Below are 69,293 nucleotides of genomic sequence, written 5' to 3' on the forward strand. Positions count from 1 at the left end.
GGAGCTGGACTCAATGATCCCGCTGGGTCCCTTCCAACTCGAGATATTCTGTGATTCTATGACTCTATGGAAAATCTATACAAGAATCTGTGGAATTTATGTGAAGTCTGCAAAGTGGCTTTGAATTTCTCCAGATCTAGTAGAGGCCAGGGTAAGAGTCCATGTTTTGCAGCTGTAATATGAGAGTTTATCCTCGTCTTCAAATCAGAGAAAAACTGGTGCCTGAGCAGGACTTGAAGTAAAAACAACCTCTGGTAACAATCACCTAAGTGTTCATGCTGGGCAGCTGGCTGGTTTCACATAAAAACAGATACTGTGGAAAAAAGCTTGGGATGTTCTCCCCAGTATGTTCCACTGGAAACAAATATAGCTGAGACTGGAAATGTTCTGGGACACCCGAGGAAGTGGTTGAAGAATTTCTCCATCCTTACGTTGATCTGTTTATTGGGATGTTCAGTGCACACATACATTTGTTCAGTTTAATAGGGGCTGTTGAGAAAAGCAAAAAAGGAAGAAGTCCAGATCTTTCTTGCCCTGAAAAATATGAATCTATTTTAAAATAACACTAGTGTCACTAATTCTGAGAATTTTTCATACTGTAAAACTGATCTAAAAATTGAATTAAGCCATGGTGGGAAGCAGTCTGTGACTAATGAGGAAAAGACCTTAGAGGAATATGACAGGAATCAGGCTGACACAGAGGTGCCCAAAGTTCTGAATGTCTCAGCTGCCACAAGCACAGGATAATCCTCAGGTAATCCCTGTGTGGAGCTCAGCAGGTGATTGATTCAGATACATTTTTTTTCTCTCAACTGTTTCCTCTTGTTATAAACATAAACACAAGACTGGCAAGGAGAAATCTGAATTATGTCTGTATTATTAATTGCAGATTGTAGGAGGAAGGAGCAGCGTGTGTCCAAGTTGCTAATTAGGAATAATTACCCCATGAGGTTCTGTAAGTGTCCCAAGTACAAACAAACACAAATCCCACTAACATCCCTTCCTACTGAAGAAGCAATTAAACACTGTGAGGAGATGCCATGTCTGCACTCCCTGGAAAATTTTGACCCAGAAGAAAACAGTTTAAGGGCTGTGTGCACAAATTCCAGTATGTCCCAGAACTAGAGGTGCTCAGGAATTTGAAGAATCAGGAAGCAAAGGGAGGAGTGGGAAGGGAGAGCAGAGCAGAGAGGCACCCAGAAGGTGCAGGGTAGAGTCCTTGCCCTGCTGCAGGCTCTCCTAAACTCAGTTCTCTGTCTGGGTTTTGTGCTTCTACCATAGATTTTTTTTTTCCCAACAGATCACCCAGTATAAAAAAAAAAAAAAGCTTCAAAATGGTGCACTGACAATTTTTAAGGCTCCAGAGTAAGAAAGATGCAGTCCCTGATGCAGAGCAGCATCAGCTGTTTGTAAGACAGAATTAGCTATGAAAGTCTGCCTTCCACATCTGCACGTTGGTCACTGTCTGTTTAAATATTTCATGATGTGTGCAATTAAGTTCTTTCCTCCCTGTTGATTCTGTGACTTTTAGAAATCCAAAGTATTTATCTTGACTCATGTTCTGGGCTTATTTTCACACTTGCACACCAACAATTAATCAAAACAATTTCTTTTTTTATTTATAACCAGATTCACTTTGGGGAGCTGAGAGCTGCCATATTTGGTGTGCAAAAACTGCTGTCTGGCATGTTTGGAAACAAAAGCCTGTGTTATTGAGACTTAAAAAGAGGATGCAAAATAGATTTATAATTATTGTAATTAGAATAAAAGCATGATTGCACTGAACTTAAATCCTGGTCCAAATTTCATACACATGCACAAACCATCCAAACAGGAATTAACTTCATAATTAATATTGGATCACTCCTATTACAAAAAAGGCACTATTAATTATTGATGATGCTTGTGCTTTTCCCAAGCTGTTTCCATCTTTTCCCCTCCAGTTCATGGCGTGCTGGGGGTAATGCAGCATGCACAAATAAATCACTCAGAGGTGTGTAAGTTACTCCACACTCCTGCACGCAGGAGGACCTGCTCCTGGGTGTTCTTATCAAACAGAACACAGAGGGGCATTTGTTTGTACGAGCAGAGCTAGAATATTCTCTTTAGAGTTCAGCTTCCTCCTTTCATCCCACCCACCACCAGACACTTCCTGACATTTCTCCTGCAGGCAGAGCAAGGCAACTGCCTTTTTTTTTTTTTTTTTTTTTCCCTTTTTCAACGGCTGCTCCTTCAGTTATCTGTGGGTGGTGGGGGAAGGGGATGGTAACAGCAAACACAGCCAGAGCAAGTCTGGGAATGAGGGGGAGTTTCAGGATGGAAATAGGCCCCTGCCAGCCCTCCTGCGTCTGTGTCTCTATGACTAAGCGTTTGCTTTTTAAAACTTGGCTTTTCTCTTCCCTTGATCCTTGTTGTTTCCAAGCCTCCTGTTCCCCTTTGTCCTGGCAGCCCCTGACATCACCAGCGCCAGGGAAATGCAAATCCCACCCAGCACGTGGAGGGACAAACCAGAGCAGCCCTGAGCTGGGGCACAAACCCACATCCTCACTGTCCCCGGGTCTCCCCTGTCTGCTCAGGGCTCAAGAGGAGACACCACTGCAGCTGTTTTTCCACTGAAATATTCCCTGTATTTTCTTACAGCATTACAGCCCTGCTTCAGAAGAGTCTGCAGTATGAGAGCACCTAAAATTAAGAGGTGTCCACAGTTTTGCCCATCTCTGGGACAGAAAGGGCCACTGGCTGCTCATCTCCACATCCCTTTGCAGTCCATGACAAAAACAAGGACAAAGAAGTGCCCAAAAGCACCACATGGTTAGTGGTGAACGTGGTGGTGGCTGGATTTGGTAATCTTAGAGATCTTTTCCAGCCTTAACCATTTCATGACTCTTTGTGGATACAACATCTGCAAAGAGCCATATTTTCCTCCACCCATCTCCCAAAGCTCTTATGTGGATGCTCACTAGAAAGGAAACGTGATTATTTGTTGTTATTAATTCATGTTTGGCCTGAAACACACAGCAGGGCTGTTCCACCTGCAGCTGGAATTCTCTGCTGGAGCAGAGGCAGCAGTGCCCAGCCCCAAGCCACAGGACTGGCAGCTTTGCAGGAGTGCCCAGCCCCACTCTGTGCAGCTGGCAGCTTTTCTGGGTGATCTATATTCAGCTGTGCATGCCCGTGGGGATGTGCAAAGATCATTCATCCAGTTCACTGAACTGCAGCCTGCATGTGGAGGGGGTTTCGTGGTTCCTTTTTAAATGTCACTGGTTTAAAGAGGAATAGTCTCACACAGGGTTGTGCAGCAGATTGGAATTTGGGCACTACAGGGGTGAATTAAAAAGCAATTCAAAAACAATAGTGTGGAACAATCTTATCTTTCCCCTGCCTTATCCAGGCATTTATCTTGGTCTGTTCTGCTGGAGTCATCACCACATTATCCAGGTATTCTGCAGTGTCTTTTTTAGCCACATTAGTGCACAGACAGTTCCTGTAGAATCACAGAATCATGGAATGGTTGGGTTGGAAGGGACCTTAAAGATGATCTTGTTCCAAACCCTGCCATGGGCAGGGACACCTTCCACTGTCCCAGGTGGCTCCAAGCCCCCTCCAGCCTGGCCTTGGGCACTGCCAGGGATCCAGGGGCAGCCACAGCTGCTCTGGGCAACCTGTGCCAGAGCTCCTGTGACCTTCACAGGAGTGAACGCTGAACAATTCCTTCCAAATCTCCCATCTAACCCTGCCCTCTGGCAGCGAGGAGCCATTTCCCCTTGTCCTGTCACTCCAGGCCGTGGAAACAGTCTCTCTGCATCTTTCCTCTTCTCCCCTTCAAGGCCACAGTCAGCTCTTCCCAAAGCTGGGCAAACACCCAAGAGTCAAGAGGCTGAAGAAGCTGAAGAATGTCCTGCTCTGGCTCCAACCCCCTGCAAAGAGCAGGTTTGGGTATCTCAGCCCACACCGGGGTCAATCTGGCTTTAAATGGTGGCTCTCACTGTCACCCTCTCATCTGTCCATTGTGGCATCACCCAACCTGCAGCAGGCAGAGATTTCAACAGCACACGGCTGATTTATCACCTGATGCAGTGACAGGATCTATTTCTCACAGAATACTTTGAAAGCATTTCCTGTTGGATGTTCAAAGTTCAGATATTTCCATCACTCCCTGCTTTACTCAGGAGAATCACACAAAGATGGCTGTTCCCATTAAAATGCTTGAACAAGTTCACTTTCTACCATACTGTGGGGATTTACAGCGTAGCCCCAAGAAGTTACAGCAGTTTTGTTGGGTTCTCGTGGTATTTGAGGTTCTCCTGAGTGGCTGAGCATTTGGCACTGGGATGACATGAAAAAAGAGGTTTAGTCAACACAAAAACACCCACAATTTCTAAACTTCAGCCTGAAAACATGAAGGCAGCCTTTGCAAAGCCTCAGAAAGCAGAGGGCAAAAAGAAAAAAGCAGGTTTATTTTCCTAAATATCTTAATTCCTAAACCAAACTCAAACTATTATTATTTATTATTATTATTAAGGTTTTCCTCGTACTTGAATGTCTCAGCATTTTAGTCAAGTTAATAAATATTTATTCTTTATTATATTTATTATGTAGTAAACTTAATTCTCTATTTTCTGTCTCCCTAGAAAATGCCATTGAGAAATCTGTGCATTTTCAGCTGGCCCACAACCTGTGCTGTGACCCACATGCTTTTGGGACACCTGTGTGTTCACAGGTGCAAAACACCTGGGGAACCCCGTGAGCAGCCCTATATTGAGACAGTATTAGAATTTCTAACTCCTAAAAAAATTAAATATAAATCCCTATTAAATTATTTATTGTTACAGTATTTTGTCCCCATTAAAAAACGATTAAAATATTAATTTTTGTAGCTATTTGAAGATAATTTTTTTTAATTACTATAAAATTTCACATCAGGCTCACAGTTCCCATATAACATCTTTTGCCATAAAAAAATGAACTTTGAGAAATTACACAAAACAACTCATCAACTATAATTATTTTAGACTTCAGGATAAGGATTATTTTAATTTAGACTTGAGGATGAGGATTATTGCGTAAGTGAAAAGCAGTAATTATTAAATTATCACATTAATTATCTCTCTGTCCTTGGAATGCCATGATTTCTAAGAGAGACCTGACAGGATTTCCTAAATGAATCCCAATATTCTGCATCCAGCATTTCAGGCCAGCTGAAGGACAGTGTTTATATAAGGATCACTTCAGCCACCACTGAAATGCAGCTGCAGCTCAGCACCAGCCTATAATTGTGCAGATCAGATAAACTGGAAAGTGGAGATTTCCTTTAAGACCAAGTTTTAATTAGCAGATAGATTATTTAATTATTAAAGAGACAAGAATGCATTGTCCTTATCAACTTCTGGGTGCTGGCAATGTCCAGCATTGCTCACAATAACAAAAAAACTTCAATAATCTGTATCTCACATGTGGTTTCAAAGGTTTTCTTAATAGGCCACCAGCGTTCATTGGCTACACATTACATAGTTCTCTTTTAATTAGCCTTCTACTGGGTAATGATTCTCTTGCTTCTCATGCTAATTAGTGCCATGCTCAGTGTTTCTCTTCTGTTTTCTGCTGGTTTCTTGGGTGGGTGGTGCATGAGTGGGCAGTGGTGATGTCCCCGTGCCAGGATTTCCCCTCAGCCGGCTGCAGGCTGGGTTGGGTGCTCGCTGCTCATGGCACTTCTGCCAGGTGTCTTTGTGGCCCATCAATTGTGCATTTCCTGTGTCCAAAGCCTCCTCCCAGGCTTTGTTAAACTCCCTCAAGGTCTGCGATCATGAAGCATGTCCAGGCCTGAACCTTAACAAGGCAACTCGACCAAAAAAATAACTTGTTTCTCTTACACCTTTCGAGCTGCTATTTGTTCCACGGATTAAACCTCCCCTCTTGCTGGCGAGGCTTGAAAGCACACACGCACCAAACATCACAGAACATCCTTAAAAATTTTTTTTTACATATTCCACATTTTGCAACAGTACCAACAAATTCGGTTAAAAAAATCACTTCGTTCAGAACGAATTCATTCGCGAATGACGCAGCGGAGGTACAATAGGCAGCACAGGTGAGGTGGGCGCCGTGAGGGCGGCGCTGTGGCCTGGCCGGGCCCTCACGCCGGCGGCGCCAGAGCCGCCGGGAGACCACCGGCCACCTGCAGCCACGCCACGAGGTCTCCGCCGCCGTGCCGCCGCCGGCGGCGCCGTGAGGGCGGCCGAGCTCCCGGGGCGCTGCCGCCGCCATCCCGGCGCGTCCCCCCCGCCTCACGGCCACCCCCGACCCCGCCGAGCCCCCGCCGCGCCTGCGCGGGCGCGCGCAGGCGTGCGGCGCATGCGCGGAGCGGCCCCGCGCTGGGCTGGTCGGGGCAGCTCCGGGAGCAGCGGCCGCGGCCTGGCGGGTCCGAGCCCCCCCCCCCCCCCCCCGCCCCGCCGCCCTCGGGAGCCGCCGGGCCCCCCCCCTCAGCCCCGCCCGCCGCGCCGCGGAGCCCCCCGGAGCCGCCGCCGCCCGGAGCGCGGGGGAGGCTGAGAGGGAGTGACCCCCGGCCCCTCGCCCCGGGCTGGGACAGCTGAGGGGGGGGCGCAACATGGCGGAGGCCAAGGAGGAGGGGCCCGGCCCCCGCGGCAGGGTGAGTGGGGGGCGCGGGGGGCGCGGGCGGGGGCGGGATGCGGCGGGCGAGGCGCGGCCCCGCCGGGGGTCCCGGGGGCTCCGAGCCGCACGAGCTGCCCGGCCGCAGGCCAGCAGCGCTGCCCCCCGGGGCCCTGCGGCTTCCCCTGCCCCAGGGCAGTGTCCAAGCATCATCGCCACGAGCGTCTTGGCATCACTTAAATAATAAACTGAGCAGGAGCTGTCGTCACCGTCCGTCTCCTTGTTTAAAGCACGATGTCCTTGCTGCTCCTCTTAATTTCAGTTGTCCATGTCAGGCCAGAGTGAGTCAAGATGGCAGCAGCAGCATCCAGCTCTTGGGTGCTCGGGCTGTAGCCATTGAGTGGCTTCTGTTAGCCATGGCCATCCCAGGATTTGGCTGCAATCCTTGTGTGACTTGTGTCAGCCATGCCCCTTCCAGGACTTGGCTGTAACCCTTGTGCCAGTACCTTTAGCCATGAACATCCCAGCTCTTGGTCCTTCGTTGTCACAGCTTGGGCCATCATCATCATCACCTCTTGGTTTGTAAGCACACTGTCCATTCTCATCTATATTTGGTATCATAGAATCATTAAATACACCTCCAAGATGATCAAGTCCAACTTTACTTAAAGGATTACTTCATCTCTTAAACCAGTGGAAGGTTCTTTGTAGCTGTGAAGGAACTGTGGCTGAATGTTTTAAGCAGTGCTGAAAATAATCTTGCCATGAGTCCAGCCCTCTTTCCTGCACACATGTAGCATTTAGTTGAAAGCTTTTTGCCAGGAATGAAGTTTAAGTCATGTTTCTGCTTGTGTGGAAGAGTCCATAGCCCACTACAAGACTGAGCTGTCCAGTTCCCTTTTCCCAAAGATGAAGAAGCTTTCCCATTCTCCAGCCTTGGGGAAGACAAGAGCAGAGGCTCAAGTTTTCCATTGGTGCAGGGGAGAGAAGTTTAAATGCTGAATTTGTATCAGGCAACTTGAAACTTGTGAAAGTCGATAAACATTGAAAGTAATTGTTACCAAACAGAGCATGACCTCTCAGGGTCTCACTGAGTGAGTTGTGTGTCTGACAACTCTGCAGTTAGGGAATGAACATCATCTGCAAATTTCTTAAACCTGTGTCTTTCAAACACTTTGCTTACAGGCTCCAGGAATTTTGTGGAATTGCTCACAGATAGTACATAAATGTGCAGGTCTTTGGGGGAATCAGATATTGGCCAGCTGCAAGATGTGTGAAGGGAAATGGCTGCATGTAGGACAGAGAGAAATCTTGGATTAAACTTCATTGCCAGGGATTGAAAGGTTAGTGGGCATAAGCAAACACTTGTACACCATGAGGACAGTCAGTGTTGGAGCAGGTAGCCCAGAGGTCATGCAGCCTGTCCTGGTGCCTCTGGTTTCTTCGTGCTCATTGCCTTGACATGCTCCTTTTATCTGTGGAGTTACTTGGTGTTACCTGCAGAAAAAGAGAATGTTGTCTTTTTTCTTCCCAAGCTTGTCAGCTTGAGGAATAACAAATTTATCATCTGGTCAGTATCATCTTCTTTGGTCTCGGGAAAAATCATTTCTCTCTCCGTTGGCTAATTATTCCCTGGGTGCCAAGTCTGGAAGTCTCCATCAGGAACTGCTCCACGTGTCCCTGTGGGTTATGGAAAGCTTCCCATGCTCTTGGCATTGACAATGTTCTCTGCTCCTGCTGAGGCAGAGGACTTCAGGAAAAGTTAGGAATGATCCAGGAAAGTGGTGCTGCCCTGGGCAAGTAAGTTAGGAAAGAGGAAACACAACTTGCCCACGAGGCATCGTCCCAATGCTGGTTTTGCCACAAGAAATTCTTGAGGAATGTGGGGAGAAGTGAATCCTGAGCTGCTCCCAATGATGGAGCCTGTGAGGAGTGAGGTTAGCAAACTAAATCCAGCACGCAGAGATCTAATAATGAATGAGGTCATGGAAGACCTGCATACCCCAGTTCTCCTCCCCATAGTGGCCCAGTTCCCGTTCTACAGGAGGTCATGGTTTTGGATTCTTCCAAGCCTTGTGCCTAAGGCATAACAAGCATTTCTTGTAAAAATTATTTTCCTTTGTGTGGAGAAAATAAAGAGTGATTTAATGATTTCTTCAGACAGGAGCTTAGCAGCTGGTGGTGTTTTCAGAATTGTTCTTTTCAGTATTAGAATCTGTGCAATTATTCCAGAAGCACATACACTGAAACTGGTGTGTTGCAAATCCCATGTTTAAGCAGTCACCATCTTTTAACTCAATCCATGAATGAGCAACAAACTAAAGAATAAAGTTTTTGCCAGTCTAAGACTGACAGGAGTTTATCTAATTTGTTTTTTTAATAGGTTTTGGGAAGTTTTTATGGTAAAGTTGTGTTAGAGCAGATTAATTTCTGCCCTAATCAAACTGTTGTGTATGCTAAGGAAAACATTTACTGCATAAGATCAATATTAACTTGAAAGATATCTGCTAGTATGGTTTTTATGGTTTATAAAAATATTTTTGGTAATTCGACTTTAATTTGTGTATAATATCATTGTTTTGAACAGTTGATTGGTTTGACTGGAATGTTCATTTATTTACAACAGTTGTCAATAACCCCCTGGACTAGGCAAGACAGTTTGGGCTGTACTGAAATTTGACACTTGAACTGTTGGAAATTAATGTGGTGTGAACAGGTGAACACTTGGGTGTCCACATTAATAAAACAGATGTTTGCAAAAGATTTTTAATTTTGCATGACTGTAATTAAAAATTGAAGGAGATCATCTTATTTAGAAAGTTTTGTTGCCAAATGACTCCAGAATGGTAGAAAGATGATGAAAATGTTTCTCTGCCAAGGCTTGTGCACCTCTCAAAGGATGTTTTTATGTCATAATCTTTGAATTCTCTTTCCAAAAATGAGCAGAATCGATCCCAGGCATTTATGTTAAGACTTTTCACATTGTGTAAAATACAGAAAGTTAAGTCAGCTCTTTGTGCCCATTTCAAGGCCTGTTGCATCTTTGGGATTGTGGAATTTAATTGTGAAATCCCTCACAATGTTCTTGAACTGGTTATCTCAACTCTTCTCTCATTAGGGGTTGGAACTGGATGATCTTTAAGGTCCCTTCCAACCCAAACCATCCTGGGATTCTACGACTGATGACTCTTGCACCCTCATTCCTTCCAGAATGCCTTTCCCTAAGTCTCACAGGAAGTTTTCTCTCCCAAACTCCAAGGTTTTCTGTCCATGACTGACTCAGTTCAGATGATTTCCATCATCCATTCCATGAGTGTGGCAAAGGCCTGAGAGCTCTTGGACCTCACTCGTGCTCTTGCTCCTAACACTTGTTCTCTGGGATCCTCTGAACCCTTCAAAAGGTTTCTGCAGCAGAGAATATTTCACTGAGGACACGTCAGCAGGACTGGGCGTGCTTGCAGTGTCCATCCTCTTAGCCTGTGTTCTGCCTGTAGAGCCATTCTTTTTTCCTCTGCAAGTGCTCCTCAGAAATTCCAAGGGAAATAAAAAGTTTAAGAAACTGTAATTTGCTTTACCAAACTGATATCTATAAAAAAAATTATGTGATGTATGTATCCTTTCTGCAAATGCTGATTGAAGAATGATGGTAATGTATTTCATTTTGGTTACTGTGTTTTCTAATGCTTTAGATAAATTTGTTTAATTTTAAGACTAGCTGGAAGTATTATAGGGGTTACCTCTACATTAGATAGTTTAAAAGTGTGTTGTGTCTAATGCCTTTGAATTTTTTAGTAAAAAAAGTGTGATGACCAATTGTTGTCATAGCCACAGTTTAATACATCAGATTTTTGGTAACAAAGCCAAGGCTTTAATTCTACATTTGGTCCTTTTCCCTTTTGGTAGCTGGTCCACAGTCCCAGGGCAGGATAAATTGCTGCTGCCAGAATTCTTTAATTTCCTTTGGAAAGAGAGGAAACCTGAATCATTAGCCTAATAAACTAATGTTTAGTTGTCTAAATTTAGGTGAGAAGAACTTGAAACAGAATTAGCACAACTATACAGAGTTATTCCCACAGGAGACATTTTGGAGTACTTCCTTTTTATTATTATTATTTTTTTAATAAGTTATTTATGTACTTCTATGAATCTTGATACTTCTTAAAAGACTTGAAAGTACATGAAAAGATTTTATCTGCATTGAAATTCATCTTTATATGGTGCTGTTTGCTCAGAAAGCTTTATGAAGGACAGCTAATACAGGCTATTAACAGGATTTTGTTGTGTTTAATCGTGGAAAAGGCAAAAAGGAAGCCAGAGTTAGGAAGGTATTTGAAGAATGAAGTGGGTATTTTGTCTCTTAAGGACAGGAATACTGAAATAGAATGGGATGTACATCCAGGCTCTCCCATTTGCACCATCAATTGCTGTTGGCACTGAACTCTTGCAGTACCTGGTGGAGCTGAGCCCAGTCACCAGAGTGGGGCTGGGACACCAACCAGGCTGGTCCTGCTGAGTTTGCCAAGCAGAAAGTGCTACAGTTGTAAATTTTCCCAATTTGTGCACAAAACCACCTTGTGGATTCATTAATTGAGGACAGATTCTAATGACAAGCAGGGAACTTCAGGTTCAAACAGTTCACTTTCTCTAAGAATTAATTTACAGTGGGTTTGGTTTATTTTTTCTCCTATTAATAATATAACTACTAGCAACTAATTTCTAACATAGCTAATAATCTTTCTGGAAGAGACATTGAGAGGAGTGATCTTCCTGAGGTTCTAGTGCTGCTTTTGGTCACCTTTGGCACTTCTTGGTTGTATTCCATGCACTGGCTTTCCCTAAAGGACACAGTGATGGCTCTCTCTTAAGGAGCTGTTCAGCTTCTGAACTAAATGGAATTTAGGAGGTTTCCATGCTTTGCAGAACATAATCTTCTCACTAGCCATACTTTTGAAAGCTTTGGTCAAAAGCACACATTTTGTGATCTGGACAGTGCTGGCCTGCTTGTGGAATAAGCTAAAATATGTAACTGAACTGAAATGCTTGGATTGGAGTAAATAACTGCTGAGCATCCCAGCATAAACATACATATTGTGACACAGACCCTGCTCTGCTATTGGGGATTTTTACATCCTTGTCATTTCCATTTAGTTGTCCTGCCTTATGCTGTGAGAAAATGGAATTATTTTTAGTTCAGCTCATTTACAGTGTAACCAAAATCCCAGCCTTAGTGGTAGTTTGTGTCTTACCAGCAGCAGAGAAATTCAGCTCAGAGCCAGGGGTGAGGTTTTGAGGGAAGAAGTTCTTTGTTTGGAAACAAAGTCTTTCTTGTGGATGTCTTGGTTTGTTTGCTTGCTGTGTGTCTGTTTCTTAATTGGAAAGCCCAAAGCACATCAAAATCTGGTTTCTTTGCAAAGACCATTGCAAGGAAATTTGTTAATAACAAATATTAGGGAGCAATTCTTCCCTTTGAGGGCAGTGAATCCCTGGCACAGGGTGCCCAGAGAAGCTGTGGCTGCCTCTGGATCCCTGGAAGTGTCCAAGGCCAGGTTGGACATTGGGGCTTGGAGCAACCTGGGGTAGTGGGAGGTGTCCCTGCCCATGGCAGGGTTTGGAGCAAGATGATCTTTAAGGTCCTTTCCAACCCAAACCAGTCTGGGATCCTGTGATTGCCAGGTGAAACCATCACATGTGGAGCTGCTTCCTTCTCAAATCCATGATTTTGTGTGTGAATGGGAGAAGGGCTTGGATCATCCTATGGTTTTTGTAGGTGTAGATTAAACCCACCAATATTGCAGGAAAAATAAGGCTCTCTGCAACTTCTGTGTGTTTGACAAATTCATCTTGGCCCCATACATGTTGGTAACAGCATGCAGGTTCTGTGTGTGTGCTGGGTGGGTATGGAAACTACAAGGTGTGTTTGGAATTGGCCTGTGAATATTCCAAAAGCTCAGGAATATCAGAAGAGTCTGGTGACAGAAAGAGATGATAAAATTCCATGCTGAACTGCTCCCTGTGATTTCTGGTGAATGATCCAGAATTCTTAAAATGCAGAAATGAAAGGAGAGCAGCACCTGCTTAAATCTTCTGTCCTGACACTTAAAAATTGAAGATGTGTAAGTGAGATGGAAGGTGAAACTGTATTTCTTGAACAGAATGTAGGTAGCCACAAGCAGCTGGAAAATGCCTGCTTTTTCACATTTGGGATTTCCCTTTAAAAACTCCCATCACCATCTCCACCGTATCACCTTCAGACTAGATTAAGAACAATCTTTTCAAGTGTTCAGCATGGCTCGGGGGATCCTCAGCGACAGCAGCCAGCCGAGCTGAGGCTGTGGCTGTCCCCAGAGGGACCCGAACCTGTCCCGGGCAGGGAGGTGCCGTGGCCCTGCGGTGCGGGGGTCCCGCAGCCGGCTCGGGGGGCTCTGCCGGCCCTGCGGCGCTCGGCTCCGTGGCTGTGACCCCGCCGCGTTCCCTTCCTGCCGCCGCCTTTCCTTTCCTGCGGCAGCTCTGTGCAGCAGCCTGGCTCTTTGTTACCCCGTCTCTTCCCTGCCCAGGTGCTCCGAAGGTACGGGCTGGCCGTGGGAGGCAGCTCCGGCAGGAGCCGCTGCGGAATTCCGCGGAGTTTAGCGCTGGCAGAGGTGCAGCGCGGTTGGCTGCGAGCCTGGCATCCCTGCCTGGCATCACTGCTGCCATCCCTGCCTGGCATCCCTGCTGCCATCCCTGCCTGGCATCCCCACTGCCATCCCTGCCTGGCATCCCCGCTGCCATCCCTGCCTGGCATCACTGCCTGGCATCCCTGCTGCCATCCCTGCCTGCCATCCCTGCCTGGCATCCCTGCTGCCATCCCTGCCTGCCATCCCTACTGCCATCCCTACTGCCATCCCTGCCTGCCATCCCTGCCTGGCATCACTGCCTGGCATCCCTGCTGCCATCCCTGCCTGCCATCCCTGCCTGGCATCCCTGCTGCCATCCCTGCCTGCCATCCCTACTGCCATCCCTACTGCCATCCCTGCCTGCCATCCCTGCCTGCCATCCCTGCCTGCCATCCCTGCTGCCATCCCTGCCTGCCATCCCTGCCTGCCATCCCTGCCTGCCATCCCCACTGCCATCCCTGCCTGGCATCCCCACTGCCATCCCTGCCTGCCATCCCTGCCTGCCATCCCTGCCTGCCATCCCCACTGCCATCCCTGCCTGGCATCCCCACTGCCATCCCTGCCTGCCATCCCTGCCTGCCATCCCTGCCTGCCATCCCTGCCTGCCATCCCTGCCTGGCATCCCTGCTGCCATCCCTACTGCCATCCCTGCCAGGGTCCTGCCATGTGGAAAAGGTCAGGGGATGCTTCCTGAGCTCACCCTACCTGCCTCAAGAATAGCGATTGAAATTTCAATTCCTTTTTTATTTTTTTTTTTTATTTTTTTGTTTCAAATGGTGTCTTGTCAGTTGAATGAATTCTGGAGTGGAGGTTGTGCTGTGCATAGAGGGACAAGGAAACTACAGGCAAACTGAGAATCATTTCTGACTATTTTTAATTGCAGTTCTCTTAACATCTGCTTCCTTTCCACAGTTTGCTTATGGGTATGTTAAATCTAGGATCAAACTTCAGAAGCTTATTAGAAAGACATTCTGTGTGTGTAAAGTAGATACACTGTTTTGTTTATTTCTTAATGGAATTCTGTGTTTTGCATACAAAGCAATACTGTAGCCATGGGCAGCTTGTCTCTTTATATTGCACAAAAATAATCTATGAATTGTTTGATTTATGGATGACATGGCTATGTTGAACACCATGAAGGTATGGATCAGCTTTTTAGTTATTTCAAATTAGCATGTTGTATTGAAGTGTAAATCTGTGTCCTTCTGTCCCCTGCTCCCAGCAAAGGCAGGTTAGGGCTGGGGCTGTGACACTGCTCCATCAGAGTCTCATGTACATCTATGAAAAAACAGTGACATATCTGGTGGAATTCTATTTTGTTTATAAAAGCAATGCTGTCTTTTTTTATGGAGTAGTTACTTTTAAGCAAGTCGCATTGCTTTCAGAAATACCTCATTGTTTTGGCACTATTTCTGTATTCTTGTTTCATTTCATTGATTCATTTATTTGTTTTTTACAGCCTGAGTAGGCAGAGCACCACTTTGTGTGCAGTCCTAGCTAATGAGGCAGTCACTAAAAAGGTATAGCCTAAAACATTGAATTTCACTAATACCAAACTCAAATTGTTCTCTATTAAACTCTTATGGAGTTAAATTATTAAAACCACTAAGAATTATTCTCTGGCAAATATTTGCCAAGGTGATTTAATGAAGGTGGTTTAGAATATTGTATTATTGAGTTTTGTTTTACAACTGCCAGTGTGTTTTGAGGACTGAGTTGAAGCCTTGATATTTGAACAGAAAACTCTGTTCCTGAGACTTTCCTTTTGTAGGAAAGTCTTTTATCAAAGACTTAATGTGGGATGTTGAGGAACCTTTCTTCTTAAATCTGGCAAAAGTGACCCAGAGGAAATGCCATCAGTTCCATGTTTGCCCCTCAAGTACTTTTGCTCCACTTCTCACTAAATCTTAAAAAATCTGAGCAGAAGAAATAAAAGCAGTGATGAAAGGAGGAAGCATGAGGACTGGAGAGAGGGAATTGCCTTGCAGAACTGTAATAGAATAATGTAGAAATAGTAAGTTGGGTGTTGTTCACTTTTGGGTGATACAAGACTGTAATCCAGTTAAAAGCTAATGTCCATGATTTATTAAAGTGATACATTTTTGTAACTGGTGATACACAAGATTTCCTTAAACAAGACTGCAGTGACTTTGGGGAAGGGACTAGAAGTGTATAACTGAGAGAATATCCCACATTAATGCAGAGAAAATATGTATAAACTCTAATTTCAGGGACAGTCCAGTTATAGATTTATAGAATGAGTAATTTGTTTGGGATATATATATATATATATATTTATGTGTGTGTAGATACATATGTGTACACACACACAATCATCCCAACACTTCCCCTGGTTTTCTCCCTTTAAATTTACACTATGTGGGAGTTCTGATGCTGTTCACAGTCAGAAACTAGATGGTGGCTTAGATAAGGCTGCTGGCATTGTCAGATGCTGGAGTTCCTGCTTTATAAATATTTTCAGGGAAAGCTTTTGACCACAGACACAGATCTTCCTCTGTACTCAAAAACATTTGGAAAGAAGAAGATATCCAAGATGATCTCACAAAATAATGAGTGAAGAAACAAAACAGGGTTGTTTTTTTTTTCCCTAGGCTGACCTTGTGTTTGGGAAGTGTCTTGGGTTTTTTCCAGGTAGATTGTAAATGTTTTCCAGCTTCTCCATAAAGTTTATGGGAGTCCCTCCTGCTCTTGCAGGTGGCCCCTTGTGCTGACTTGCCTGTTAGTGTTTCTTTGGATGAAACAGTTGGAGAGATGCACACTACAACATGTATCCCTTGGTAATACCGGTATTCCTGGGGTTGTCAGCTGCTGGCAAAAGATTTGTTACCACCAGAAGAGGAGAGGGGATACCTAGAGTTTGGGTGTTCCAGGCAGCCAGGGTTGTGTAGGACTTGGAATATTTCCCCCCAGGTTCTATGGGTCTCAAAAGAGTTAAAGAACTACTTTGATCCAAATCTGCTCTGAGAAAAGGATGAGCTCATGCTTCATCTCAACTGAAAATTCCCTTCATCCTATCATCTGTTGTGACATTTTTGGAGAGGATAGAGAATTCCTGACAGGAAGCAAAAAAGGATCCAAAAAGGTCAGTGTAGAGTCAAGGACCTAGGCTATTGTTTTTGCCTCCTACAACTTCATGCTCTGATATTATTATCAAATGGCAGCAAGTTCCTTTCCATGTTCTTCTCTAAAAGCAGCCCACCCCTGCTGTCCCTATCCTCAGCAGCTTGTATGAGCACTTAGTATATCCAGTATTTTTGGGGATTAGTTTTACACCTGTGTAAACTTAGTTGACTGTTAATGGGCTTCTAGATCAACATTAAACTTCCCTCTTCCAGACACTCCTGAGATCATTACAGGAGGAACAGAGCTCAGGCCTTGCAAACCTTCCTGAAAAAAGGAAAAAAGTTTCCTTACTCTTTCCCTGTAAATGATTACATGGAGAAGACTTGCATCAGCTTGTGGAACTGTAACATTTTTTTGTTTTGTTTTGGTTCTGTTTTACTTTTCCAGCCTCAAGTGTCTACTCAGAGAAACTAGAAAGTTCTGGTGCAGTATCCAACTGACTTGATGCCATGCTGGACATGTCCTCATTATTCCATGTGTGTCCAGTTAAGCTGAAGGAGGTTTGCAGACCTGCAAGTGGTATTGGAAAGGGACATTTTGCCATCAAATGAAGTCTGTTGTCATCCTTTCCTAGAGCTGCCTGCTACCAACCTGATAGCTCCCATCACAGTCCTGAGAAATACTGGATTTATCAACTAAATGACTTGAGTTAAATGAAATTAGGGCTCATCCCTTTGCTATCAAATCCCATTACTTTCCCTAAGATGGCTTAAGAATTGCAGTGTGAGCAGGATCTACAAGGAAAGAAGTGTAGAGCTGGCAACACAGAGAAAGGAGAGAGGGCTTAAATGAATTACTGGTATCTCTTGGGCAGAAAAGAAGGCTGCTAATGAGTTGGACATTCTGAAGGAAACTTTAATTATCCTTCTCCAGGCACCATCCACGCACGCCAACAACTTCAACATCTGTCAGAGGATGTTTAATGCAGACAGATGTTTGTCTGCACTCAGTCAGCATCTGGGTCTTCTGTGCTGACACTTGCTGTGTTGGGAAGTCAAGCATTGCATTTCCCTGATCCTGGAAAGGGGAGAATTCCCTGTAAGACAGGTGAAACTTTGGGCCCGTGCATCCCCTGGCAGTGGGAGCTGCCCATGCTGCTGGTTTTCATTTATGAAGTTCAGAGGGAATGAAGGCTCATGGAGTATCAGGGCAGAATCTGTGGCCTTGACCTGGTACTGGTATCCCAGGTTGTAAAGAAAATTGACATTCCCTTTCCTCACTCCTCTGGGAAGCAGCACTATTTCTAAATTTTCCTTGTGTGCCTTTTCTATGTATTCTGAACTCATTAGGCTCATCACTGTGGCTTCTCAGTGATGTAACAGTCTTAATTCATAAAAATTTGCTTGGGGCAAGGAAGGAAGGAGGAGGAGGAGGAATTGTGATCCTTCTGCTTGGTTTTGATCACATACTTTTTAGCAAAGTACATGGCAGCTGACCAAGACAATGACACAGTGCTTTCCTTTTTTACAGTTTGAAGATAAATCTGATGCGGTATTTGATATTACAGAAAAATGTAAGTATTTCTATTTATTCTCTAATGTCATAGTTTCACAAAGCCTTTCTTGGAAGTGTCATTGCTGCTGAACAAGACTGCCTTGCCCTCATCCCAGCCCTTCCTGCTCATTCCCTCCTGCATTGCCTTCTCCACAAGTGCTACAAGTGAGGTGAATGGAAATTAATGGTTTTTTCTTTCTTTGGTTAGTTTTACTCAGTTCAGCTTCTGCTTCAGAGTGGTGAGGGGGACTGAACTGTTTCTATGTCAGCAATATTTTCACAGTAACGATGGCCTGAGAAGGCTGAGAATATTCAAGGAATTGCAGCATCAGCCAGATTAGGACACTCACACTTCTCCTTTGTTACACATGAAATCGGTCAATTTTCTGACAGTTCACTGGGATTTTTTTTTCTCCTTAGGTGGTGAAATTCTGGATGCAGAGATGTCTGAGGACGCTGAGCACAACTTGACACCCGCCCTGGACAGCTTGTCTTACGGAGTACCCAACCGAGCAGGAGCCGAGAACTCCCTGCAGGGTGATGATCATGATTATTTTCTGAACTCTGGGGATCTTGCAGGCATACCTGTTGTTGGGAGTGACAACGAAGATGATCAGAATTTCGCTCCAAAAGACACTCTTTCTTCAGCAATTCCTGATGAAGATCATCTGGAAGAGGGCAAGAGAGTTCCAGATCATGAACTGGACAGTGAAAAAGAAATTCAGGTTCAGAATGCAATCCAGAAGGATCTCACTTCCCCCTTTGAGCAGGGCCCTGTATTTAAATCACTTCGAAAAGATTTTAGCATAACACGAGATAATGGCAAAGAGACTTTTTCAGCAAAGGACAAGAATAGAGAAGGACATTTTCAAGAACGTGAAAAACGGTTGGAAAAAATCCCTAAAAATATGGATTCTAGATTGAAAAGCAGTTTTCTTGACAAAGCAGGTAACTGTTGACATCATAGATCTGGCTGCCCAGCAAAGAGGAAGGAAGAACTAGAGAGAAATCAGCAATAGGGCTAATTATTAAAATCATCACCTTGTTGAAGAGAACAGGCAGAGCTGTGTGTAGGGGAACATTTTATGAAGAACCCTGAAATCCAATGAACTCTGTGTTAGGAGGAGGATTTGCACAGGGCTTGGCAGTGTCAGGGAGGTCTCATCCTCCACAGCTTGTTACAGAGCCTCAACATGTCCTTTGTTGTTGTGGTTTCCTAAACCAAGCTGGGTGACAATTCAAGCTTCCTTTTGGTTTTTCTCACTGTTTTTTATAGACCATGGAGCTTCTTAAAAGAAAAGGTGATGAAGTTTAGGTTAAGTTGATGGCCAGTAAAGATTTTTCCAGCAAAGCATCAATTCTTCACTAATGCCTAGGCATTTAAAGCAGTGTGGATTTGATATTATCAGGGAAAGGCTTGCTAGAAAGGAGCTAGTGTCTGCAGGAACTAAGCCAGAACATAGCTTGAAATCTGCTTTTCCTGGGAGACTGCTCCCCTTCTTCCTCAAATGCTTGTGTCTTGGACTTCATCCAGCCAACATGGAAAGAACCAAAGATGCCTAAAATCCCTTTCTCATTTGACAGTCTCCATAATCTTGATGCCCACACACTTATTTTTGTCTTTCCAAGCTCTGAAAGTTACAGTGAATGAAGGAGTTAAGAATAACCAAGCAGGAACACATGGTTTAATCTTATTCAGCAGAGGGAGGGTGAGCCAGCACGTGAGGGACTCCTGGCTGCCTGTTCACATTCACAGCTTGCAGTTCTCAGGTTTAAACTTTCTATGTTCAGCAACAGCATCTTAAAATCAGTGCTTCCAGGTGGCACCAATGATAGAGAAACAATAAAGATATCTTTGAAAATAAAGAAAAGTTACAGATGTATCTCTACTTTTACTTTCAGTTAGAAGTCAAGGGAAGAATGTTTCTGTACCTAAGATGTATTTCAGAAAGTTGTAAACACCTACAGTTAAAAGATCAGGTAAAGTAGTCAGTAGTTGGAACCAGAATGATAAATGCTCATGGTAGCATCCAGTATCTAGGCAAATCCAAAGTTTTTAAATGATATATTCTAAAAATCAGAAGATGCTATTTCCTGAGAAGAGGGGAAAAGGCAAAAGAACAGAACAGCAAAGAAAAAGCTGGAAGATGTTGCTCTGAAAAGTATTTTCTGATTTAAATGTCAAAACAGGGGAGTTCACAACCTGCTGAGGTGTGGAAAATTCTGAACGAAGAATTTGTGTCGGAAGTTTGCAACTATTTTGCTGGAATGGGAAAATAATGATCCAATAGAATAATCAAAAAAGAGTCAATTCTCTTTAGGGATTACCAGCTTACCTACAGGGAGGAGAAAGGGAGTAGTTTAATAGTGGTGAGGTGCTGTCAGACACTGGGGTTGGGGAGCAGGATGAGACTCTGATAGTTTTAAAGGAAATGCATTGGAACCTGTATTCATTTCTATTTAATGTATATGTTTTCCTCAGTTCATAATCAAGTAGAAGAAACATTACGGACGCAGTTAGCGCCACAAACTCCAGAAACTAACTTCAGGGTAAGCTATAGATCTTTCAACCACTTTTGCAAGTGCAGCAATATGCTGGAATAATTCAAAATACGTATTTTGTATTTGAGTGTAAATTTGAGTGTTAAGGAAACTGATCTTCTGACTCTTAGACATCTTTGCTGCTTAAACAGTACATATAATTTTGTAAAATTTTCCTGGGCCTCTCTTTGGATTGAGGATTCTTTTGGTAGCCACTTTCCTGTTCAGCATGGTTGGAGTGACCGGTGAGCCGAACCTACAGCTGGATGCATCCACCTGACCTGCTGCTTTTTTTTTTTTCCACATGAGCCAGGGAACAGCTGTATCCACAGGAGACACTCCCAAACAACCAACTCACAGAGCTGGGTGTCTTCTGCTTTGGCCAGAGGAGTGGAAAGCATTGGGGGTGGGATGAGAGAGGGGGCTGCAGGGAGGTTGAGGCAGCAGCTGCTGCCCAGCATTTCTCCCACCTTGGCAGGACCCAAATCTCTTGGTCTGCAGCACAAACTCCCCTTGGCAGCAGCCCAACTCCTCATGGCAGATGCAGGAGGGTGAATTCTTTTTCATATTATTGTTTCAGGAGTCTAGCTACCTATTTTCTAGTAAGGAATCTATTGGACAAGAGCTGGGGAATTCCTTTGCACCAAATATTAGAATTAAGAAGGAGCCTTTGGATGACGAATATGCTAAAGCTATGGCCCCACAGCAGGGACTATTAGACAAAATTAAAGATGAACCTGGTAATTCTGAGGTAAGTTTCCCATTGCATTTCTCATTTTGGTCTGACAGCTGACCGCTTAAGCTGAACAAAAATTCAGCCATTTATTTGGTTTGTTGGCCGAAATTTAACTTGAAGAACATAGTTTAGTAGAAGGATTTTTCCCTCTTACACTACTATGAAACCACCCCCCTCAACTTTTTGATGTCTTGTTACCTTGTCTCTGAAAATGTTTTTCTTTTCAGTTAGAAACAAAGCCAAGTGCTCTAAAACTTCTGTAACTAAATCTGTAGCAACATAGACACCTTATCTAACTAGGAAATAAACTGTAAATCACATTTTGTTAAATAACTTTCAAGTGGTCACAATTAGAGATACGAATTAAAGCAGCTATTGCTGCTACTTCCTTCTTAAAAGCTGCCTTTGCAAGCACAGTAGTTTGTTCATGTTTTAAATTAACACTTAAAGCACTTAGCAAAATATTTAAGTACTTACACATCAGTGAAGTCAATTTAAATATGTGTTTAAGTGACTTTCTCATTCAGGACTGACACTTTTTATGATGATACAGGTAAAACTGAGTGATTGCAGCCTGGAGAAGGTGTGACCTGTGAACTGACCAGTGCTGGGGCCAGGATTGCTGAGCTCCAGCCAATCTCTGTGCCACTGTGTGACACCAGGCAACGAGCTGTGCTGCAATTCCTGTCTCCTCACTGCTCATATCTAGGTTACATAGCAGATTTTAGATGTTAAAGGTGTGCAGAACTTCCCAAAATGATGCATCCCTTTGTACCAACACGGGAGTGTTGGTGTTCCTGTGCAGGTGTTAGTTTTTAGCATCAGTCTTTGTCCTTCTGCTGAACCTCCTCTGCTTTCCGGGCCTGTCTTCCCAGCACTTTTTCTTCTTTTCCCATAATGCTCTCAATTTAATAAGTAAAATATTTGCAACTTCAGATTTTACTGTCCTTCTGATTTGTTCAGTCTCTGTGGGATTGTTTGGGTTTATTTTTCCTTGAACCTGTAGAATGTCAAACCACGTGTAGATTAGTTAAATCTGTCTCTTCTTTTGTCCTCCCAAGATGGCATCTGCTGTGTGGATTTGTGTGGAATGCAAGGCAAGATGTCTGTGGTTATCAAAGATCATATTAATAAGTAAAAATGAAGACTTGAAGAATTTAAATGTCAAATATCGTATGGTTCAAAAAATTCCTTCCTGGAGTAAAATCCTGTGATTATCAACTCTGCCTGATACTGGAAAAGTAGGAGAACTGAGTTCATTTTGTTTTGCTTTAGATTGGAATTACTATGGGGGGGATTTTATGGAATTTTTTTTTAATATTTCCTGAAAGATAAGAGCATTTCTTGCTGTAACCAATAGTTGGAGCTGAAGGTTTTTGGCTTTCAGCACTGTTAAGCTGCTGTGAAACTGCTTGATCATGCACAGTTGATGTCAGGATTTGCCTCCATTTCTTTTCCTACTCTTGACTAATGATACAATTACAGTTAAAGTGCTTAAAAATTGTATGTCTGCAAATGATTAATTTTTAAATAATAATAATAAAAATGGTGCTTAAGAACCTCATCACAGCATGCCCATACCCAGCTTCGAGCTTCTCAGCCTGAGATTTGATTGTTTCAGTCTGATTGTTCAAATGGTCAAGGAATACCACTGCCTGTCTCCTGGGAAACATGTTGAAAAACAGTTTGGTTGTCTAGTATAGAAACTTCCAATTTTCCCACAGGAGTGAGAGGAGTGCTCAGTTTGAGCACGTGCTCAGTGGAGGTTGTTGTGGGATTTTGGGAGCTGGCAGAAGCTGGGGGAGCATCTCACTGCCACTGGGAAGGGAGAGCTTCCTTTTGCTTAGGGATTCTGAATTGGTTTCCCTGGCAGCCAGGCAGCAACTGTGAATTTAGCTCAGTCATAACATGACATCATGCCTCACTACTCCCAAACCACTGTAAGTAGGCTAAATCTTATCATCTCTGTAGTTCCAAGAGATTATGCTATTCAGCCTATTAAGATTTACATGTGGAGTGTTCCAAGCTGCTTTCTGGCTCAGATTTCTGGGGAGAGCAGGGGCAGGAAGTGTGCTGTCAGTGTGAATAGCTGCTGGGGACTAAGCCAGTCATTTATAGCATGTCAGCTATTCCACCAGCAGCTGCCCAGGGATTTTCTCATGCTGTAACAAATGTGAGGTGATTCCCCTCGTGCTGGAGCTGGGACTGTGGTGGTCTGGCCCTGGTGGTGCCAGCCTTGGTCTGCTCCAAGGTCCTAACTCCTGATCCATACAGAATGCTCCTCCACCAGGTCCCAGCTCTATTTCATTGCTATCCTCCTTTATGTGGAGGTAAAACTTCTTTCCCAGAACAGGGCTAAGGGCTGCACTTCCAGCTGGAAAGTTGGAATGGAAAGCAGAGATTTCTTGAAGCTTTGGCTGAATTCTGAGGTGTCTTGGAGTGCAGCTGGAGAGGGGGATGCACCAGGCAGCCCCACCTGTCCATTTGTGCCCCCTCAGGTGTGGTTTGCTGTGGAGCTCTGAGCTCTGAGCAGGAGCTGTGTGTGGTGCTCACTTGTCACCCAGCCTTTGGAGCAGGCTTAGGACACCCACTCTTCCCTGAGGCTCAGTGCAGCGTTGTGAAAGAATGGAATCATGTAACCTGTTACTACATGTGTGTATTTGTTCTCCTTTTCCTTTCCCTTTGTTTTAGGAGTACGGCCAACAGCCAAAATCTCAGGAAGGGGAGCTGAAAATCAGTGCTGTATTTTCAGTCAGTGGCAATCCTCTTGGTAAGGAATAGGCGAGACTAATTTCATTTAAATCTGTAAAATGTGTCATCTTTGCAAATAGTCTTGCAGGTCACTCTGCATTTTGTTTGCTGTGTCTGATTCCAGTAGGAATGAAGAACTAGTTTGGTCTAGAGAGAAAGAAATTGAGATTATAAAATAATTGTGATTTTGAGGCATAGGAAAATTGAATGTGAAATGCATACGAGAACTGAATGTGTTAGATAGTCTTAAGCTGAAGGAGGGCAGATTTAGATTAGGCCTTAGAAAACAATTGCTCCCCTTTGAGGGTGGGGAGACCCTGGCACAGGTTGCCCAGAGCAGCTGTGGCTGCCCCTGGATCCCTGGAAGTCTCCAAGGCCAGGTTGGACATTGGGGCTTGGAGCAACTTGGGATAGTGGAAGGTGTCCCTGCTCTTGCCAGGGGGTAGAATGGGATCATCTTTAAAGTCCCTTCCCACCTAAACCATTCCATGATTCCATGAAAGGGATGTTAAAAGTGCATTCTCCATCTTCAGAGTAATTATAAAAATCTGCTATGCAGAAAACCAGCACAGGGCATGTATTTGTGGAGAGTTCATCTGCTATTTGATTCTCCTCTAGACCCTGACAACCCAAATAAAGCTATGAGCCTTGTGCTCGCCCCTGCACCCAGTGAGCTCTTTGTAATGGATCTGTGACACTTACTCTGTGTTTTCTCTGTGTGGTTTTTTTTTTAGTTCCACAGCTGTCATCAGGTTTCCAGCCTGCTGTGGCATCCTCTGGCATGAGTAAAATGCTACCCTCAGTTCCAAGCACAGCTGTTCGGGTTTCCTGTTCTGGCTGTAAAAAAATCCTGCAGAAGGGGCAAACTGCCTACCAGAGGAAAGGCTCAACCCAGCTCTTCTGCTCCACACTGTGCCTCACTGGATACACCATTCCAGCTTCTCGCCCACCAGCTTCTACCAAGAAAATCTGCTCCAGCTGCTCAAAGTAGGACAGTGCTTTCATTTGTTCTACTAATAATTGATATTCAGGCAGATAATGAAAGGCTTCAGTTCTGTTCTTGTGCCCCTCTCTGTGTTGGTAGTGCTGCTCCTCTTATGCTTCCCTTCAAAAATTGGTGGCTGATGCTGTTCTTTGTTAATTGGTCTGTCTGCTTGCAGTTCCATTGCCTTAATTGGGTTTTACACACACATAGATTTAAAAGCCTCTGTAGTGCAGAATGCATCTTCTCCTTTTTTGATTTAAATGAGCCAAATATGAAAAACTGTGTTTGAAAATGTCCAGCATCTGCCTGCCATTTCAAAATGTCATTGCACTCTCAAAATTATTAACAAGAGTACATTTTCAAAAAGTATTTTATGCATTACTTCTTCTAAAGAAAAATAGATTTATGAATCCCTAAAATGCAGTAAAACATGGGTGAGTTAATGTATTCAAGGTTTCAATTAAATGGATCCACCCTCTCCTGGAGAATGTTTAGTCTCCAGAATTAGCAAGAACAGCAAGTTGACATGAAAGTCACATTAATCCTTTATCTCTGTGTTTGTTTTTCTTTTTCCATAGAGAAATTCTAAATCCAAAGGACGTAATCACTGCCCAGTTTGACAACACAGACTTCAGTAAGGATTTCTGCAGCCAGTCTTGTCTGTCCACCTATGAACTGAAAAGGAAACCCATTGTCACTATCCACACCAACAGCATTTCCAGCAAGTGCAGCATGTGCCAGAAGAACGCAGTGGTAATTGCCAATTCCCTCATTTGAATTTCTTTAGCTCAGCACAACTTGCTGTCTCTGAGATGAACACAAACATTCTTCCTGTCCTTGCTGCATATTCCTGTCCTTGCAGATCAGGCACGAGGTGAATTACCAGAACGTGGTGCACAAGCTCTGCAGCGACGCCTGCTTCTCGCAGTTCCGCTCGGCCAACAACCTGACCATGAACTGCTGTGAATACTGTGGAGGATACTGCTACAGTGCCTCTGGCCAGTGTCACATCCTGCAGATAGAGGGACAGTCCAAAAAGTTCTGCAGTTCCATCTGTGTGACAGGTTACAAGCAGGTAGATGTGGTAGGACAATGGGGGAATGGGTTCTCATTGCCAGAGGAGAGGCTTAGATGGACATTGGGAAGAAATTCTTCTCTGTGAGGGTGGGGAGGGCCTGGCACAGGGTGCCCAGAGAAGCTGGGGCTGCCCCATCCCTTGAAGTGTCCAAGGCCAGGTTGGATGGGCCTTGGAGCAGCCTGGGATAGTGGAAGTTGTCTCTGCCCATGGCAGGGGGTGGAACAGGGTGGGCTTTAAGGTCCCTTCCAACCCAAAACATTCTGGGATTCCATGATTCTGTATTTGGACAAAATGCTAAAAATAGAATCCATCTAATTTTTTATTAGATTTGAGGTGTTTTAAGAAACGCCCATTTTACTGGTTGATTATTTCAGTTACTCTATTGGTCTAAAGTAACTGCTTTTGTCATTTCAAGAATAACAGAATCAGTAAAGTTGTAAAAGCCCTCCAAGATCATCAAGTCCAACCTTCAACCAAATACCCAAAGCCCACCAAACCATATCACAAAGTGTCACAGGTCAAAGTGGATTTTGAACACTTCCAGGGATGATAATTTGCTGCTTAATCTTTGCCCAAACATGTTGCTCTGTTTTTTTCTCTCCACTGGACCAGCCATGAGAGAATTCCAGTGTGGGAGAAGACACGGTGGGACCTCCCAGTAGCAGCCTCCTGTGGCTGTTTTCAGCCTTGAGATGCTCCATGAAGAGTATTCCTTACTAAATTGTAGCCTTTGAATTAAGTGGAAAGGAAAAGTAATAATTAGTTGATAATTATGATTTTAACTTTTAAACTTTTCATATTTATTTTTGATTATTGAAGACCTGGGCATTTAAGAGAACCTTAATTTATTATAATAGCTTAATTATTTTTGAATTATTTATTCTAATGCAATTACTTTAGGAAAAATTGCCCTCTGATAAAAGAATGGAACTTCATTTTATGGCTTGACTCTGCTGTCCCATTATCCAGGCCACTTAGGTCAAGAAAGGCCTAATGAATTAAAAAAAAATTACGGTAAATGTATTTCATCCAGAAAATTACCTTCAGAATTAGTTTTCCTCTGAAACAAATCTGGAGATAAAATTAAATAAGCTGGAAACATATTCATGCTGCTTTTATATCACACATCAAAACCCCATATGTGATAGTTCTCTTGAAAATACAATATGTTCAAAGCTTATAAGGTTAAGTCAAATCTATTTTTAATTGATTTTTAAACAGTATTCAGCTCAATTGTCAGGTCCATTCTGATAGTTTCTGGAGGTTTGTGGGTGTTTTTAAATCCCTAAAAGCTTGATTCTGTTCTGTCCTGTGAAGAGCTGGAATAGCTAGTGATAGAACAAAGAGCATTTTTAAGGCTGTCATACTAAAATAATCTGATGCACAAATTCTCGAAGTTTTTTCCAAACTTAAATACCTTTTAAAAAAACCTTAAACACAGAAAATGCGTCTGTGAAAATCAGGCTTTTTCCTGTATCTCTCTTCAAAAGAAGTTTGTAGACCACACACTGAAAACTGTGATTATTACAAGCAGGTGGATCTCTTTCCCATTTTACTATCAAACATCATCAGGGGACCTGCTTCTCCCTGTTCCTTGTTTCCTCATCTCTTCAGTGGGAATATTGTTTATCTGTACAGCTGATGCATTCAAAACCATAAGCAAAATATCAATCCCCTCAGCAGTGTGTTGGAAGTTGTCTGATACAAGGTTCTGATCTGTGCTAGTGCCTGTGGGAGTGTTTGCAGTACCCAGATTGGTACTGGTTAAAGTGGCCTGGGAAGGTGCTCAAACCACAGCTCAGATCAATGAATCTGCACCATAAATAACACAGCTATAAAACAAGTGCTGTTTCAAGCACAGCAGCACATTTTATAAATATTTTATATATAAGTGACAATTTCCAGGTTAATAAAAAATGCCAAGTTTCAAATGAACAAGCAATTTCCCTGTTTCCACAGAAGTCAGCTAAAATTACACCCTGCACACTGTGTAAATCTCTGAGATCTTCAGCTGAGATGGTGGAGGGCACAAATAACTTGGGGAAGATGGAACTGTTTTGTTCTGTTAACTGTTTGTCAGCATACAGAGTAAAAATGGTCACTTCTTCAGGTAAGATTATCCTTTTATTTCTATAGAAACTTCATTTTCTGTGGCTCATATCCCAACTTTATTTGTCTTGGAAGTTAAGGCTGATATTCTTATTTTGGGAGGGTGGGAAGTGGTTTTTTTTTAAAGGGAAGTGCTGAGATGGGAATGAAAGGGCATTTTGTTGTAGGTAAATGTAGCAATGACAGTACAGCTATTTCTGTTTTGGTTTTAGGGAACTCCACATGATAAGCAATCTATTTTTTTTTTTTTTTTGCTCTTGCAAGTGCAGCTGGTGGGTTTCCCAGCTAGACAAACCTCTTGTGTGGACATGTGCCATGCCACTGCAGGGACTCTCCTGGCCCTGGTTCCCTGGGGTGATCAGCTTTATTACCTCTGCCCAGTGTTGCATGGAGCTAGGCAAACATTTTCAGCTATTTTTCATGTGGAAATAGAAAAATGCTTACTGACATCCTAGGGATACTGGGAGATTAATTAAATTACTGGCAAGCAACAGGCACAGCAGCTGCAGTGTCTGCTTCTGAATCTGTGGAAACATCATCTTGGGCTTCTGTCTGTGCCTTGGCTCATCATTCAGACTCTGTTTTTGTATGCACGGTGCAAAATTAGCTGCAATACAACTTGATGTTGCATAAATCACTTTTTCTTCTCTGTTTCACCCTCAGGTGTTCAAGTTCAGTGCAACAGCTGTAAAACCTCAGCAAACCCTCAGTATCACTTGGCTATGTCAGATGGGAGCATACGCAATTTTTGCAGCTACAATTGTGTAGTAGCTTTTCAGGTGTGACATCTAGGATTTCTTCTTAGCTGAATTAACAGAATGCTAAATTGATGGTGGAAATACCCAGGTGCAAGGTGTAACCCTGTAAAGTAAAGCCTGTCTGTTTGCTTTCCCACAGAATCTGTTCAACAAGCCTGCAGGACTGAACTCCTCGGTGGTGCCCCTGTCTCAGGGCCAGGTCATTGTGAGCATCTCCTCGGGGACAGTGGTCTCAGCCACTGGCACCACCTCAACTGTGTCCCCCAGCTCCACGAGCACCCCAGCTGCAGCAGGGCTCCAGAGGTTGGCTGCCCAGTGCCAGCAGGTCACCTTTACCCGTTCTGTTGTGAAAATCAAGTGTCAGCACTGTAACAGATCATTTGCCACCAAACCAGAACTGCTTGACTACAAGGTAATAAAGATCAGGGCTTTCCAAGCTTTTTTTTTTTTTCACAACAGAAACCCAAAAATTGTAGTTTATGTGCATTGGTCTGTCAGTACTGCTTTGTTGCTTGCAAAGACCTGCTGTGGAGGGTTTTGAAACTGATTTGTTTTAACCAATATCAGATTAATACTGATGCTATCTCTATGGTCATAAAACCAGGAAAAAAAGAACACAGAAAAAAGCCCCAATCCAAATAATTGCCTGTCTAAATAAACGCATCCCTGTCTCTTGGACCCAGGGATGCACCTTTTAATCCAAGGATAAAGAACATTGGTGAGGGCTTTCTGCAAGAAATTTTGTTTTATTATAAAACTAAATGGGGAGACTCATCTGCCAGTGCTCTGTTGCTGATTTCTAAGGGAATAAATACTCTTCTGTTTTTCTATTAACAATTTAAATGTATTATCTAGGATGTGACTCATTCAAACACTGAAACCAAAACATTCTGGCTGTGTTGCAGGGTAAAATGTTCCAGTTCTGTGGGAAGACCTGCTGTGATGAGTATAAGAAGAAGGGCAATATGACGGCTTTGTGTGAATACTGCAGGTTTGAGAAAATTATCAAGGAGACAGTGAGAGTCTCAGGCATAGATAAAACATTCTGTAGTGAAGGTAAGAAAGGGCAAAACCCTGCCTCAAAGAAATCAAATCACAAGTGTTTTGCCTAAAAATTATCAGTAATACTAAAAGAAATCTAATATTTTTAAGTTAGGAATCTGTTTTTTAGGTTTAGGAACACAGAATCCTGTTCACACTTTATATTTTAATGGTATGTTTCAATGAATTATTGCAGACATCACTTAATACAGGAATTAGGAGTGCTGAGGGGTTGTCCTATTGTATTAAAGAATGTTTTTGCTGTTTTCTTTTAGTTTGTAAACTGCTCTATAAACACGACTTGTCTAAGCGCTGGGGAAACCACTGTAAAATGTGCAGTTACTGTTTACAAACTTCCCCCAAACTGGTCCAGAATCACTTTGGGGGGAAAACAGAGGAATTTTGCTCAGAGGAGTGCATGTCTAAATTCACTGTTTTGTTTTACCAGGTAAGCTATATCCTCACATCCACTAGGTTTTTATACCTATATCCCTTGTTGGTGTTTCCAGATGTGTTCAATTTCTCCCAAACTTTGTTTTCCTAGATGGCAAAGTGTGATGGTTGTAAGAGACAAGGTAAACTCAACGAGTCCATAAAATGGCAAGGGGAGATGAAGCATTTTTGCAATCTGCTCTGTATTCTGTTGTTCTGTAAACAGCAAGGTGCTCCTGACCCTTCACTCCCAAACAACACAGGTAAAGCAGGCTGGGGATGGTGTTGCCTTTTGATGGGTGGGCTAGTGAGATGGATGTTTATCTGCAAATTCACTTCAGTGAACTCTTTAAGATCTGTCTTCTCCTGGGGAGCTTGTCTGTTGCTGTTGAGTGGGTTCTGGTTTAGATCACTCTTTATTTAAACTTCTGTAGGTATGAAATGCAATTGCTTCATGTACCAAACAAATTTTAAAGATGAAGCAAAAGCACTTGCTTTCAGTCACTTCCATGAAACAAAGGCCTGTTTCCTTGGGGTAAAATACAGTGATATGTAGTGCAGACATGTTAAATATCTAGCTTGTCTTCATAACACCAAGAAGATATGGTAGAATGTTGATATTCTTTTAACAATCAAGTGGTGAAATTAGTAGACTTAATGGTTTTAAATACAGACTCCTATATATGCACTTAAACCAGCCACTTCTGTGCAGACTATAGATATATGAAGACTCTCCATTTCTGTGTCATTAAATGTTGATTCTTGGGAAGTGTCAGTCCCAAGGTGTACAGGTGCTGTAGCTGTTTCCTTGAGCAGGTGGAATGGGAATGAGGGCAGGAATGAAGCCCACAAGAACAGGAACTATGAGTTTCTGTAGGGAATGAGACACAAAGAGATGAAAGACCCTCAAAGACAGGAAGAGAAAGGGAAAGAAAAAGCAGGAATATCACTGCTCCTAAAGCAGGGCATCATTTCCCACAGAGTGGCTGCAAGAGCAGGATACCCAAAACCAATAAAATATTAACTGGGAGTTTTTAGTGTGCACCAGGCCATGTTCAGCTTGGTGCACATTGTTTCAATTCAGTGCAATCTGCTGCTTACATTGGTGGGAGCTCTTTTCCCTTCTTTCTTGATTTGCTTGTGGAACTAGCTCCTGTTTAAACTGAAATGCTGCAACTTGACACCTACATCCCTTCTCACACAGCAGCCTCTTTCATCTGGAGACAGATCTGAAGGGTGGGTGTTGTTTCAGAAATGCTTTTTTTCTCAATTATCTTACTGCTTCTTCTCATTTTCTTCTGTCCACTGTGTCCAGCAAACCTTTCCATGGCACCAGCCTCCTCCTCAGGCCCTCCTTCTTTAAGAAAGGACTCAACCCCTGTCATAGCAAACGTGGTGTCCCTTGCAAGCACCCCAGCTGCCCAGCCTACTGTTAACTCCAACAATGTTTTACAGGGTAAGGCAGCTGAATACGATGCCTGTACTTTTACATCTCTATTCCTGAACATTTATATTTGCTCAGGGATTTTGCTGAGAACAAGGGCCACTTCTTCATTATGCTTCACATCACTGCAGATGATTGCTTTTGTCCTTCCTTTATCTAGGTATAAATAATGACTTAAATTTATGTACATACATCAGGGAATGAGTTTTAATTGGAATTCTTTTTCTTGACCTTGGCAGAATATGGATTATTGTTCTTGATGATAAGTAGACATGTTATTTTATGGTTTTTTTCCTTCACAGGTGCAGTTCCTACTGTGACAGCCAAAACAATAGGAGATGTAAGTTTTACAAGAGACTTTTTCAGTTTTGCCCAGATTGTATCAATAACAAGTGAAGTATCCAAGAGTTTGGCACTATCATTTTGTAACTAATTTTTGATGAGGATTTAAAATTCATCCAGCTTGCAGATGCTTTTAAAAAATGGATAGAACTTAGATGATACAAAACTCATGTGTCCACTGACAGATTTGGATGTTTTAAGGCAAAATTTGTCAGATTGTAGTTCTTGAGGTGTCTGTAGTTCCCAAGTAATTCATGTATGACTTCTGCACTTGAGGCTGCCTTTTGTGTCCAGAAGTGGGATAGGATAGCAAAAGAACCAGCCTGGGCTGCTGGGACTGACATGACCAAGCTCCTGCAGCTTCATTTTCCTTCCCCACTCCCTGGCAGTGTGGTGACAGAGCTGTGGGGAGCCACTGTCACCATTACCTGGGGATAACTCAGAGAGTTCATGTTCCTGAGCTCTTTGAGGTGTGTGGTGTAGCATCTTGCAACTCTCCTAAAACACAGAGATGCTTTTGTGTAGCTTTAGGTTCTGGAAGACTGACAGCTTTGCTTTTAGCTGGAGTGTCACTTATGGATTAGAGTATGAGTTTTCCCTCTTGAAATAGATCCTGTTATTTGAATGCATGACTGAAAATTACAGTTAGCAGGACATTAGTACAAGCATGAATAGTCAGTCTGTGTGTATCAGGAAATGATGCTGCTGCTGCCAGCATTGCTGTTCATTTTTTACATTTATTTATTTTCAGTGGTTTCACATTAGTTTACTCAGTTTTATTTGTGTCTGTATCAGCCAGACTTTTAGTCATCAAAAGTATCTTAACATAATTTCTCTTTATATCTGTGCCATCAATAAAATTCCAAGGTCAAAAGTTTATAGCAGTTATTTCACAACAGAAACTAAATATTCTTGCAGATTTGTTCACTGCACTGTTAACAAAATAAGCTTTATTAGCAGCATTAGCTTTAAACAACATTATTGTTGGATCAAAGTAAATTGAGATGGAGACTAGAAAGCACCAAATAAGCAAGCTTATTTTGCAGTAGTTTTTAAATGACCATTTTTATCAGCAAATACAATTTTAAATTGTTCAGCTTCCCGTAGTACAGCACAAACTCTAGTCTGATGTTACCTTTCAAACCAATACTGACTCGACCCTCATTTGTGTTTTCCAAACAGGCAAGTACCCAGACAGATGCCCTAAAGCTCCCATCATCAAAACCACCCAGGCTTCTGAAAAACAAAGCTTTATTGTGTAAGCCAATCACCCAGACTAAGGCCACCTCCTGCAAACCTCACACACAAAACAAAGAATGCCAGACAGGTGGGTGTCTGATCTCCTGCCCCTGTTGGAATTGTCTGTGCTGCAGTTGAGAGTCATGCATGATTTAATTAGCAGAGAATATTTTTGAATGTATTATTAAACCTGAACTAGTTTTCAGGTTGTTGTATGGTTGTTTTCCAACAATGTTTGGTCTGTTTTGTTTTTGGTATAACAGAAGGAGAAGAAGCACCTCCTCAGCCCCAGATCATTGTGGTACCTGTTCCTGTACCAGTGTTTGTGCCAGTGCCCCTCCACCTCTACACCCAGTACACACCAGTTCCCCTGGGAATGCCAGTACCTGTAAGTTATGCTGCAGTTCACTACAGAAAGCAATGGTTTACAGGCTTGTTTTGCATCCAGCACACCCAGCACTGTGTCACTGGGTGCTGTGTCTGGTCATGCAGGTGGTATTTGGAGTCTTTGAAGCCATTTCTCTCCTTATTACATCACATTTTGTTAAACATTATCACACAAAACTACCAAATTGTAGGGAGCTGTCCAGTCTGGAGTTATCTTTAACTTCATTTTAGTAGTCCTAAAGTATACATAAGGTTAAATGGGAGGGATCTCCCTGGTGTATTTGCTGTTTCCCTTCACCCCTGAGTATGTTCTGATATTTTCCACATGTTCCATAGGTACCAGTTCCCATGCTCATCCCAACCACCCCGGATAATGCTGATAAGATCATTGAAAACATTCAGGAAAACAAGGAAAAGATTTCCATTAATCCATTTGAAGCTGATCTCCTTCAGATGGCAGAAATGATTGCAGAAGATGCAGAGAGAGAAAAAACACACTCTCATGGTGGTAGGTGGTGGCTTTAAAAAGGATGTGAAATGCAGTGAGGTGAAGGTCCTCTCACCACAGAAATTTCCCTTTCCCTGATTCTAGATGCTGATTTGACTTGTGGTGACAGGGACAGGTAGAAACCTCCAGATCAGTACATCATGTGTTAGAAGGAAGAGTCAAAGTCAAGAAGACAGAGCAGCTGCCTTAAAAGAAAATTTTCCTATCATTTTTTTACGAAGGATTCTTGAAGAGTGAGGCAGGTCAGAGTTTGTTAGAGAGTGACCAATCCATGTAATGAAAGTGAAACAAGCTGGAAAGAGATAAACAAAATATCTACTGGTCTATAGATGACTCAAATAACAAACAGGGAGGGATGGAAGCCTTTGGAAAAGCAAACCTATGTTAGCTGTGATTTCTGTTTCCCCTGCAGTAGCATGACCAAGGTAGAAAGCTGCTAGGGGAGCTCCAGTGGAGGAGAAGGCACAGCATGTGTGTTCATGTTATGACCTAATACATGGGGTTTTGCTGTTCAAAGTATTTTATATTGGTTGTGCAAACTGTCAGTCATGTGTAGATACAGATTTCTTTCTTTTTCTAAAGGATCTCAAACATCCGAGCACGAGCTCTTCCTGGACCCCAAGATATTTGAGAAAGGTCAGTCAGATTTCTTTATTTTACAAATGGATTTTGATCCTGCTGCATCTTTTCTTGCAAACTCCTGGTTCTGCCTTTCCTGTAGCACATGGTCCTTGTGGTCCCTCTCATTGCAGACCAGGGCAGCACGTACAGTGGAGATCTGGAGTCAGAAGCAGTGTCCACCCCACACAGCTGGGAGGAGGAGTTGAATCACTACGCCTTACGATCCAATGCCCTGCCAGAACCTGATCCAGAGCTCAAGCAGTTCTCCAAAGGTGATGTGGAACAGGACCTGGAGGCAGATTTCCCATCAGGTCAGTGTCATGTAAAGAAAAAACTTATTGTTTTATAAAAGCACACACAATTTTCTGCATGAACATTCTCCCAGCAGCCTGCTTGTGCATTTTCATGTAGTGACAGTGGATGTTTAAAGCTGCAATAGTTGATCACATCTACAAAATATTACTATTTTTAGAATATTACTGCTGTTTTCAAAGGCAGCACTCTGCAGAACCCCTGACAGGAGTAGCAGGAAGTTCTTGCTTATTTCCTTTCAATTCATCACTTCTGTGTCCCTGGATATAATCCATGTGGAGTGGTTGCTAAGATATTTGCCTGAATAAACACACCCACTGTTTTGGGGACTTTTTTGTCCTATTGAGAATTTACTATCCTTATACAGCAAGTGCACAGATTGCTAAATTAGTCAAATGTCAGGATGACTTGAATGTACAGGTGTGATTGTCAGCTGTAAGGTGTTCCATAGTATCTCAGTGACAATGACACTTGGGCTGCTAAATCATGTGATTAAACTCTTCATGGTGTTGATTTGACTTCAGACTCATTTGACCCTCTCAGTAAAGGACCGGGTTTGCATTCACGTTCACGGGCAAGACGGAGACACAGGGATGGCTTCCCCCAGCCAAAAAGAAGGGTAAGGAAGTACTCCTGGAACACAAATCCCTGTCATTTTGAAATAACAACATTATGTGCCCTAATTTAGCCATCCATGGATGAGGAGCTGATGAAATCTGCTTTGTTTGGATGTCTTTGCTTGCCTGTAGGGACGGAAGAAGTCTGTGGTTGCTGTGGAGCCCCGGAGTCTGATGCAGGGCTCCTACCCTGGCTGCTCTGTTTCTGGGATGACCCTGAAGTACATGTATGGGGTAAATGCCTGGAAAAACTGGGTCCAGTGGAAAAATGCACAGGAGGAACAAGGGGACCTGAAGTTTTCAGGTAAATTTGTCTCTCAGTGGAAATAGAAATACTTAGTTGAAGAGCACTTGGCTTGATTCATTGTTCAAGTAAAAATTAGGATTAGATGCCACTGAGTTTTGCAATGCCCATTAGTAGAAAACAGATTTTATAGAATTCTGTCTTGCATCTTTCCATGCATTTAAAAATCATAGCTATTACATTCTTAATTGAGCTGTTTCCTTTAAAAAAGTCTTTAAAATGTTAGAAATCTCCACTTTGCCTTCCTTTGCATGCAGCAGTTCTTTATTTGCAGCACAGATGCTTTATGCAGCTGCAGAGCTTTTCTGAGCTATTATAGAACCATGAAATTACAGATCTATCAGGCTATAATTCTAAGTTGACAACACCAACTTGGCCCCATCTATTTTATCTGTAGCTGGCACATTCCCAAAGTATTTGTCTGCTGTAAAAAATTTGATTCTACATCAAAATCTTAACACCTTATTTCTAGGCTTCCCAGCTGGAAAGAAACATTTCAAAAGTCTGCCCATTCTGTGCTGCAACCTCCCTGAAAGTAACTTTATTGCACCTCATGTCTCACAGGGGTGACACACGATTTTTTATGTGATTGCACATGCAGCTGGTCTGAGTTTTATTGGCCAAATCATTCAGTTCTCAGCCAGCAGATAGGAAAGAGTTCACCATTTAGTCATACAGAGTAATTAATGCATGAGACAGGAATTTGGGAATTCTGCCTGCATGAAATAATAAGGAATGTGGGAAGAGTTAATGTGCTGAATTAATTTTTCTGATCATTTCCTCTGGCCCAGTTCATCCTGTGAAGCTCAAGGAGGACATTCTCTCATGCACATTTGCTGAGCTGAGTTTTGGCTTGTGCCAGTTTATTCAAGAGGTGAGGAGACCAAACGGAGAAAAATACGACCCTGACAGCATCTTATACTTGTGCCTTGGAATTCAGCAGGTAACTCTGGGAGCCTTTGGCTCCATAATCCACTGGGACATAAGAAAGGAAAAGAATTTGATGTGCTGTATCTTCTCTACAATGTTGTATCATCATAAACTGCTTTTCTTCCTGTTTTTTTTTTCTCTTGCAGTACCTGTTTGAGAATGGTAGAATAGATAACATTTTCACCGAGCCCTATTCCAGGTTTATGATTGAACTCACAAAACTTTTGAAAATCTGGGAACCTACAATTCTTCCAAATGGTAGGACAATTCTTTTGTTTTATGTAGCTGCATGATAACGCTGTATCATAAATTAATTTTCTTTTCTCAGGGCCAGGAAGAGAATGTGATCTGAAGCTCTCACATTAGTCTCCCTCTCTACACCATGGATTTTATGTCTGTTTCTACCAGTTATGATTACACTTAAATGTATCTTTGCCTCTGGAAAGAAAGGATTTCCATTCTGGCACTCAACAACACATCAGTTTTCTTCTTTCCTCAAATTTTAACTCTTTTGTAATACAAGTAGCCAGAATTTAATACTGTATTTGAGATGAGGTACTGCAAAATCTCTGTATAGTTGCACTGATATTTCCCTGTTAGTGCTGGAAATACTCCTGGTGAGTTTGGGGATCACATTAGCAAATCACTGGAATCTTGTCTCAACTCCAAATTCAGATTTCCCAAATTCTGCTGATACTTTTAATTGGTTTTCAAGCCTGATTATGTGGTTTATAGAGCTGGACACCAGCCCTATGAGCACACAACATCTTTAGAGGATCAGTGAAATTTGTATAATGTTGGCAACTCCACAACTGCCTTTTCATTTAGAAAAATGAACTTTTTATTTAACACAGAAATAATCCATTTACCTATAGTTTGCTGCACACAGTGATTTTTTTTACAACAAATTTCTTCTAAGCCCCCACATCTCCCTTTCCTGATTTAGGATAATCACAATGGGCAATTTATGCACAAAATGGGACATTTTAAACTCATACTTCACGTTGTAGGAATTACACATGGTTGCAGTTGGCTGACTGTGGTTTAACACAGTGAAATTAGAACTTAGTGAGAATCTGCTGGAGTTTGCAGTTCCTTTTTATACTTCTCTTCAGGTATTGGAAGATCATGCTGTTCCACAGCTTGGTTCTCCATGCTCCCTCTTCTGTTTGTGCACGAATATTCTGGTTTTATTGGATTACAGTTGCTGATGATAAGTGTGAATTTGATTTGACATGTGGTTCATTAGTAGAGGTTATCTGAAAGAGAATTTATATGCATAAATAACTATTTTATTTTTTCTTTGCCCATTCTTTGTAGGTTATATGTTCTCAAGAATTGAAGAGGAACACTTGTGGGAATGTAAGCAGCTGGGTGCATATTCCCCCATCGTTTTGTTGAACACTCTTCTGTTCTTCAACACCAAATACTTCCAACTAAAGAATGTCAGTGAGCACCTGAAACTGTCCTTTGCCCACGTTATGAGGCGCACCCGGACTCTGAAGTATAATACTAAGATGACATATTTACGTTTTTTCCCACCCTTTCAAAAACAAGAGGTAGAATCAGGTGAGTGCTCTCTGATCGTTGGTGTTTGGGCAGTCACATTTGTGTGGTCTGAGTTGCAGAAACAGGGAATTCTGTGATTTTGTGATGTCTGCTTCTCTTTTAAAAAGGACTGGGGAGAAATATGTTCTGCAGCAAGCAGAGCTAAGCATGTGCTGTTATCCTGAATACATTTGCAGTGTTTTTCTCTGCTTTAAAGAGAAATTCTGAATGAGCCAAGGCACCCAGGAAAAACTTACAAAGGAGGTGTCACAGATTTGGCTACAAATTTGTTTAACAGTCTTCCTCAGCTTGCATAAAGCTCTATTAATACTGCATGAGTTAAAGGCCTTTACTGAAGTCCTTTTCTCAGCACTTGATAATTTTGGGTTTTGCAGGTCCAGACCTTTATTGTGCCTTTTTAATTCCCATATTTGTCCTGGGTCTGTGTGGGGAACAGACCAGGCAGCCCCAGTGGAGAACAACAATATGGGGCTTGCACTCAGAGGCAGACACACAGATTTTTGCTGTTAATTTTGGCACTTGGGAAAGGGAAGTCTTTGATCCTTTTGGCTTCTTCAGTTCACAGTTGCAATGCATTACATGAATTCACCTTTAATAAGTAAAATTATGTCCTCCATATTTTCCTGCTAGCTCTTGTGGGTTTTCTAGATGAGGAATGGGCTGTGGACCTGGCCTGTAGGATGTGCAGTCCTTGCCCACCCAGAGATCACACCATGGTTGGGTGGTGACATGTGACAGAACAGTTCAAGGAGTGGCTTTGGGTGATGCAGTCACCACTGGCTGCTGGGCTGGGACACCAGGCCTTGTTTCTGAAGGTGCTCTTTTCACTGAACTTCTGTGATGCCATTTTTGTGTGTCCAGATAAATTATCAGTAGGCAAAAGGAAACGCAGTGAAGATGAGGAAGTTCCAACAGCAGTGGAGATGGCTGAAAACACAGATAACCCCCTCCGGTGCCCAGTCCGACTCTATGAATTCTACTTATCAAAATGGTAAGTGACAGAACTTGAGTTTTGGTCTGTGTGTAGATCAGAACAGGCACTGGGGCAAGGAGCCCACTCAGACCTTCTGTGCCTGTGCTGTGCTTCCTCTCCCCAGTTCCCAATCCCTCAGTGGGAACAGAACAGGAATTCCAACAGCAGCACTGCTGTGAGACCCCCCAAACAGCTTTTTTTTTTTGTTTGTTACTGATGTTGAGTCAAGAACACAGTTACAGAGAGAGATGCATTTTAAATAAATACATCTTTAAATAAATAAATTCTTTTACATTACTACAGTGCCCATGGCATTCTCATCTCCCTTAATTCCCATACACCACCCTTGTTGTGAGATTATAAGTAACACCCAAGGAATATCATGTTCCTTGTGAAAGAGTGTAGAAGAGTGAATTAGGTAAAAATCCTGATAAATTTTGCCTGCTGAGAGATGTGAGATTAACCTGTGTTTAGGAGTTAGGTAGCAAGGACAGAGATATAAATCATTTTTCTCTCCTCTTTCTACATAAACTTCAGTTAGTTCCTTGAGCAGGTGGAAGATGATGTTCTTCTCTCTTCAAAGAAAATACACATGCAGAATGAAACAGCATCTCATTAGTGTCAGCTGAAACTCAATAAATCACCCTCAGAAATGTACCTCCTGAGCTTACTGCAAGTATCCCATTACTGAGGCACAGACAGGCATGCAGCTGTCCAGATTCCTTCTCTCCCTCTTCTTACATTCCTTGTCTTCACTGGCACATTATTAGAAGCTTTTGATTGTTCTTGGGCTGGGAAAGCATTTTCCTGCTCCCCATCATATTTCATAGCTGAGTCCCTGCAGAGGTGCAGGCAGCAGTACAAATTCCCTTTGCTGTTTTGGTGTGATTATTCCCAAACCAGGCAGGAGGGACTTGGAACCCTAGCAGAGCCTGGAAGGTGCCTTGGAGTCAGTCAGCCTTTCAGATGGGCTCAGCATTGCAGCGTGGTCAGGCAAGCTGGGATTTGGTTTTACTCACTCTTAAACACCACCTTAGAATCATTTAGGTTCAAAAACTCCTCTAACCCCTCATCAAATTCAGCTGTTCCCCCAGCACTGCCAAGGGCACTACACCCCATGTCCCCAAGTGCCACATCCACATGGCTGTTAGATCCCTCCAGGGCCAGGGACTCCACCACTTGCCAGGGCTGCACAACCCTTTCAGTGAAGAAATTTTCACCCATATCCAGTCTAAGCCTTGAGCCATTTCCAGCAATTCTGGAATCCCAGAACCAGTTTCCCTCAGAGATTGTATGTCAAATGCATTTATCACTCTACCATTAATTGGATGACACTGAAGAAGCACTGCTGTAAAGAAATTACTTTGATTTTCTTTGTTTCTTTATAAGCAACTAATGCTGAGTGACCTGGAAAGAACTTAACTGTTCCCTCTAGGAAGGGGGAGACAGTGTTGCCATGCCAATGTAACTCTGATTTCTTTGCTGACTCTCTCTTAAACTGTTGGTAAGATTTTAAATGCAGCCTGAAGTTCCTAAACCTTGTTTCCTTTGCCTTGGCAGCTCTGAAAGCGTGAAGCAGAGGAGTGATGTGTTCTACCTGCAGCCCGAGCGCTCCTGCGTTCCCAACAGCCCCATTTGGTATTCCACATTGCCAATAGACCCAGGAACCTTGGACATCATGTTAACAAGGATTCTTATGGTGAGGGAGGTACACGAAGAACTTGCCAAAGTCAAATCAGAGGACTCTGATATTGAGTTATCAGACTAACTGCAGTGGGGTATTTTACTTTGAATACACATCAGAAGCACCAAAATGTGAATACGTCCAGCCTTTGGAAAATGTGTATCAAATAAGCCAAGATAATGTCACCTACAGGCAGATTTTGTACCACAGTGGATGTACAAACTGGAACTGGAAGGAAGCAAGCTGTGTAAGCTGCAAATCCCAACGTCCTGCAGCACCGATCAATCCTCAGAACAAATCCAAGTGGAACTCACCCATTGGATTGGTGCAGAAATCCTTTATCTGTTTAGGATTTTTAAAAGTTGTGAGATATTTTTAAGGAAAATGGTTGTGTAAAATCTACCCTCACACTGGTGGGCATGGAGAGCTAGATTGTGGCTCGGGTGACTTCCCAGCCTGCTGCCAAGGAACACGTGGAGATCCTTGAGCTCTTCCAGAGGATTCGAGAGAAAGGGGTGAGCTTTAGACAAGCAGACACCTTCCGTTATAAATACACCTACACCTACACTTTTATAATTTTTTTTTTTTTTGGAAACTGGGATCAAATGTTAGGAAGGCAGGAGCCACTGGCCATCCCAAGGGACAACTCTGGCTGCTGTTAACTGGTCACACGAGGCCGGGCTCCAACCCTGGCTGTGTTGGAAGAGGTGCTCTAGGTCAAGCTTCCGAGTGACCTTTGGGGAATGTCCAGGAGGGGATGTCCTGGGCTCTGTGCAGAATTCCTTTCCCAGCCCAGTAGCTCTGCAGTCTGTCCATATAACCCAGCCAATACTGTGGTGCGTGGAAAGTTCATTTCCCTTAAGGCAGCTTTCCTTTCTCCTCTTTCCCTGCTCCTATGGTTTTGATTCTTTTTTAAGGCAAACCTAGAGAGGGCTTTGTCATTTCAAACAGGAATACACACACACTCTTTCTCTTTCCACCTTTGCAACACGGGCAGAGTGTTGTACAAAGGATGCAGTATTACTTCTGAGAACAGAACTGTGGTAGAAAAATGACCATGTGTGTTTTTATCCCACCCCACCCAAAGAGATTTAGTCATAGTGTTGGAAATTGAAAGAGATTTTTTTTTAAGGCTTGGCTGTTACTGAGTCTTTTGGAAGAGTAAAGCTCCCATGTGGTGTTTAGAGGACAGGACATTATCAGGTACTGTCTGTATCTCTCTTTTCTCAAGCTCTAGGTGTGTGTTTCTGATGACCACTGGCCACAAATTCATTGGAAACCCAAGCTATTTTTGAAGAGGAGAATTGTATGGTTTTTATCTAGCTCTGGTCAGTTATCCATCTTCTGTAACAAGGGTCTGATATCTGAGCTTGTCACTAAAATTTCAAGAGATGAAAATCAACAGCCTTGAATAATATTTCAGGTTTTTTGTTTTGTTTTGGTTGGTTTTTTTTTTATTATTATTTTTTTAGCAGTTACAAAAGTAATTTAACAAAAATAAAATCAGAAAGTAGTCTATTGACGTTGTGTACTCGGTAGTCCTGTCCCTGCCTGTAACAGATTTCACTGATGTATTTTTTAATACAGAAAATTATGTGAAAAGTAAAACCTGCCCCTGATTCTGTCTGACCAAAGCCCATCTGTGTCTGTCATTTCTGAGCAAAGGTTCTGCTTTCTCCTTTGGCCTGGCAGGGGAGATGTTTTGGCCACTCCTCAGCACAGGGATGCTCCTGCAGGCTCAGTTCTTGCTCCATGAACACCAACCTGCCCCTCCCCAGTGTTACATTGAATAGTGACACTGCAGGCAGAGTGGTTTGGATTGGGAAGGTTCAGGGAAAACAAAATCATGCTGGAAAGATCAGTTTGTAGGGGATTAAGAATGCCTGAGGTGTGTCTGCTGCTCCCAGGTGTGCCCAGAGCCTCGGTGGCCGTAGCACAGGGGAGGCTCCAGGAATTCCTGTGTCTCCTGGGCAGCTGCTGGGGGAGCTCCCTCCTTCCCTGAGCCCCCTGGGAATGAGCAAGGCAGCAGTGAGGACAGGCTGTGGGGAGGGCAGGATGGGGAGGGTGTGAAAAATAATCCCAAAGTTGAGTGTTCCTTGATAGACCTTAACAGAAATATTCCCATAGAGTAACGTGGGATATTTGTACCTTATGAGAAACACTTTTCTTCCTCTGAACATCCTCTTGTTTCTTGTTTGGGAACACCTTCATTGAGGTCATTTTTTTGCAGGCACTGAGAATGAAAGATACTTGCCTTTCAGATTCTCTCAGCAAGGCAAGTGAAATCCCTTCAACTTTCACTGGCTGGCAGCAGAGTTGTTAAACATTGTGTAAACTCCTTTGGTGTGGTGGCTGTGACACGAGAAACATTTCATTGCACTTCCATGGCAATAATTAACACAGTAAGTAGTTTTAGTTTCTATTTCACTCCTGCTTGGAGGCCCTTTGGCAATGGTCTGCTTTTCCCAGAGTCTGCCTGGGCTGTTTTTGCCTCTTGAGGGATTTCTTGTCAGCTCAACTCAAGTTCACATTGATAACACAAGAAGGATTACCTTGAAGGATTAAAGTATATACAAATTATACACCCAGGCTCAATGTTCTGAACACAATCTTGTTTGTAATCAACATTTCTGACTGCTGAGCACACAACATTTATTGAAATATTCTTTTAAACAAAAAAATCATGCTGTGTCCTGCTGAATCCTAGAGTTAACTGGGCTGGAAAAGACCTTTGAGATCATCGAGTCCACCCTGAGACCTAACATCAGCTTGCCAACCAGACCATGGCACTGAGTGCCACATCCAGTCTTAGACTGTAGTTTCATGTGGACAGAGAAGCAATAAAGATGGGTGTGACAAAGAAAAATGGAAAACTTCCTGCTAGCAGGGTTCTAGCAGCTCCCAGTGCAGGAGGTGCAAACCTGCTGCTCCATCCTGGCTTCAGTTCACTAAAGAAGGGAACTGGGGGCACATGAAAAGCCACAGAACTAGGTAGAAAAGGAAGTTAAATTACCTTGGGAATTATTCTGCAAAAAAAAAAACCATCCCAGGATTTCTCTGGAATAGTTTCAAAGTCTTCAGAGACTTAAAACAGCAGCAAAGTCCCTCATCACGTGTCCCCAGCTGTGCTGCTGCCTCAGTGCCAGGGCTCACAGAGGTCAGAGGAATGTGCAATAAAGTCATGGGGCTTTTGGTAACAACCTCAGTAACTGCCCAGCCCCCTGAGCAGCACTTTCACTGTTGTCTTAACAACCAAAGAACCCAGAACAAATGCTGTGCACCCAATGCTTACTCTGCTCATAACCCTGGCATGGCTGGAGCTTTGCTCCCCTCAGCACAGCAGGTTCCTCCCCATTCTTCCTTGACCTTTCTAAGCATTCCAGAGGAAAAAACAAGGATTTGCTGCCTTCATGAAAGAGCTGCTTCCTGGCTGTACTTCCCCTGTAGCATCATCAGCCTTGTAAGATGCTATGTAAGAAATAGCTTTTGAGCCCTTGAGCTCCCAAGCATTAACTGTTGGGGTTTTTTTTGCTTTCTGTTTATGAGCATCAAAAGTCTGTAAAAATTCACAGACCATTGCTGAGGAGAAAGGCTAGAAGGAGTTTTGGGAGCACAAAAATGGGTGTGCTGTGCCTCTGAGAGCTGCAGGTCTTGTCTCATGTTGCCAGAGCTTCACACCTGCTTCACCTGTGATGTGACAGAGGATCCCCATGGGATCCCCTCCTTTGCCTTACAGGGAAATCCCTTTGTTCCAGCACCACAGAGCTGGGCAGGTAGGACTGACTGTGCTTTGCATCTTCCCCAGGAGGAAACAATTGGTTTGGAATCGATGTAGGGGTCAAATGGTTTTGCACAGCATTACTGTGTTTGTTAGGAAGTTGACCCCAGCCCTTTTCTAGGTGGATTTTTTAAAACTAAGGGAAAAATCACTCATTTCGTCTGACCACTGGCACCAACTTCTTCCAGCAGCAGAGTTATAAGAACTTGTCCTTTTATCTTCAGTTCCACCACCACAATCCCAAGGAGCATTCCAGAAGTTTTCTGTTGTGTTGTGCTTTCAGAGGGAACAATTTTGGACGTGCCAGGAAGAGCAAGTGGCAAAAGAGCTGTTGCAAGGTGCTGGGAATGTGCTTTGGGGAGGCAGGTAATTGATGGTACATGGCAAAGCACTAATATAAATTTTAAATACCTAAGATGAATGGTTTTATATTCCAAACATCTCACTGAGGAGGTCCTTGGTGCTCAGCCACTGACACCAGTGCTGGCTCTGCTCCAGGGAGTGTTGCACAGATGCAGAATGGTTTTTAAAGTCATAAAGGCTCAAAAGAACTTGGGTTCAGCTTGAATTCCTCTAGCCACAGAACCGAAATGTCCATTGGAAATCACATTGCCTAAGCTGATGGATTTTCAGCAGATGTTCAGCTTTTATTAAAGAAACAAGACCTGGGATACCTGACTTTCACCTCTCAGGTGGGAGAGGGGAATTTATGACAATGAAACAGTGAAGTTAGACAGAGCTCTACACCACACATCTCAGAGTTAATCCCAAGAACCTGGTTTTAATCTTGGAAGATCCAAGTGGACGTGGGCAGCACAAGCCACACACTCCAGCTTGGTAGTCTTGATTCTTAGTCAGCCTTTGGATATGTCAGCAGAGGGGCTTGGGCCTGTGTGTGCTGGGCTTTTTATCCTCTCTTTTGCATATTTATGGCACAAACAGCCAGAACAATTTGCATTGGTCTTTTTGACCTGCTGGGAGCCAGGCTGCAGCTTTGGAGAGAAGGGTGAGGGTGATGGCACCTGAACTTTCTCCCCAGCTAAGGCACCAACTCATCCCCAGCCCCAGCGCACACTTCCTGTCACTCCTGAGGGTCGATGTCCCCATGTCTGTCCCTTCCAAGCTGTACCTGGGTTGTACCCTCTGTAAATTGGCCAGACTTTCCTACCTCGTTTGGGCATTATGAGGCAGAATTCCACAGGATGCTTTGCAGCCCCATGATGAAAGGTGCTATAAAACTGCAAAGTGTTACTTCAGAAGATGTAATTAGATCACCAGTGCATCATAACCCATATTAAACAGACAATTTTTTAATATGAGAATTTATAGAGTTCAATGTATGGTATTCATAAGTGAATTATTGAGACCCTCAAAAGAGTTTTTGTTTCAATCGTATCTGTATTCTGGAAAAGTGATTAAAAAACTTTAACCTTAATAAGAGTGCAGCCATTTTCCTTTCCTCTACGATGCTGGAATCTAAAAGCAGTTTACAAACCACTACAAAGTTTAAAAGCAGAATCTCACAGATTTCACATGGGGAGGGCTCAGCAGTTTCTAAGCCACAGTTAAAATTGCAGCTGATCACCTGCACAGCAGCACCTGGTGGTTCCCACCTGGATTTCCCACTCACACTGGGTTTTGCTCCTCTGGCATGGGCTGTAGATACTGCCCTGCCCAAACTGAGTGCAGGGGAGCTGGGGGCACCATCAGTGAGCAGGGCAGGCCTGGGGACAGAACATGCCCTGTGCCCTGTCACCCTCTAGTGCCACCATCACCCAAGAGCTGCAGCCACACAGAAACACCAACTCTGGTTCCACAAAGCACATTTATTGGCTTCAGGGAAATCGCTGCCCACAAGGATCCAAAGCTTTTAAAAGGGGAGGCAAAGCCCTGAGGGGTCTGTGGGGGTTTTCCAGCATTTGCAACTGTGCATGGCAAGGCCTTGGGATCAGGAACCTGCTTGGCTTCTCTTGGGTTGCTTGTCTGCAGTTGTCTCCTCCTCGTGTTTGTCACCTGAGTTACTTTTTCTTGGGTTTGTCACTCAGGTTTTTATCCTTTTTTAGGTTTGTCACTTGGAGGTTTCTTCCCTTTGGACAGCCAGGCACCGATTGCTGCACCAGCTGAGCTCAGGGCAGAAGTCAGCCCAACTTTGGCACCAAGAGAGAAACCTGCAGCTCCTGCAAGGACAAATGGAGATGTGAACTCCCAGGAGCACCAAGGCTGCCTGCTGAGGCACCCAGCACTGGGCACAGCCAGCCAAGGACTCCTCCTGGGCAGGGAGAGCCCAGAGGGCTTGGAGCAGTTCAGACCAGGGAGGAGTTGAAGGGCAGCTTTGGCCCGAGAGCCAGCCCGTGCTCCCTGCCATGGAGATCAGCCCAGCTCCCCTGCCCTCCCACTCACCGATGGACTGCAGCACGGCCACGGTGCTGCCAGCAGCCACTCCGCCGCCGTTGGCGATGGCAGCTGCCGACATCATCTTGGCAGCGACGGAGCCAGCGGCGATGCCGGCCCCGGTGAACCCCAGCGCAGCGATGCCCAGCGGGATGCCAACCAGTGCCACTCCTGCAGGGGGGACAGCACAGCTTTAGGGTGCTCGCTGTGACCCACATGTCCCCCTGCCACCAGCACCAGAACCGGCCTCCCCAAAAGCACCCAGGCACCAGAGCGGGGAGCGAGGGCTGGGGGTGCAGGGCCAGGGACACCCATGGGTGGCAGGAGAGGAACAGTGTGCAGGGCTGCAGCAGCGGGGGCAGGCAGAATTCCAGGCAGCAGCCTGAGCTGCCCCTCCTCCTCCCACCTGCACCCCAATTCTCCCCAGCCCTGGTACTTGCAGCCCCCAGCCCAGCCCAGCCCCCAGCACCACGCAGGGCTGGGACCGGGCAGTGAACCCGAGCGCTGCTCATCCAGTGCCAGACCCTCACCTGCTCCCACTGTGGCTCCAATGACAGCTCCAATGGTTTTGTTTTTCTTCCCTGAGAAAGAAAATGTCAGGAGGGCAGGAAGGACATGAGCATGGACAGCAGAGCACCCCTGAGCAGTGCTGAGCACTCTGTGCCAGGCAGAGCAGTGTCCCAGAGCAGCAGCAGCTCCTCCAGCTTCCCCCTGCCTTCATCTGCCTCTGGCCCCTGAAGACCCCTGGGAAGAGGCCACTGGTGGGGTGGGTCCCACTGCCCCCTCAGGCTGGGAGGAACAGGAGAAGGGGCACACCCCGGATTGCCCACCCTGCCCTGCCCTGTTCTGCCCTACCCACTGCACCCACCAACCCGGAACAACATGAGAATCACAGCACGTGTCAGCCCCATCTGTCACCTGCCACCAGCACAAGATGAATCAGAGTTCATAACAAACTCACCCACTGCCTTGCCAGCCCTTCCTGTGCAGGGGGAGAGGGAGCAGGGCTGGCAACACTGCCCACTGGAATCCCTTCCTGGAGCACAGCAAATGCCAGGGCACTCAGCAGGTACCCACACCCCGACTGCACACCCACCACCACTGCAGCCCCTCCTGCAATGCACTTCTGCTTTCGGAGCACCTATTGCTCCTGCAGCTCCTCAGAGGGTGCCCAAGCTGCTGGGGCTTCCCAGTGCCTACCAGGCTGCCTGGCAGAGATCTTGGGATCAGGCATCTGCTTGGCTTCTCTTGGGAAGTCACAAAGAATCACAGAATGAACTGGGCTGGAAAAGACCTTTGAGATTGTCTAGTCCAACCTATGAGCTAACACCCCCTCGTCAAATAAACCATGGCACTGAGTGCCACCTCCAGTCTTTTTTTAAACACATCGAGGGCAGACAATCCACCTCCATGGGCAGACAATTCCAGTGCCTAATCAGTCTTTCAGTGAAGATTTGTTTTCCTGATGTCTAACCTAAACTTCCCCTGCACCTTACCTGGATTATCCCCATCCTTGGGACCATTGTCAGAACCATTGTCGGGACCATTGTCAGGACCATCCCCAGGACCATCCCCATCCTTGGGTTTGTCCCTGGATTCCTCATCTGAATTTATCTTCTTCTTGGACTCATCACTAGGAGTTGTCTCCTCCCCAGATTCCTCATCTGAAATTGTCTCCTCCTTGGGTTCCTCCTCTGGAGTTGGCTTCCTCTTGGACATCTTGGCAGAGTCTCCTGCACCGAGTGACAGCAGGACAGATGTCAGCCCAATTTTGGCACCAAGAGAGAAACCTGCAGCTCGAGGCTGCTGCTGCCTCTCCCTCACAGCAGCACCCTGAGTCTCTCGGGCCCCAGCACTCGCAGCCCCCAGCCTGGCAGTGAACCCCAGAGCCAGAATTTACCTGCTGGGGCAGCTGCTCCAGTGGCAGCTCCTTTGCCTCTGTGTCTCACAGCTGAGAGGGAAACAAGCAGAAAGGCAGGAGGGAAAAGAGGAAAAGGAATCAAAGAGGAAGAGGACAGGGAGGTGGGAGAGGGAAGGAAGCAGCACTGCCCGCGTTGCCCAACTGCCACCAGCACTGCTCACCTGCCCACGGTGCCCGCTGGACTGGAATGGTCCCGAGGTGGAGTGGAATGGCCCCGCGGTGCCCGGTGGGCTGGAACAGTCCCGGTGCTCGCCCCGGGGCCGCCCCGTCCCAGGCACGCCCGGGCTGGAGGCGGAGGGCTGAGCGCGAGTCTTCCTCCGGGCGGTCAGATACAGCAAGGGGGGCACGGCACAGAGCTGGGGGTCCCAGCCGCGGTACCAGGGGGGCTCCAGAGCGTGGGGTCACGGCAGACAATTGGCCTGTTGTGTACCGAAGAGTCACGGCACGGCAGCCAAACCAGAGCCCTGGGGGGCTGTCGAAGCTTCACCCAGCCAGCCCCAAGCACCTCGCAGCTGCCTGCTCATCACCCCCAGCCCTCCACCCCCATCGGGACCGGGGACAGAATGGAAGGGTAAGAACTAGAAAACTTGTGGGTTGAAATAAAGAGTTTAATAGGGAAAGCAAAAGCCGTGCACGCAAGCAAAGCAAACCCGGGAATTCCGTCCCTGCTTCCCGTGGGCAGGGAGGGGTTCAGCTCCTCCCGGAGAGCGGGACTCCTGCAGAGGGGACAGACGCGAGAAGAGAAACGCCATCATTGCGAGTGTCCCCTCCTTTGCCCATTCCTTGTGTCACACGGTCTGGGATATCCCATTGGCTCTGTTGGGGCCACCTGTCCCTCCCACGGCTCCTCCCAACCTCCCACGCACTCCCAAATCCCTCCCCAGCATGGCTGTGTGAGTGCTTGCAAATGCCTCGGCTCTGGGCAAGCTCAACACTAACAAAACCTCTGTATCATCAACCTCGTGTTTGGCACAAAACCGAAACACAGCCGCAGAGCATCCCCTGGGAGGAAAATGACCCCTACCCCAGCCCAAAGCAGCACAATGACCCGGAGCTCTGAGGAGTCCTGAGGAAGAGGAGGAGAAATCAGCTCAGGGCTCCCCAGCTGGCCCTGCCCACCATTCCCCCAACAAGGGGGAGCACCCCACGGAGGAGCAATGCCAAACCAGCTACAACTGCCTGTGGTGCCACCTTGTGTCTGGGAGGCATCCTGATCCGTTCGGAATTTCAGCAGGCAGCCGGCCACTCCGGGCCCCTTGACATGTCACTCCAGACCCTTTTAAATTCTCCCTTTCCTTCTTCCTTGCTGTCTCCTTCAGGTCCCTGTGAGCCCCCCAGGACCCTCGCCGGCTCCCCAACCCCGGCACCGAGCCCCTGCAGAATTACAGCGCAGCACAATCCAGCTGTCAGCAGCTGCTGCCCGCGTTTGCTCAGAAAATAGAACTTTATAAAATAAAGAGGAAACGGCCAGGATGTTTGAAAAATCCCTCCCTTCGCCTTGTCCTCCCCACGGCCACCCGGGCCTGGGGACACTGAGCACAAGGCTGGCTTGCCCAGCCCCAATCCTCTTAATGAACCCTTCCAAAAAGGGAATCAAAACTTACTGATCCACCTCCCTGTAATTTTGTTTCCACGATCAAACATTCCTGAAGTCTGCTAATAAAGAACAATGGATAGTTTAAATTTTCATTTGGAACTTTATTCCCTGGCTCCCAGCTGCAAGGCAGGAGAAAATTCCTGCTTGATTATTCCAAAAGAAGCAGGAAAAACCCCTTAAATCAGAAACATCAGGACTTCTCCTTACCTCCAGCCTCATAAATGACAGCTGCAATGATTTGTCTCCATCTTGCAAGCCATTAACCTATTCAGCTGTTGTCAAAGTCGTTTACAGAAGGTAATTGTTAATTGTTGCCTCTGCATCAGTCCAGATTCTAATTAAACAAATAATAATCGGGATCCATCCTCACAAAAGGGTTTTATCTTCTTTTCTCAGATGCCATCTCCATGGGGACCCAAAGCTCCACACAGAAAATCAGGCAGGCTTCAGATGCCCTTGACATGGAAGTTTTCCTTGCTGGTGGAGACAAAATTGGGGCATGGGAGCTGGATTTTTTATCAAGCTGGTGACAGGAAAGCCAGGGCTGGAGCCAAGGAGGACTTGCTGGTTCTGACTGCCAGACCTGGAGTTTTCTGATGCAGTCTGAAAGTTGGGGAATGCAACCAAGGTGTTCTCCCAGCAGCACAGCTCCTGCAGGAGCACCACACCTTGGAGAGGATCCTCGAGGAACAGGGCTGTGGCTGTTCTAAGGACAGGTGCAGGGAGCAAGGAATAAATCTGCCTGAGGGCTTGCCCTTTTTACAGTGTTGAAATTTAAGTCGTACAAAAGGCATTTTTCATTATTATTAATTTTAAAAGGCATTTCAATAAATACCTTTCTCCTTTTCTATCCTCAACCTATGCTACACAGGAAAAGAAAAAAAAAAAAGGAAATTCAGTGTAAAAACCCCACAACACGCACATAAAGTTCAATTTTACACCCTGTGCCAGTTAGGATGTCCCAGGGTGCAAATGCAGTTTTACAGGCACAGATCTTACTTTGCAAGTGGTTTGTCCTGCAGACACCTGGAGCTGGACTAGGATTTATTTGTTTGCACGTTAAAACAGTCAGGCCAGAGCAAGGAAATTTCCTCTTGGCCAAGAATCTGCAGCAACCAAAGCTGAACAGGCTGACAGGTCCTTTTCCAACCCAGAGCAGCAGGAGCTGCTGCCAGCGCCACGAGGCCTCCCCTGGATGCTGCACCCCCTGCATCCCTACCCCAGCAGGGCTGTGGCTGATCCCGGCACCAGGAGGGAGCAAAACCCGGCCTGGTTCTTCCTCAGGAGCATCGTGCCTGTCCCAGCCTCTAGGAACAGCTTCTGGAAGCCAAGCAGCCCCCGTGGTTTGCCTCGCGGAGTCTCCTGCTGCCAGAGCACAGCCCTGCCTCAGCCCAAACATCACCAGCTGCATCCCCGCTCAGGCTTCTCACCCAGATATGACTAAGCCCTTCAGAAGGAGAAACGCTCAGGGTTTCTTGCTTAATTGGTAAAACAGATTAATTTGAGTACCCAGCACACAGCCAAACGGAAAAGAGGAATTGACACACCTAGCGGGTTCCTGCTGGGGCTGATGGTGTGCTTTAATTGATGGGTCACGTTTGGGGATGATTTTCCACCCCTGCTGGGGCTGATGGTGTGCTTTAATTGATGGGTCACGTTTGGGGATGATTTTCCACCCCGTAGCTGCCACAGGCTCCCCTCCTGCCCGCCACAGTCCCTGCAGCCTTCTGACCAGTAGTGCTTTGGGAGGCTTAGACCAAGAATGTAAGTGATGCAAACCAGCAAACGTCACCTTCAAGCTCGAGGCTTTGCTGCCACATGTCATGGAAAGGGCCCATGCCTTCCCCACAGGCAGCTCCCCCAAGAATTAGAGACTGCATCTTCACCAAAAGGCCCCTTGGCTCCGAAAGTTTAGGCAGTAAAGCAGGTAAAAACCCGTTTGGGTTGCTCTGCTCACACACATGTGACAGCCAGGATGTTGGAGGAGAGCCAGGAAATCAGGGTGGCCGCAGTGCCAAGCGACACCCCCACGCTGCTCCAGAGGTTTTATTGGAGCCTTATCAGATTTCCTGGTGACTCAGAGCAAGCGGTCACGGGGGAGAAGGGCATGGCCACAGCAGAGACGGGGTGCAGCCCCACGGCGCTGCAGAGCAGACCCCTCTGTGCCCCAGAGCCCCCCAGCCCAGAGCTGTCCCGCTGCACACTGAGGACAGGCTCGCTGCGAGGAGCAAACACAGCAGGCAGCTTGTCAGAGAGCTGTGCCCTGGTCCCCACAGGGTGGCTGGTGACCCCTGTCCCTGCTGGCCCAGCGCAGAGCCCCCTCTGCCCTCCGACAGCAGCAGATCCCTGCTTTCCTCCTGTCCTGGCACCCCCGACCATGCTTTGGGGCCCTTGATTCCCGCAGAGCTCCCCGCCCTGTGCAGCTCCTCTTGTGCTTGCCCCCGAGCCAGCTTTGCAGAGCACCCCCTTCTCCTGCACCCCCTGCCTCTGCACCCTGCCTGTGCCCTGCACCCTCTGCCCCTGCACCCTCCCTGTGCCCTGAACCGCCTGGTCCTGCATCCCCTGCCCATGAACCCTCCCTGTGCCCTGAAATCTCTGCCCCTGAACCCCCCGTGCCCCTGAACCCTGCCTGTGCCCTGCACCCCCTCTTTCAGCAGCACCCCCCCTCCCACACACACACCCTGCAACCCCTTCCCCTGCACCCCGCCTTCCGCCCCCTCCCACGCTCTCCCCTTCCCCCCCCCTCCTCCATCAGCACCCCCCGCTCCCGTTCTCGCCATTCTCCCACTGTCCGCTCCCCTCGCACAGCCCCGGCCCCGGCCCCATCGCCATCCCCTCCTCTCCCTCTCCCCTGACTCCGCTCCCATCCTCTCCCTCTCCCTCTCCCTCTCCCTCTCCCTCTCCCTCTCCCTCTCCCCTGATTCCGCTCCCCCTGCCCCTCCCTCTCCCTCTCCCTCTCCCTCTCCCCTGACTCCGCTCCCATCCCCTCCCTCTCCCTCTCCCTCTCCCTCTCCCTCTCCCTCTCCCTCTCCCCTGACTCCGCTCCCATCCTCTCCCTCTCCCTCTCCTTCTCCCTCTCCCTCTCCCCTGACTCCGCTCCCATCCCCTCCCTCTCCCTCTCCCCTGATTCCGCTCCCATCCTCTCCCTCTCCCTCTCCCCTGACTCCGCTCCCATCCTCTCCCTCTCCCTCTCCCTCTCCCTCTCCCTCTCCCCTGATTCTGCTCCCATCCTCTCCCTCTCCCCTGACTCCGCTCCCATCCTCTCCCTCTCCCTCTCCCTCTCCCTCTCCCTCTCCCTCTTCCTCTCCCTCTCCCCTGACTCCGCTCCCATCCTCTCCCTCTCCCTCTCCCTCTCCCTCTCCCCTGACTCTGCTCCCATCCTCTCCCTCTCCTTCTCCCTCTCCCTCTCCCCTGACTCCCCTCCCTCTCCCCGACTCCGCTCCCATCCCCTCCCTCTCCCTCTCCCTCTCCCTCTCCCCTGACTCCGCTCCCATCCCCTCCCTCTCCCTCTCCCCTGATTCCGCTCCCATCCTCTCCCTCTCCCTCTCCCCTGACTCCGCTCCCATCCTCTCCCTCTCCCTCTCCCTCTCCCTCTCCCTCTCCCTCTCCCTCTCCCTCTCCCCTGACTCCGCTCCCATCCCCTCCCTCTCCCTCTCCCCTGATTCCGCTCCCATCCTCTCCCTCTCCCTCTCCCCTGACTCCGCTCCCATCCTCTCCCTCTCCCTCTCCCTCTCCCTCTCCCTCTCCCTCTCCCCTGACTCCGCTCCCATCCCCTCCCTCTCCCTCTCCCCTGATTCCGCTCCCATCCTCTCCCTCTCCCTCTCCCCTGACTCCGCTCCCATCCTCTCCCTCTCCCTCTCCCTCTCCCTCTCCCCTGACTCCGCTCCCATCCTCTCCCTCTCCCTCTCCCCTGACTCCCCTCCCTCTCCCCTGACTCCGCTCCCATCCTCTCCCTCTCCCTCTCCTTCTCCCTCTCCCTCTCCCTCTCCCTCTCCCCTGACTCCCCTCCCCTCCCGCTCCCCGCCCCGCTCCCGCCTCCCTCCTCCGGCGCCGCCCCGCCGCTCCCTCCGCCGCCGCCTCCCGCCCGCTCCGTGGGCCGAGCCCGGCGCCGCGGCCGGCCCAGCTGCGCTCGGGCTGAGGCGGGGCGGCTCCAGCCCTCGCCGCCGCGGCGGCCCCGCCGCCCCTCGCCCGCCCGCCCGCCCGCCGCCGCCATGGGCGCCGCGGCCCTGCGCGCCCTGCCCTGGGCGCTGCTGCTGCTGGGGCCGCTGCTGCCCGGGCAGGTCCTGCAGGCCAACCCCATGCTCACCTCCGAGGGCCAGCCCGCGCCGCTGCCCGGCGGAGACGTGCCGGGCTTCACCGCCGCGCCGCCCGCCGCCCCCGAGGAGATCCACCCGCTGAAGGAGCAGCCGGCCAACGGCTCGGGAGAGGGGCACGCCAAGCACCGCAAAGCCTTCCCGGTCATCGGCATCGACTACACGCACGTCCGCATCCCCTTCGAGATCTCCCTCTGGATCCTCCTGGCCTGCCTCATGAAGCTGGGTAGGCGGGCGGCCTTGTGGGGGCAGTCCGTGGGAGAGGGCCTGGGGAGAGGCCCCGGTGGCCTGGAGAAGGAGGGACCCCCGGGCAAGTGGGACAGAGACCCCCAGGCTTCACAGGGAGTGACCCTCGTGAGCATCTGCCAGGAGGGACCCGCCGAGCATCCCGGGGTGGGACCCCCCGGGCACCCCAGGGCAGGACCCCCCGGCTGGGCGGGACAGACACCCCCAGTCATCCCAAGGAGAGCCCCCTGCGAGCATCCCGAGGAGAAGGGACCTCTTGGAGCATCCTAGGGACAGACCCCTCTGAACATTCCAGGGTGGGACCACCCCAAACATCCCAGGGCAAAATGTGCACATCTGCAAACCTCGCAGGCCGGCTGGGCCAGGTGGGCACTGCTCTCCCCACGACCTTGGGTCTCTGTCCTGGGCCTGGTGGACAGCGGCATCCCAGCCCCTGCACTCCCCCAGACTTCTCATCTCCGTGCCTGGCAGCGGGCCTGGAGATGCTCCTGACCTCTGCTTGGACCAGGTTTGCTTTCCTCCCTTTGACACTCAGGGAGGAAGCACCCAGTTTGCTCACTTCCTCTCTAAACCACAGATGCTTTTTGTAACCTTGGAGAAGTCACTCAAAAAAACCTCCCGGTGCTCCCCTTCCTCCCCCTCCGCAGCAAACCAGGGTGGCTTTGCCTCTGCTGCAAAGAGATTCCCGCATTAAAGAGAGCGGCTGGGGGCTGGAAAAGTCACCCGCTGGGATGGCTCTGGGAAAGCATCACTCTGCCGGGGCGGGGGTTGTTGACAAAGTGTTTTCCAAACTTCTGCAGCTGGATCAATAGCAGCCGAATTAGCCCAAAGCTGTGACGTGATGTAACCCGCTGTGCTGTCCCCAGCAGTGCAGAGGTTGAGCTGGCCCTGGTCCCATCCCTGGTGATAAAGCCAGGGGGACAGGTGAAATGTTTGCCTTGGAGCAGGTGAGGAGGGAAGGGAGCTCTGCACACCTTCATTTTGCTCCTCAGTTGCCATCAGTGGTTTAACAACACTCACTTATGGGGCGCTCCAGCTTGCTGAGGGAAATCCTGCTTTGGGAGCTTTTTAAAGCTGGTTCCTTTTGTAAACTGTGCCGTGTCCTGGTCTGGAGGGGTCTGAGAGCCCCCCAGGAGCTCAGATCCTTCCTGCCCAGCGACTCCTCAAAATATCCCACCGCATTCCCAGCCCGCTGCGAGCGTGCGTAGGCAGGTGCAGCCCCGTTTCCACAATCCCTCCTGAGTGCTTTATTTACGTGCAGGCGGAGGAGTGAGAACACTTCAGACCCGGAGGCTTGTCTGGGAGACAGGCTGGAACCAGGTGGGAGCCGTGGGGTTCGTGCCAGGCTCAGCTGGAAGGTGCCTCTCCCTGGGGAGGGCAGCTCTCCTCTCGCAGGGCTCCGCTGTTGCACTGCGCCTTCAGCTGCTCCCGGAGCAGGCAGTGATGAAATCAGGAATATCTGTGCGGAAGCTGGAGCAGAAAGGAGGGGCCAATGGCCTGCGGCCCTGCCACGGGGAGAGCTGGCAAGCAGCAGAGTGGGCAGCGGCTCGGGGGGATGGAGGGACAGGCTGGGGACACCACCAGACTCTGTGTCACTGGTGCTGTGACGGGAAGCTGCTCCTGCCGCCCTTGCCCGGGGTCAGGGCTCGTTTGTGCTGCAGGAAAAGTTGTGGCTGCCGGCTGTCAGCTCTTTGATGCTACAAGTATTATGCAAGACTGCGTGTTTTAAGGGGTGTATTTTAGGAGAGGCTGCCCTGCAAGTTTGGCAAAGGCGGCAGGTGCTCTGCAGAGCTCTAGAGATGTTGATTATGCCAAAATCCACACCTTAGCTTACCTACAGCTGTGACAGGCCCTTGACAGCAGGGCGGTCCTGGGACTCCCTTTTCCTTGGCCTCCTTTCCTTTTTGTGTTTCTTGTTCATGCTGCCTTGGCAGGTAGTTCCTGAGTTGCAGGTACAGCTCCCTGTGCTCGTGAGCAGCCAAAAACCACTCACTGCTCTGTGTCCGTATCCCAGCTCTGTCTTTCCTGCCCTGGATCACGGGGGTGTTGTTCAGCAGCAGCAAAACAGGCTTTTTTCCACGCAGGCATAGCTCTTACACAAGTGGGCACTGCTGGAGTGGCAGGATGAGGCTCACTCAGCTCCAGGCTCCCTGAACCAGACAGGGTCTGCAGCATCCCCCTTCCAGGAGGAGAACAAGGGGGCTGATAAACAGAACAGGAGTTTGCAGTGCTTCCTCTTTCTCCCCACACTGTCAGTGTGTGTTTATTGATGCATCAGGGTGATCCTGAGGGGACCAACATCTTTTTCCTGTGGTGTGGGCTGTGCATGACAGCTCAGCACCTCCTGCCTGCCCTCCCCCAGCTCCACAGACCTCCTTACTGGGCTGAAGCTGGTGATGGAGCCACAGGGTGACCATGTCAGGGAGCTCAGAAGTACTCCCAGGGCTCTGCTCCAGGCCAGGAGATGCAGCCTGACCTTGTCCTGTTGCTCAGTTTCCCTCTGTTGCTCTTGATGCTTTAGACAGCTCTTCAGACTTAAAGCATCCTCCTGTTGTCCCATGCAGGGGATTTGTCCTTTCTCCAGCAGCTCTCACTGTGAGTTTGTTTGTGGAATCAAAGGTGTGAGGTGATCCCTGCCCCTCTTGCTGCAGTTTTTGTAGAATGCCTCAGAGATGTTGGTTTCTGGAGGGTTCCTCGCCTGACAGGGCACAGGGGATGTGTCTCCCCAGCATGTCCTGCAGGCGTGGGCTGTCCCTCTTTGCTAATCCCCGTGGAGAAGGGGAAGCTGGTGCTGGCTGCTTTACTTAATACTCACATGATATTTTAAGGCTGTGCAGGGGAAGAGGGAGTGAGGGGCAGCTACGACCATGTCATGTCACGTCTGGTGGTGGCATGACTCGGCCAGGAGAAGCCTTTGCAGCTGCAAGTTGCAGCCAGACCTTGTCCCAACCTATTGTGTTGTTGCAGAAGGTCAGACCCTCCCAAAACACCCCAGTCAGGAGCTCTCTTGCCCTTCTCCAAGGTTTTGCAGGGGTATCATGAGGGTTCCTTCACACCATGCCCAGGGAGAGGTTGGGAAGCTGAGGGGTTTCCCAGCAGGAAAACCTGCTTTCCTCACTCTGAGGGTTGACCTTTCAGCTCACGTGGCTCCCAGAGACGTTAGGGGGAATTCAAGTTGGACTGTAAACACCTCCTCGTTTCAAGGAAAGGGAAGGAGTGAGTCAGGAATGTAAATAACAGATTGTGGTCAGCAGTGCCTTTCTGGCTGTGCTGGGGCCCAGCAGGCAGAGCTTTGTGGTGAGCACCAGCTCTCACCCACCTTGGAGAAGAGCTGGGGCTGCCTGTGCCTCCAAAGCCCATGCTGGCCCTTCCTTGTAAAGCCAGGAAGCAGAGAGTGATATTCCATTAGCAACCTTCCTCTGAGGCATGTCCTGCTGTCTGTCTGCACCAAATGGCTTCTTCCCAGCCTCCCTCGAGCATCCTGGCCATTCCGCCTCCAGCTCAAGGAGATTGCAGGGGGTGGTGTGCTCACCTTGGCTGGAAAGTAACCTCAAATGTGTGTCTTGAGCCCAAGGTTTGAAAGCTGTGTGGTGCCTTTCCTTCTTTTCTCTGGGAGTCCATCTCCCCCAGATGAACAGAGTCTTCAAACCAGGGTCTGTCGTGACAGGACAAGGAGAAGTGGTTTTACAAAGGCAGGTTTAGATCAAATACAAGAAAGAAATAACATACTCAGAAGGTGGTGAGGCCCTGGCACAGCTTGCCCAGAGAAACTGTGGCTGCCCCATCTCTGGAAGTGTCCAAGACCAGGTTGGAGAGGGCTTGGAGCAGCCTGGGGCAGTGGAGGTGTCCCTGCCTGGGGTGGGGGGTGTGGAATTGGGTGGGCTTTAAGGTCCCTTCCAACCATTCCATGATTCTGTGACTCGTGGTGCCCACCAAGCTGCTCTATCACTTCCCTCCTCTGCAGGAGAAACTAGGATGGAAAAATCCTCATGGACGGAGATAAAGGCAGTTTAATAAAGCAAAGGCAAAGGTCATGTGCGGAAACAAAGGGAAACAAAAGATTTATTCTCTACTTCCCATCAGCAGATGATGTCCAGCCACTTCCTGGGAAGTACCTTCAGGAGCGCAGTGGCTGCTCCGGAAAGCAAATGTCCTAATTAGAGCTGCCCACCCTCTCTTCCTCTTTACTCTTTGCTCCGTGTGGTGTGCAATGTCCCTTTGGTCAGGCTGGGACAGTCCCAGCAGTGTCCCCTCCCAGACTGCTGCCCAGCCCAGCTCCTCCTGAGCGTGGGGGCAGCTTTGATGCTGTGAGTGTCGCTCAGCTGAAGCACAGGCTGTTATCACCCCCTTCCAGCCACCGCAGAGGCTCTGCACTCTGAGGGCTGCTGTGGGGCAGTTGAGCTGCAGCCCAGCCAGCCCCAGGGCATGGGGACATCACTCCCTGTGTCCCCACACCAGTGACCGTGCTGGGGTCTCACGAGGCAGCGCTTGCAGCTGAGCTCCTTCTCTCACCAGACACCGTGGCAGTCCCTGAGTCACTGCTCTGTCTCTCCTTCCCTTGGCAGCTCTGCTGTGTCTGGGGTGTTCCCTGCCCCTCCAGACCGAGTGACGGCTGCCAGCGCCAGCCTGGCACTCCCAGCACTGTCCCCACCGTGTCCCCAGTGTGCCTGTTGGGCTGCTGTAAAACGAGCTGGGGATGGAGCTGTGCTCAGAGAGCCCAGAGCTGGGGTGGGTTACGCTGGTGCCTCGGGGAGGTTTGGTGTCACAGCTCAGCCCGCCGTGCCAGCACGGCGCCGGCGCTCGGTGACACTGCTTGGGACAGCACCAGTGGTCCCCAGCACTGCTGCTCCTGCAAGGAGCAAGATTAGGGAAGCTCTCGGGGCCTGTGAGCTGGTGATAGGAGGTGGGAGAAGAAGGGCAGAACCTGAGGGGCGCAGGTGGGGTTGTGGAGCCCCACAGAGGCTCAGGGCATGGGGGGTGGCTCCTGCACCTGGAGGAAAAGAGACAATTTCAAAATTGCCAGAGAAACGTTTCTACAAGCTGGTGGCTGCTGGCTGGCAGCGAGATTTGGGTGTTAAAACTCTTGGGTGCTAAAACACTTGGGAGCTTTTCAAATGTTTTTATCAGCCCACATCCCTGTCCTGAAATTGTGGCTTTTGGAGGGGCCACCCCGAGGTCTTACAGAGCCCTGCGAGTTGAGGAACTGGAGATTCCTGTGGGTGAGGGTTGATAAGCAGGGCAGGAAACCTGCTCTGGTGGTGGCTCTGGATGGAAGAGCTGGATCTTGAGGCCAGACACAGCAGAAACACCCCAGAGCAAAGCCACTGGCATGGGGACGCCTCTGGCAGTGCCACCTGCAAGGTGGGAATGGCACAGCCAAGAAACATTCCCAGAGCAGCTTTGCCCAGTGTTGGGAATACGTGTGTGTGACTCTGAGTGTGCTGGGGTTGTCCCTGTGGCCCGTTTGCCACCCCAGTGTGGCTTCCCTGGGCTCCAGGATGGCTGTGCTGGGCTGGCCATTGGCAGAGCCACGCTGGGGAAGGGGCTGTTCCTGCTGGATCCTGGCACTGGCTGATGTGGGTTCCCCCTCTGGGCTGGAGGGAAATGTTTGTCTCATTCTTTCTTTGTCTGACAACCTGGCTTATCACTGCTGGCTGCAGGCACGGGGGTGGTGGGAGCTCAGAGACCACCCCAGTGTCCCCTTTTGTCCCAGGGAGCTGCTCAGGGGAGCTGGGCCTTGGGAATGGCTGTTCAGAAAGGATTCTGAAGTGCTGCTGCAGCTGGTGCCACAGAAGTGTAAATTGTCGTGATGATGAATTTAAACAGTCTCTTCCAATGCAGACTTGTTGCATTCCCACTTCCTTGTTGGGGGATGATCTAAACACATGCTCTGGCTCCCTTTTCCCTGCTTTGCCATCTCAGAAAGAACAGCCACGGCATTTATTTTTTCCTCCTGATCTGGCGTCTGAGCTAAAAAACATCCAAACTGTTCCCTCCATGGATCTGAGAAAACCATTAGTTTAATTATGGTTGGAAGAGTGAAAGATTCCTGCTGTGAAATAGGGGATGGTGATGGAGTGGGAAAAGCAGAGGTAATGATGGTGATGGAGAGGAAAAGCAGGTCTGTAATCACAGCCATGCCTCCCTGGTGAGCCCTAATGTCCATTAAGGCAGGATCACACTCCGTTGCAGCTTGGCTTTGTAGGGACCCTGTTGCCTGTGGCAGCTTCTGGACCTCAAGGCCCTCAGGAACCAAAGCTTTTGTTTCATCCCATTTATCCACAAAGGCTTGGAGAGCTGGTGCTGGGGTCAGGGATGGGCTGGCTTCCCACACAGGCTGCAGGCAGAATTTGGGATGTGGGTGCTGCAGGTCCTGTGATTGGTGCTGGCCTGGCTTTCAGGGAGATGCCATGGAGTTGTTCCTCCCCTGAGACCCGCAGGTGACCTGGGGTGGTCTGTGGGGTGACAGCAGAACGTGTCAATATTTGGCCTCAAATTGGTTTGGTTCTCATCCTTTCTCCCAAACTGCCCAATCACCCAACCACAGCTTGCCCAGATACCCAGAGGTGCTGGAGTCCCCTTGGGAATTAGGGGGCTGGAGGACAAGCCTTTTGTCTGCAATTAACGTGGCTAAATAGTCTCCTTTGGTTGGAGTTTGAGGGTTACAATGGGAGAAGGGAAAAGCAGGTGGTGGTGGAGGGCAGAGGGTCGTCCTTGGGGTGACAACAGTCCTGTGGCCCAGAGGGACTGCAGCCCCTCTTGTGCAGAACAGACACACGTATCCCTCTGGCACTTGTACAAGCCAGCTGCTCATTAGGCTTGCAAATAAATACTTGTTTAACACAGTCCTTCCCTTTTTCCCTCCTGCAAGCCCTGGTTTTGGCTGTAGGTGCAGGGGTGGTGGGGGCTCTGAGCCTGTCCCAGGATCATGCAGGGCTTGGTCCTGTGGACAGCATCCTTGGAGCTCTGGGCACTGACAGAGGATGAGCAGTGTGGGGATGAATTACTGCAGCTGCCTTGTAAACTTCTGGTTTCTTTTTTTTTTTCCTTCTGTTTTGGGTCCCCAAGGCCTAATTTGTTCAAATCAAACCCAAAATCCACATGGAATACTCTGTGAAAACACAGCCTGCTGAGTGGAGCTGGGTTGCACCTCATCCCCCTGTGTCTGCACTGGGCTGCCTGAGTCAGCAGCAGCTTTCTCTCACCCATTGGGGCTCAAAACTGCCAGCATAGCTTTGATGAAAACCTCAGTGTTCTCTCAGGGTCAGACAGCTTCCAAGGGAGCAGCAGAGAGCAGGGGATGGGTTGAGTTGAACCAAGTGCTGGATATCTCACTCCACTGAGGCCCCACCATCTGTTCCCCATGGTGCTGGATATCTCACAGACCACTCTGATTTTGCAATGTCTTCCAGTTGTGTGTTAAATCTTGTCATGTTCTGTTCTTTGGCTCTTTCCTGGGGCAGCAGAACTCATGTGTTTCTGCTTGGGGAGGAGGAAACCAAATTAAAAGCTGAGCAGACGGGCGTGCACGCACTCGTTGCTGCCTGTTTGTCAGAAGAGGCAAGATCCAGGGCTGGAGTGGAGCAGTGAGAATGAATGGGGTGGTGTGTCATCTCTGGTGGTACAAAAATCTGGTGTTACATCACCCCATGTCTCTTGGGGCTCCTTCCCAGAACCTGCCTGCGTAAGAAGGGCACGACTGAGGCTCCTTTGGAGTGGAAAGTTGAAGAATGCAAAGTACTTTTTAGTCAGAAGAGAACACACACATTTTCTTGAGCTGCCCAGGAGTGACTCACAAACATCTCAGCATCCAAGGTCTTTGTCTCCAGAAAGTTGCAATACAATCGACCCCCAGGGACAGCACTTAAATCCCACTTAACAGAGGGTGCTGCTAGGGAAATAATTCCCCTCGCTTGTGCAAGACACACACTTGCAGAGCAGACACCCCATGGCAGCAGTTTATTTCCAGTGCCTGCAATTATTCTGCATTTTGGAGTCATGACATGCTAAATCTTAATGACAGATTTGGAGAGAAGGCAGCTTCCCACCCCACTGCTGGAGATTTAGCAGCAGACACACCAGGGGCAGAGCTTTAAGCACATACAGGCCTTTGAAGAGAAGAGCTGGTGTTTCCAGCCCTGTTAGTGCCTCAGTTTCCCTTGGGAACACTTTTCCCACAACAGCCTTGGCCCCTGGGGGTGAGTTTACAAGGAACAGCTCCTCTCCTTCTCAGCTGCTGCTCCCAGGAGCTGGGCTGGCTGTGAGAATGGGATGGTACTGGCAGGCTGGGGTGGTGTCTCTGTGCTGGGGAAGAGGTGACAGTGGCCAGCTGCTTGTGGCGTGTGCTGAGAGTGGTGTCACTTTGTCTGGGCTTGCAAAGCCCGGTAGTAATCAGTGCTAATTGCAATTACCTCCTCCCTGCTGGCCGAGTGGAGACCAACAGGTTGTTTCCTGAAAAGCTTTTGTTTGTCTTTCCTGCCCGTGTTCCCGGTAGGAAATCTGCCCTTCCTGGGAAGGGCGATTGGCATCGCTCTGCCTGGGGACTTTGTCTGTGGTCACCTCAGGCTGGCTCAGGTTTGTCTCCCCAAGGCTTTGAGGGTCAGCAGGATCTGGGAATTAAATGCTGTGTCCTGTGGTAGAGGGTAAGGAGCTGGGAGAACAACTGGAGCCTTATTTTGGGTGACCAGGCACTGTCTCCTGCATCACCTTGAGTCCCTCCTGCTCCAGAGCATCCATCTGCATCCACCAGTGTGAAGGTTCCCTTTGCAGCAGGCAGATGTTAACTGGGAGCATTCTGTTCCAGAAATCCCCTGGCACTGACCCCTCCTAACCCAGCTATTCATGGCATCCAGCGCCTTGTAGCAGCTGAAGGAATCTGGGAAGAGCGTGGCTGAATGAGAGTGAGTTATGTTTAGCTCCTTGTCCCTTTCCCTGGAGCTAAAGAAGTTTTTCTAGACCTTAAACCTGTTCAAAATGTGCAAGTCCAGCTGCTGTTGCTGTTCTGAAGGATATAAACCTGGATGAGGATGCTGTTGCCCTGTAGAGAACTCACTTTTCCAGGCTAAATAAGCTGTGCCAGGAAGATCCCAGCCTTGCAGGCCTGGCTGTGAGCTGCACCCATCCAGAGCTGGTTGGGAAAAGTCAAAATGAGTCTTGAAGAAACCACAGCAGAAATGTGGGTGGCAGTTTGTCCCCGTGTGCCCAGCTCTGCTGGGTGAGTGCCATGGTAAAGATTCATGGTCCCACCCTAGAAAAGTGTGTGTAGCCTGCCCAGAGGCTCTGAACAGGTTTGGTGATTGCAGGCTGTGGTTTGGGAGTGGCTCTGAACGTGCCCGTTAGAGGAATGCAGCCAGCAGCATCGGGGTTACTGGAGCACCAAACCCTGCACTGGTGTCCCAAAGCTCAGCAGGCAAGGGTGGCTTTGGTGCCTTGTCACAGGGCAGCTCTAGACCTGGAGGGAGGTGGAGAGCTGCTCTGTGCACAGCTGGGCCTGGAACAGGATTTTTTGAGATGTGGTGGCACCAAGCCTTGAAGCCTCCCAAGGCTGCTCGTTGGCTCTGTGTTTTCCTCCCCACTTGGAATGCTGCAGCCTTGTGATGACAGCTCAAGGGTCCTGGGTCTCTCAGTCTTTGATGGCAATTAGGTCTTTGTTAATATGTGCTTTTCTTGCAGAGTGTCCTTGCCTTCCCTTCTGGTGTGAAGGAGAAGCGTTATCTAAACACAGGACTGGAAATTGGGAGCTGCTGGGATCTCATGCCAGCTCTCACACCATTCACTTGGGGACTTGGGCAAGTCCATTTAATGTCTTTTGTCTCTCATTTCCTTTTTACAGCTGGGAGGAAATTAATACCAGCTCTGTAAAAGACTCCCAATTGATCTGTTAATTTCTTGTGAGTGCTTCAAGATAAAACCAGGGTACGTGCTCTTGCTGCTCTCAAAAAAAGAAGTGTTCAAGTGTTTGTGCTAAAGGCCTCTGTCCCTGGGTTGTTCTCAGGGCATGCTGTGGTTGTGTGTGGGCACCTTCTCCTCCAGGGAGGTGCTGCTCCAGGTCTTGCAGTCCTTCCCAGGGTCAGGCAGTGAGGTTTGACTGGGAGGGATGGCTGGCAGCTCTTTGGCTGCAGGCTCAGCAGTGTGTGCTCTGCAGGAGTGCTGGGTGTTGGATCACACCAGAGGCTCGCCAGGCTTCTCAGAGCTGTCCCACAGTGTTTGGAAAGAGGGGCACAGCCCCTTGGGGTGGGGGAGCAGCAAACCAAAGAGCAGCTGTGCTGGAGGGAAGAGTGGGTGCTGAGCCTGGATGGGGCCCAGGGAGGAGATGTCCCTGTGTAAACAGCTCATTTCTGAGTGTACACAGCGGGTTGTGGCAGGGGGGCCGCCCATCCTGGCAGGATCCAGGGTGCCTGCGGATGATTCACGCAGGGATTGCTGCCTGCTCCCTGCTCTGCAGCACTGCAGCACTGCCACGGGGTCCTGCAGCACTCACACGCTGCACTGCACCCCTGCAGGGGCACGCTGGGGCAGGGATGTGGGGTTTGCCTTTGCAGGGCAGTGTGCTGCTGCTGGAGGGTGTCAGGGCAGGAGGGGAGCTGGGCTCATCTGCATGCAGCTGCAGGATGCAGTGACACCTTTGGTCCTGTTCCCAGGCTGCTCAGCTCTTTGGGGACCTTTCTGCATCTCCAGGTGGGAAGGACAACCTCGGGGTTTCCTGGTAGTGCCATCATCATCATCATCATCATCATCCTTGGGATGAATTTCTGTGCTGGTGCCCATGGCTGGGAGGGGATGCATCTCCAGGGTTTGCAGCTTGGCCCTCCCTGCACCCCTCTGGAGCGTGGCAGTGCCCGCTGTGGCTGGCACGGGCTTAGAGGCACATTCCTGCCTGACGCTGCTGCAGGCACTGAGGTACCAGAAGAGACTTTGTCCTTGCACTCAGTTGCCAGCAGAAGCTCTGCCCTTGCCCTGCTGTTGCTGTCTGTGCTAGGGCTCAGCTGCTTGTCCTGTTCCCAGCTGTGTCATGCCAGTGGCTGGTGCTGGGTGGGAAGGAGCTGTGCCCCCCTCCCCTGCTCACCCTCCCCCTCCCTGCCCTGCCCCAACAGCTGCTTTCACAGCACACCAGACCCCATCCCATTATCACCATTAGCAGCTGCAATGCATGAAATGGCTCTAAATAGCTGCTCTCCAGCAGGCTCCACACACAGAGCAGCCCGGGCTCATGCCCCAGACCATCTCTGAACTGTCCTTGGCACCATGACCTTGCAGAGAGCCATGCCAGCATTGCTCCTGCTGGTGCATCCATCCCCTGTGCCTGGAGCATGGGAAGCTCTCAGCATCCTTCCAAGGAGAGGGGCTCTGGCTGCAGCTTGTTCTGTGTTTGTCCTGCCCTGGGGTGCAGGCTTTGCTCCCCAGAGGCCCCCAGGGAACAGTGGGATTTGGGAAAAGCAAGTGCACTGCTGCTCCCTCCAGCTGCCTCAGATGAGGTGTCTGCACTTGTCTCCCCTTCCATCAGAGAATTTATTCAGGGCCTGCCAGTGGGAATTTCCTGGGAGCTGCTGCTGCAGGAGGACAGTGAAGCTGTCAGACATCACAGCCCTGCTGCACCTGCCTGCCAGCCCTTGCTCTCACAGTGAGGCAGGGCAGCATCTGCTGTTTCTGAGGGATGAAGGGCTCTTCCCTGGTGCTGCACTAGCCAGGCCTCCTGCTTGGGCTGATGTGGGCTCCACCAAGCCATTTCTCACAGGTCTTCCTGTGTGGAACCAGCCCCAGTTATGGGTTGTGGGGGTTGTGGCTGCTTGGCTGAGCTGCAGCAAGGCTGGTACCTGGCAGTGTCTGCTTTTTAGTCCTGTGGTTTTCAGGTTTTGAGTCACCCAAGGGCTGGCTTGATGCTATCAGCCCTGCTCTTATCTTCTGCAAAGCAGGCAGGGTCCAGCCGGGTCACCTTCCCACACACACCTGCCCTGCCGAGGGCACTGGGGCTGGACCCACGGGGCTGGGCTGTACCAGGCAGCCCCAGGAACTCCTTCCTGGTGCCCCGGGCTGTTTGCATTAGGTGGGAAAGAGGGGTAAAACCAGGGGCAGGTGGGTGGCTGCGGGGTGGGGCCCAGCAGGGTGAGCAAGGTCTGTAGGCACAGGGGTGATCGTGTCACACCAAGGGGAAATAAAACATCCCTTCCTCATCTGGCAGGGGGTCCCAATGGCTATGGACTGTCACAGCATGGCTTTTGGGGATGTTGTGTGCAATCCAGCTGGGCAGGGTTGTGCTGGGCACCTTGGGCAGGCAGACCCTGGGGGCTCAACCCACGGCTTCATCCCATCCCGCCTGGATGAAGTTGATCCTGAGTCCTGAAAATGCCTGGAGGCTGTGGGGCAGTGCTGGGCTCTGTCCTGGGCACCAGCCTGGTTGCAGCCCCTGCCCACCCGAGTTTGGGGTGCAGGAGTGACCCAAAATCAGGGCTGGATGTTTTGCCTTTCCCTTCTGCCTGTGCTGGCTGTGCACGCTGTGCCCAGGGCCAGGTTTGGAGGGTGGCTCTGTGGCCCTTGTGTGGGATCTGCATTCACTCAGTGACTCACAAAAAGCAGCATAAATTAATTACCTTCCTGGTTCTTGGCTTTGCCTCGTAATTAGCGACAACAAAATAATGAGGCTTAAATGAAACATTTGGTTTGTTCTGGAGGAAATTGTTTTGCTTAGAAGCACTTTCTGTACGTGTGCCTTAACACAAAAAACAAGAAGTCAACTTCTCACCAGGAAATGGCATTTTGGGGTGGAAAATCAACGCTTTTCCGTTCTGGATGTTGAAGCCACTGGGTGCTTAGAAGTTTGCCCAAATCAACTCAGGCTGCTGAAACCAACCCAAAAAGAGCTGCAGGGGAGCACTGGGGTGACCTGGACATGCATTAAAACCCTGCCTGCTCCCTGGTGAAACAGAAGAGGGTTTGGCAAAGCCCAAGCTGCATCACGGCCCCACATGTGCCCTCCCAGTGGGATGGCTGTGGGAGTAAGCCAGCTTGGAGCTCTGTGGGGCTGGAATTTCAGGGCACGTGGTGACGTTGGAGCTTGTGAGAGGCAGTGAGTGTAATTTAAGTACAGTGATTTTACCCCCTCTCCTGGCAGGGTGACACCAGCCATGGCCTCGCTCTATTTATAGGTGTAAATCACCAGCTCTTTAATTCCTTTTGAGCAAGTTCAATTTTCATCCCCTTCCCTCGAGGCTTCCCTGTTACATCTGGTGCAGCTCTCTCCGTTCTCCTTGTTCCCCGCCTTTGCAGGGAGCTGCTGGATCCAGCTCCATTTTCCAAGGGAGAAGCACAGCAGAGACACCCTGACATCTCCCATGGCCCTGCTGGAGGCCACAGCAGTCAGCAGAGCCTGGCTGATCTTTGGGCGAGGGAAGAGAGAAATCCACTGTGGTTTTTTCTGAGCACGAAGGATAAATGGAAGAAGCTGCAGCCAAACTCTGAAGGACTGGGATGGATTTTCCCCTGGGAGTGAGTTGCAAAATGTTGTGTCACTGCATCGCCATCCTCACAGGGCTTTAACCCTGCTGGGGTCTTACCCCCATCTTTGACCTGCCCAAAACAAGCGTGGGAAAGCCAGATCCCAGGGGCTCAGAGCTCTGCAGACCCTGGAGCCCAGCCCAGCCCTCCTTCCCTTCCCTTCCCTTCCCTTCCCTTCCCTTCCCTTCCCTTCCCTTCCCTTCCCTTCCCTTCCCTTCCCTTCCCTTCCCTTCCCTTCCCTTCCCTTCCCTTCCCTTCCCTTCCCTTCCCTTCCCTTCCCTTCCCTTCCCTTCCCTTC

At 47.7% G+C, this 69,293-nt stretch overlaps 3 protein-coding genes across 9 annotated transcripts in view; 2 read left to right on the forward strand and 1 right to left on the reverse strand.

Moving 5' to 3' along the window:
* The first annotated feature begins 6,442 nt into the window (after positions 1-6,442).
* Positions 6,443-42,884, forward strand: ZMYM4 (zinc finger MYM-type containing 4). 7 transcript variants are annotated; one of them, XM_064398612.1, is made up of 29 exons: positions 6,443-6,646; positions 17,874-17,916; positions 18,318-18,845; positions 20,380-20,447; positions 21,019-21,189; positions 23,866-23,944; positions 24,660-24,912; positions 25,489-25,663; positions 25,773-25,985; positions 27,948-28,098; positions 28,761-28,876; positions 28,995-29,267; positions 29,761-29,911; positions 30,172-30,344; positions 30,441-30,591; positions 31,644-31,784; positions 32,075-32,112; positions 33,297-33,441; positions 33,617-33,741; positions 34,077-34,248; positions 34,831-34,884; positions 35,001-35,180; positions 35,706-35,800; positions 35,931-36,102; positions 36,894-37,045; positions 37,179-37,290; positions 38,353-38,601; positions 39,463-39,592; positions 41,135-42,884. In XM_064398612.1, exons 1-29 carry the CDS (start codon positions 6,605-6,607, stop codon positions 41,340-41,342), a joined length of 4,560 nt encoding a protein of 1,519 aa, XP_064254682.1. In that variant the 5' UTR covers positions 6,443-6,604; the 3' UTR covers positions 41,343-42,884. The 7 variants fall into 7 exon arrangements, with proteins under 7 accessions (XP_064254682.1, XP_064254685.1, XP_064254683.1 ...); XM_064398613.1 differs by having other exon boundaries at positions 6,446-6,646; positions 27,951-28,098; XM_064398617.1 differs by having other exon boundaries at positions 6,446-6,646; positions 18,318-18,434.
* Positions 42,885-46,842: 3,958 nt separating this feature from the next.
* LOC135285889 (interferon alpha-inducible protein 27-like protein 1) lies at positions 46,843-49,826 on the reverse strand. The gene is made up of 6 exons (XM_064398648.1): positions 49,510-49,826; positions 49,328-49,378; positions 48,924-49,160; positions 47,958-48,008; positions 47,437-47,598; positions 46,843-47,213 (listed from the first exon to the last, which is right to left on the reverse strand). Exons 3-6 carry the CDS (start codon positions 49,144-49,146, stop codon positions 47,086-47,088), a joined length of 564 nt encoding a protein of 187 aa, XP_064254718.1. The 5' UTR covers positions 49,147-49,160; positions 49,328-49,378; positions 49,510-49,826; the 3' UTR covers positions 46,843-47,085.
* A 5,298-nt stretch (positions 49,827-55,124) lies between these two features.
* SLC9A1 (solute carrier family 9 member A1) overlaps positions 55,125-69,293 on the forward strand; it is a 26,060-nt gene continuing 11,891 nt past the window's right edge. The window contains exon 1 of the mRNA XM_064398619.1: positions 55,125-55,484. Coding sequence (XP_064254689.1) covers positions 55,157-55,484 — 328 coding nt within the window. The 5' untranslated portion in view covers positions 55,125-55,156. The remainder of the gene's footprint in view (positions 55,485-69,293) is intronic.

The sequence above is a fragment of the Passer domesticus genome, chromosome 24, assembly GCF_036417665.1.
Source record: "Passer domesticus isolate bPasDom1 chromosome 24, bPasDom1.hap1, whole genome shotgun sequence".
NCBI lineage: Eukaryota > Metazoa > Chordata > Aves > Passeriformes > Passeridae > Passer > Passer domesticus.

Bases quoted from the DNA above. Each gene is read 5' to 3' on its own strand.
- ZMYM4 (XM_064398612.1), top strand. From the start codon at position 6,605: ATGGCGGAGGCCAAGGAGGAGGGGCCCGGCCCCCGCGGCAGG. The intron at 17,917-18,317 runs GTAAGTATTTCT...TTTTCTCCTTAG, and splicing joins ATTTGATATTACAGAAAAAT to GTGGTGAAATTCTGGATGCA. The intron at 25,986-27,947 runs GTAGATGTGGTA...CTGTTTCCACAG, and splicing joins GTGTGACAGGTTACAAGCAG to AAGTCAGCTAAAATTACACC.
- LOC135285889 (XM_064398648.1), bottom strand. From the start codon at position 49,146: ATGTCCAAGAGGAAGCCAACTCCAGAGGAGGAACCCAAGGAGGAGACA. The intron at 47,599-47,957 runs GTGAGGGTCTGG...TCCCCCCTGCAG, and splicing joins TGGAGCCACAGTGGGAGCAG to GAGTGGCACTGGTTGGCATC. The intron at 47,214-47,436 runs GTGAGTGGGAGG...TTGTCCTTGCAG, and splicing joins GGCCGTGCTGCAGTCCATCG to GAGCTGCAGGTTTCTCTCTT.